Below are 72,089 nucleotides of genomic sequence, written 5' to 3' on the forward strand. Positions count from 1 at the left end.
TTCCTATTATAAGATACAGATTAAGACACTGATCGAGGGTGCTCCTGCCTTTCCTAAAACTGTATTGGATGTCGGACCATATACCACTTCATCAATTCATTCAGTTAATTTATTTAGCACCACCCTTCCCATCACCTTGACCATGGAATCAATCAGGGATATAGGCCTTTAACATCCTGGATCCTCTCTATTACCCTTTTTAAAAACCAGGACTATAGTTGATGTGCACCAGGATTTTGGCATTCCATATTGACATGCCATATTCAAAACGTTGCCCATAGAAGAACATCTGTTTTAAAAAGATCAGCCGGGACCCCGTCAGGGTCAGGAGCTTTATTGCCCGTCATTCGGGTAAAGGGCACAGCCACTTCTTGTGCGGAAAAAAACAAACTGTATTCAGATGTCAGACACAAGGGCCCTGTGTTCATCTTGTCGTTGCGACTATCATAGATATGTTTAAAATGGTTAAACCAGAGTTCTTCTGAGATGTTACACTCAACAACATTGCTCTCGAGGCCAGAGAAAAGTGGCCTATTTACTATTTCCCAAAATTTGGAGCTGGTCTTGATTATGTCAACAGACAGCAGGTCTTCCCATGCTTCTTGTTTGATTTCCAATTTGAATGTATGCCTGGCCTGATTATACTCCACCCTTGCCCTGATTATTAAACTTCTATCCTTTGGTTTCTGTTTTAGGGCACATATTAATTTCTGATGGGCGGAGGTCCATTTATGATCGAACTACCTCTCTGCTTTAATGATACCACTTTTGTTAGGTAAGGAGAGGGCACTGGCTACATGCATGCATATCCTGTCAAAAGCTGTGGCAATCACCACACCCCCATGTGAACTATCTTGGCAGATAGCGATCTCGTTCCCTATGGTGTGTAATAGATCATGTAAGAAAAGGTCTGGCATCACTTTGGCCCATTTCAGTCGACGGCCTTGGTCCTTGATCTTAATCACGGAAACTCTGTTTCTGGATTCAACTCTGCCTGTCATTTTTAAACAGCCCTTTATGCTGACACAAATAGGATTGAGGTCACTATGAGAGGACCACCTTATGGTATAATCCAGGCCCATGGGAATCATAGTAGTGTTAACAAATATAAAATCAATAGTGGAAAACAAACCCCTGCCTTTGAAAGAAGGGATGCTCACTCCCGCTTCTGATGTATTTGGCAATGCCAGACCAAAATCCGCTATTATGTCCTCTAAAAGTCCCCCTTGTGGAGAATGTTCAAAATGAATATCTGAATTACCCCCTGGCCCCAGTTCATGAAAAACCTGACACTTCTTGTGACATAAATGAATGTTAAAATCACCAAGTAAAATAATAAGAGATTGATTAATTTCCTTCTCCCTATATTGGTCCAAAAAGCGATTAAGACTACATAAATGTTCCTTTGCAGAGACCTTCTGAAATTTATTATAAAAATTGATAACCAATATTTTCTGGGCTTGTAGGTTTCGAATTTGCGGTGGCTGCCCTGCACTTGTAGAGAAAAAACATGCAATGAGACTTGGCTACTGTCTCAGCCAAAGTCTCTTGCAATTTTACTGTGCAGACTTAGCACATGGTAAAATTGAGTCTGATTCTCACACAACCTAGAAAAACTAGGTGTGGAAACACCTACCCACTTATAATCAGGCAGAGTTGAATTAGTGAATAGAACTCCATTAATGAAATCCACTCCACCTGATTTGTAATGAAATCTATGATAGGTAAAATCATAAATGGTTGAAAATACAGGTGAGCATTTCCAAACTACAAATCCTCACATGCAAAATGATGCTGTCCACTTTTCTTGTAATGGCTAGCCTCTGCATGTTGGGAACATAGTGTGCTAAAGCTTAAAATAGCATGTACACATTTTAGCCTTTTTAAACGATGAACCTCCAATCACCCATAGATTACATGACATATTGAATCATAGAAATTAAGACACGTGGATTTAATTCTTCTGCAAGGTTAATTTCTTAATGAATGTAAGTAATCCTTATTTGCAGAAAAGGGACTAAAGTAACTCTAGTTGTATAAATTTAATTTATTTTGCCAACAATGACACATGAATTATTATTGGACTACCCCCATCATTTGTACAATGCATTAATTGCATCCAGACTCCTCATTTAGTGTTACTGCACACCAACAATATATTATGTAAACACTCCTTGTGAGTGAATTTACAAAAATCTTTAAAACCACAGTTCTGCTGTCCCTGTATACATTTATATGGACAGCCCAATGTATATTGTCAAGCTGGGTCCATAAAGAGATAGTCCACTTTCACTGTAGCTGTCTTCTAATGTTAATATACAGAACATCGGGGGGGCGTGGCCGAACAGCCACGATGGTGGACGGCGTTTGTTAGAGCTCCGGGCCCGGCCACGGGATAAATCCTGCTGAAGGGGAGCCGCGGGCAATGTCCGGAGTGCAACCTGCCGGGCAAAGACAGACGAAGCTGGGCAACTGCCTTGGGCCCGGCTTCAGTGATCACTGACCTGTGCTCTGGCCGAGGGAGGACCGGGCCTCCTGGACGTGGCGGGCTGTTGGCGCCGGGACGTGGAGTGGAGGCGGCAACCGGCCGGAAGTCCTACGGTCGGCCGCTGGATAGCTGCGGAGTGTCCCGGGGCCTGCGATAGCTGCGGTGAGTCATAGCGCCGGAGCTTCTCCCGTGCATCCACACTGCGATGGATCCGGTCTGGCGGTAACGGGCTGAGGGGAGAGCGTATGCCGCGCTGACCGCGGGTGCCCTGGGAGACGCTTCGGAGCCCCTGTCGGCGCCATTTTTGTCGAGCGGCGGTCGGCCGCGGATTGGGACCTGGACCCGCGGCGCCGAACACTGGGGCTGACACTGCCCCCCCCCCGCCGTGCCTGGCTCTGCTCTGCCAGACGCTGGGGGACTGATCACGCCGGACAGCACACTGCGCAGGTTGGGGCTGCATGGGAGGCCACAAGAAGGACCCTGCCGGCCATTTACAGAGGAGGTGAGGTGAAGACCTGACAGCGGTACCCTCCCGGCCCCCCCCTACCCCCTGGCGAGTATAAAGGGTGAATAGATTCTGGAGGGGGTGCTTGTCAAGGGTGAGGACCCTGGAGAGGCAGATGAGAGGCCTGGACATTATATCCTCCAGTTGACCCAGGGTGCACAGTACCCGCCCCCCCACCTACCCGCGCACTGCCATTCGGTCACTCTGGGAGACGAACGCCTACACCCTGTGGGAGAAGGTACCTGTACAGTGGGAGGAAGACTGGAGCCACATCCGCTTTCTGGAGGGGGTGAGTCCTACCACGAGACGAGATGGGGCGCAGAGGCCTGAAAAACACTGAAGGACAGGGTGAGCCGGAGGACCTCCAACAGCAGACTGGGCCGGTTGACGGCGGAGGACGGCCAGGGACGACTGTAATGGCCCAGACAGGCGCACAGCAAGTGGATAAACTTGACCTGATCCTCCAAGAAATCAGGGATTCTAGGGCTGCGATGGAGCAACAATTGGGGACCCTCATCACCAATTTCTCTCTCCTGAAGGCAGACCACGCCAAACTGGCGGAGACAGTCAGAGATCACGGTCTAACGGTAGCTGATATCACACCAACTGTGGCAGAACATACTACTTCGATACAGGAGCTGCAAAGCCAGGTCACTTCCCTGATGGACAGGGTGGAGGATGCGGAAGGACGCAATCGCCGCAATAATATACGGGTAATAGGCCTGCCGGAAAGATGTGAGGGGGTGCAGGCGGCGCACTTTATGGAACATTGGCTCCGCGACCATATCGCACCAGAAGGGCTGTCCCCACACTTCTGCGTGGAACGTGCGCACAGGATCCCGTCTGGACAGCCACGACCGGGTCGCCCTCCGCGCCCGTTGATAGTACGTATCCTGAATTACAGGGATAGGGATATCCTTCTACAGAGGGCCAGAGAGAAGTCCACCATCCACTTTGAGAACCAGAGGGTGTCCCTCTACCCGGACTATACAAACATGGTGCAGAAACGGCGTGCATCATACCTGGAGGTGAAGAGGAAGCTCCGGAAGGCGCAGTTGAAATACGCGCTTCTCTTCCCGGCCCGCCTGAAAGTCATACATGGACGGAAAACCCACTTCTTCGAGAGCCCCTCGGATGCTGACGAATGGCTGGAGGTGATGGGCATCGATGGCAGCCAAGATGACTCCCAGGCAGCGGCTACTGACAACTCGAGTGTGGGCTTGGACCAAGAAGCCCGAAGGTCCCCGGGAGCCGGGAAGGAGAGGAACCGACTGGGCCCATCCCGGACGCAACAGACGAAGGAACAGCTCGGGGCTTTGTTGATGGCTGGTAATTTCCGGGAAGATGCAACAAGAATAACCACGGATTCGGAGGACGGTACACTACATTCGGACTCGGAGAACAGTGTAATCCTATTCCCCACGGTCACTCCCCGAGCTGCGGACGAACTTATGGACAATTGACCGGCTGGCTGCAGTATTATAGTAATGTATCTCTCGATGCACTTCATTGTATCCTTTTATGCTATCACACTGTATAGATCCTGCCTTAATTTTGAGTGGTTCTGTGTTTCTGGGGTTGGAAGCCTTCACTGGACCTGCTGGTACTTGGGTGGTATCACCGGGCGCCCCCCTGGCTCCTAGTGGATACATACAGGGGTTGATTGTATAAGGTGCTGCGAGAGGCTCACTGATTGTCCCGTGGCAACCATTTCGAAAATGCTTTGTATCATTAATAAGCGATACTCCCTGGCTGAGCGGCCGTTGAGCCGACAACGCCTGATGACGATAACATCATGAACGTGTGTGTGTTTCGCCGCCCCCCCAATAGCGAACGCACAAGACTTTGGACTTTTCTGTTATATTTGCTCATGTTGGGCTCAGCTGGGTTAAACGGCTGTGCCGAGTTAGTTCTGTTTTTGTTCACAATGTTGGGGTATGTGTTCTCCTGGGCGCTTACTTTATGGGATCCTGGTACACGACCACTGACACTGACCAATCTGACGACGAATGATCATGGCTGAGAGGGCTGGGTTTTATAATTTCATAACCTGGAACGTGCGGGGTCTGGGAGCGGTGCAAAAATGACATAGAGTTCACTCCTTCCTCCTCAGACAGCAGACACATATAGCCTTCATCCAAGAGTCACACCTCACAACCGCAGAGGCGCAAAAGCTGAGAAAGAAGTGGAGGGGCACTATCTATTCCACGTCCTATTCTGCTTTCTCTAGAGGGGCGACCATTTGGGTCCGTCACGGGACACCTTTTGTTGAGCTGGAAAGGAGGATAGACGATCAGGGCAGGTACATCCTAGTCAAAGGCACCCTAGATGGCACACTGATCGTTCTGGGCAGCATATACGCCCCGAATTATGAGCAGGATATATTCTTCCATAAGGTTGGGAGGGAGTTGGCAGACTGGGCAGGAATACCCTGGATACTTGGGGAGGATTGGAATGCTGTACTGGATCTGGGCCTGGACAGATCGCACCCCCCCCTTCAGGCGTCCGGAGCTACAAGACTGACTGACATATTTACAATGTGGGCAGAGGGCTGGGGGCTCAATGACGTCTGGCGAACGCTTCACCCCTCCTATAAGGAATATTCCTTCTACTCCCCGGTGCGTGATCTACACACCCGCATAGATCGCTTTCTGTGTTCCGGGGCTCTTGTCACAATGGTGGGTTCGTCCGAGTATCTGGCGAAAACTTTTTCGGACCATAGGCCCTTAGCGATCACCCTCCACTGGGGTAGGGTACCGACCCCGGTATCAACCTGGAGACTTAACCCACGTCTCCTGGAGGACGGCCCATTTCGGGCGACTTTGGCGGACGCCTTGACAAACTACTTGGAAGATAACTGGGACTCCGCTTCCTCTAATCTAGTAGTGTGGGATGCGATGAAGGTAGTAGTGAGAGGAGTAGCGATAGGGCAATTGGTGGGGGCAAGACAAGAAATACACAAGAAATTGTGTGAGGTGGAAAAACGACTCAAGGGGATTGAACGGGAGGCAAGTGTAGACCCGGATAGAAAACAAGAACTACAGGCATTGTACATAGATCACGCAGAAGCGTTAGAGTCATTACGGAATATAGACTACAAGGCGTATCTGCGGAGACAACATACTGAAGCAGACCGCTCCGGGGTTCTCCTAGCCCGGCTGGTGCGGGATAGACCTGACCCACCGACAATCACCCAAATACGTCACCCGAGGTGTGCCCTAGTACACACTCAATCTGAAATTAATCAGGCCTTTCACGAACACCTTCAGGCACTTTATGCTCCTATGGGTTCCGAGGGCTCTGAGCAGATCGCTGAGTTTCTGCGCGATCTCCCCTTCCCATCCTTAACGGCAGCTACGAAGAAGACACTTGAAGGGCCTATCTCGCAACACGAGATACGCGCTGCGATTAAACACTTAAATAGGAACAAGACGCCGGGTATGGATGGATAACCGGTGGAGTTTTACTCAACATATGCTGAGACCTTTGTGCCGGTCCTAGAAAAGATCTATAGGACAGCGTTCGAGGAGGGGCACTTACCAAAATCCACCATGCAAGCCCTGGTGATCACCATACCTAAACCGGGTAGGGATGTTATGGAACTGGCAAATTATAGACCCTTATCCATGCTGTCTACGGAATATAAAATATTGAGCACAGCTATCGCTTTGCGGATACAGCCTCATCTGCCTGCCCTTATCCACCGCGACCAATGTGGGTTCCTTCCAGGGCATAGTACTTCTCTAAATACAAGACGCCTGCATGCTCTAATGGCAGCATCGCCACAGGACTTGCACCGGGTTGGGTGCATTGCACTAGATCTAAAACAAGAGTTTGATTCCCTCTCCTGGCCCTTTATGTTTGAAGCCCTGACTTGCTTCGGCTTCCCTGCCCCTTTATTACGGTGGATCCGGCTGTTATACACCGATCCCACCGCCCGGGCACGAACCGGGCGATATGTCTCGGCAGAATACCTAGTACATAGGGGCACCCGGCAGGGCTGCCCTCTGTCCCCGATGCTGTTTGTTCTGGCGCTCGAGCCCCTGGCCATTGCCTTGCGGATGCACACGGAGAGATTTGGCATCCCGGTGGCAGGGACCTGCCATCTACTTTCCGTATACGCGGACGATATGTTGATATACCTCCGAGACCTGGAAGCGGATCATACGCAATTGTACGACACCTTTCGCAGGTTCGAAACGGTGTCGGGTTTAGCTATAAACCCAGACAAATCGGTTGGATTTTATTTCCGGGAAGCACCTCGCCCTCCTTCCATACCCCTCGGAGCCTATCAGATCCCGGTGGAGCAATCCACCTTTAAATACCTGAGGGTTCGAATATATAGGACAACGGAGGACCAAATTGATGGCAATATCGTGAGAGCTATTACTGGTCTCCGCAGCAGCATAGGGTTTTGGACCTCATTACCTCTGTCCGTCATGGGTCGCATCGCGATAGCCAAGATGGTTATGCTCCCCGCCTGTTATATTTTTTTGTTAACCTACCGGTCTGTCTTCTGCAACAGGTATTTACCATGATAAACACTCTGCTGACCACACTTATATGGGGGACGGGCCGAAGACGGGTAAGTCTTCGCAAACTCCAGCTTGACACCAGACTTGGAGGCCTAGGAGTCCCAGATTTCCGAGGGTATTATTACGCAAGCCAGCTCCAGTGGTTGTCATACTGGCTGGCAGGTAGGAATCTGTACGAAATTGGACTTACGTCCGAGCGATTGGACCGGGGAGAATTGCACAATCTACTGGTGCCAAAGAGTAAATTGCCACGGACGTGTCACCCACTGCTTCGCACGGCCCTCATTTGCTGGAAGAAGGCACTGGCGTACACGGCGCCAGTAATACCCTATGCCGGGAATATCCCCCTATTGGGCATCCCAGCACCATAGGGAAGACTTACAAGACAGACACTACGCCATTGGACGGAGAACGGGATTTGGGAGGTCGGGAATTTCTTTGGGGACGACACTCTCCTGGACTATGACACCTTCGTACAAGTCACAGGGACTTCTGACAGACAATACTTGTTGCATGCTACAGTGTCTCACTATATTAGAACGACTTGGGCCCCGCAAAGCACTCAACCACCTAGACATGAGTTAGTACACCTGATGTATCTTATGGGGACAGGGGGACACTTGGTGCGATGGCTTTATACCGGAATCAGAATGCACGCAGCAATATCCCTCACTACATTACGAGACACTTGGGCACAGGAGACTGGCGAGGAGATAACGGATAATATGTGGCAGGTGATACTCGAACATCCTAGAAGAGTTTCACGGAATGTGAAATTTAAATTTATTCAGGCCATGGTTCTTCATAGAGCATACTTGACCCCAGAGAGGATCCATCGGATGTTCCCGGACTCCCCCCATGGTTGCCCTAGGTGCCGTGCGGATGAGGCGGGCCTTCTCCATATGATTTGGGCATGCCCGCTATTGAGGAGATACTGAGGGGAAGTGCGCCAGATACTGCGGGAGGTTACACACATGCAGGTACTAGACACCGCCTTATATTGCTTAGTGGGAGCTCGTCACCGCCCTAAAGCATTGAAAGCCAAGCTGAAATTTATAGACCACGCACTCATCTTGGTGATTAGAGGGCTCACCATGAGATGGAAATCTCCTAGGGCGCCTAGCGTGGAGACATGGAAGAGAGATGTAGTGAAATGGGGCCAGGTGGAGAGTGTCACCCTTAGGAGAGAGGAGGAAACTGGGAGGCGGAAACACCCTATGGCAATGGATTGGGAGGTTATGCTGCTGGACTTAGATGGCCTAGACCCGGCGCTGTCACAGGGAGATGGACCACATAGTACGCATTAAGTACAAAAGTTTGGGGTTTGATCATGCAAAGGCCGGATTGCTGTATCTGTTTATGTGTTATTACTGCATTGGAGTGGTCAGAATTGTAGCCAGGAGAATTGTACCGAAGTGAGGCATTTGCGCTCAGGAGATGGGGGGGTTAGGGGTGGGACAGTTGGGGTGGAAGCGGCAGGGTGCAGGTATACTCCTTTAGTACCTTGTATGAGTTAAGATGCTCCCTAGCAAGATGCCCATGGATGGCTGTGAAATGTTACACGCTGAGTGTCATAATACAGGTATGGAGACTGCATAGATCCGAACTGTTGGTGGGATATCGTTACTGTTTTACCTGCTGTTGGGATGAAAAGAGAAAACCGTGATTGTTAAATGTATGATGATTATAGACTATGCTGCCTTGTATGTCCAATCACGAATAAAGAATTTAATTTAAAAAAAAATACAGAACATCCAAGGTGATTAAGCCGGCAGTCCTAAAGTCAAGTGTTCTTTTTCAGTTGATAGTGTGGATTCCTCTTAATATATAATTGGCGCATTTCTTTCAAAGAAAAAGGGCAGCCAGCAGCTGGTAGTAGTTCTGCACACACTGACCGTGGAAACTTGTCAGCTATAACTAAAGTCTTGTCTTGACTTCCATATTTCTGACTGTCTAACTATATTTAAGGGGCAATCATTCTGGGAACTCTTTGTCTTGATGAAGGCAGTAGACCCTTTTTGGGCATGAAGGATTGGCCGAAATATGATGACAAAAGTATCATAGAGCGGGTTCACACTCCCTTGTACAATCCTGAGGAGGCTGTAAACAGATTGGCTGAAACACGTTGACTACATACTAACAGGAGTTCACGCTGACAGTTGGAAAAGAACAATTGACTTAAGGACTGCCGGCCTAATCACATTGGATGGTCTGCATTTTAACATTAGGCAATGGCTACAGCAAAAGTGGACTATTTTGTGATGGATCCGGCTTGACAATACGTTTTGGGCTGTCCATTTATAAGTACGCAAGGACAGGATGACTGTGGTTTTAAAGATTTTTGTACTTTAACTCGAAAGAAGTATTTACACAGTAAATTGCTGATGTACAGTAACAATAAAGGAGGTGTTTGGATTAAGAATGGTATTAATGCCTTGCACAAATGATGGTGTTGGCCAATAATAATTCATGTATTATTACTGAGTAAAGAAATTGCATTTATCCCACTAAAGGTACTGTTGTCACTTTTCTACATAATTACCCCAAAACTCGAGAGGGTTGTTTGGGCCCGCCCCCTCCCAGATCTATCTAATCCATTTTTTGCTGCAGCAGACCAAAATTCCACTAAAACAATATGAAAACAGTTTTCTCATCTTGATATGGAGAAGGTGTGAAGCCTTTTTTCAACGTTAGAAAATTAACCACCTTCAACCATGTGTTGTCATCCAAGGAATCTCTCAAGTTTAAGCAGTTTGAAACATTCCATAAATTGAGACAAGCTACAACCAGATATACAAACAAAACATCAATGGCACTATTGTGCCATTGATGCTTTGAGCTTTGAGCTTTAAAAGGTTAAAGGATCCACTAGAGGGCATCTCAATTTAATGGCGATAAAACTGAGATACTTTGCTGTGCAGCAAGTAAAGTGTCATTTTCACTTCCATTGGGCTTTTGGCCCATCCCCACGGAGACACCTTTGTTACCCGTTGCAAAGGTACATAATCTAGGGGTTAGCTTCAATGATAAGCTGAACCTAGAAACTGCAGTAAATAAAATCGTGGGAAGCAGCTTTTCGCTCATTAGAATACTCCAGAAGATTCTTCCGTTGTTACCAACGCAGGCACGATCACAAGTAGTAAGGAGTGTTATTCTGAGCCAGTTAGACTATGGCAATGCGTTGCTGCTGGAGTCCCCAAGGTATCTGATTGGGAGACTCCAGAGAATCCAGACTGTGGTGACAAAGCTTGCCCTATCAAGACCACGATGGTCATCTACATCTCTGGCGCTGGCGGAGCTGCATGGGCTCCCTGTACTCCAGAGGATACAATGCAAATCATCACTGTGTATCGTTTTTAAGGCACTGCATGGGATAGGGCCTAAACCCCAGCAGCCAAAGTTCAACTGGTATGCCCCCACCCGCAGTCTTCGCTCCTCCTTGGCTAACCTGGTAAAAATACTCAGGATTAAAAGAGTAAAATCGGGTGGAAGAGCTTTCAGTTTTGCGGCAGCGCGGCTCTGGAATGGTCTTCCAACTGATCTAAAACAGATACAGGATTTGTTGAAGTTCAGAAGGAAAATAAAAACCTGGGTATTCCCTAGAGCATAAGTCCCTGTATAGTAACTTGATCTCCTTGAAACTATGGTGGCAGTGCACATGTATCTCAGCGCCAGGATGCCTGTAGGGTTACAGTGCGCTTTACAAGTCTGAATAACAATAATAACAATACCAATAATGCAGCCTACATAGAGCAAAGTCAGAGGAGCCCATTAGGATGTCGGGCGGTGACACCACCGTGGTGCTGGCGGTGCGGAAAAATGAATTTTTCCGCCGGCTAGCAGCGGGAAACACGTCCGCCATATTAGTATTGCCAAGCATAGGTCAATTCCCGTCCGCCGCGGTGCGACGCTCTCCGCCATCAAAGTGCGCACGCCACCGCGGCGATGGGAGCCAATGGAGACTCACCGCCCTACAGAATGACGTCCGCCCCGCTCCACAAATTAGGATGCCCCAAACAAGCAGACGCACCGCAGCGGAGACACCGCCCAACCAGAGACAGCAGAAACTCAACAGCGGAGCGCGATACCAGAGTCGTAGTCCACACCACCCGGTCACGACCGCCATGGACCCAGCTCTAAATGTGTTCCCGGTGCTGTACCTGCTACATCACTACCAACTCATGGACCGCCGCGGACGCCGCCGCAGGTACGCAACTACACAAATACAACACACGGGCTGATACAGGGTTCAAATCTACAACAGACACCCTGCTGGTGCCAACAACACATCCACAAGGGCACCCAAACATGACCCATCTGCCACCAAGTCACCCCTCTGCATCCTGGAAACATATCCACCGCGAAAATGCAGCAATGTCCAGGTCACGTCACTGCAGCGGTGAATACATGCGCACAATGCAGAAGGCAGGGACAGTCCAAGGCATGGCCAGGGCACAAAGACCCCAGGGACACACTTCCCCCACCACACAGTAACACACCCCATGAAGGCACAGGCCAGTGCCCATCCTGTGCACTCCAATGCACAGTAACAAGCCAGGTCAATCCACACCCTGCACCACACAACAAACAACCACGGAGACAGCCACTGCAGGAGTGGCTGCACAGGAACACACAACACACAGCACAGTGCCAGGAAACACACACACCACCACACACATGGAAACAAACATGAATACAAGCACCAAAGAAACACATACAAGGAACAAACATACAAATGGACACACAGCCTGCATACTCACACATACATACCACACACTCAAACACAGACACCCAAAATGTCCACAGCAATGGAGCACAACAAATCAGCAAGCCAAAGTGGGATGCACACAAATGGAAGGCCATGGAGACACACAACAAGCATGTGCACATCTCATCCAAGACTAGAAACACAGAACACCTCCCTCAGCCCATCAAACCACACATGGCTGCTATAGTCAGTGAAGTCAAACCACAGCCAACACAGTGCAACAACACAGGGAGACAGAAAGGCATACCAAGTAAAGGCACAATGAAGGAAGGTAGGCCTGGAAGTATAACTGGGAAATAGCACACGTGCATACACCACACACATCATGCCATACAGGAGGATAAAAGGCACCATGTGCCTGCAATGCATGAGAAACACAACCACAATGGCAGTGTGGAGCAGCAGGGCTGCACAGTCTACACAAACAGACTCAAGACACATGGATGATCAAACAAACACAACACTGATGTGCAAGTCACACACTCTGCACACTCACAAGTGACTAAAACAACAAGTAGGAGTCAGACAGAACAACACGGACACACCAACACACACTGCACACTGCACAACAGACAACTCACACAATGGCATACAACCACATGCACTGGGCTGGACAATCCAAACAACAGGCACACAACTCCTGTGTGACACATGTGTGTCTTTCACAATCCAGGGGCACACACACATCCACACCCCCTACAAAGTCACACCCTTCACACTACACACCTCTTAACTACCCAAGAGCACACAACTCATGTAGGCCATGGGACCAAGATTAAGGGCCATCACAAGATGGCCATACACATACACAGCTGGGCACACATAAAGGAATAACACACATATAGGATGACATTGCCCAGCCTGCATGCAAACCTGTGCACAGTATCACAGCGTGTGCTGGCAGTGTTACCCAACCTGACATGTGAACAATGTAGCCAATAATAGCAAACCATGAAAAAGAGAACTGCATGACAGGTAAAATTGACACTACAGATAACACAAGTATCAGTGTCTGAATGGACTGAAGTCCCTGTCACCCCTGTTAAAAAATGTGATGCGTGTAAAGACCTTGGCAATGTTGAAGTGACAATTAGAGCATGGGGCACGGTCAACCAAATGCGCACACACCAAAAGAACTTTAATCAGCAAGGACACTGACAAAACAGACAACAGGAGTAACTGTCTTTATTCACATATTACACAGATGTGACAGTAGAACAACAGTAGAGAAGAGCAAGGCACCAAATGCTGAGCATATGCAAGAGAATCTGCACAGGCACACTCTAAACAGAAAGGCTAGTGGCCAGTTCAGGGTGCACGGCAAATACTTGAGAGGCTGCACAGGGTAGAATCCAACACAGCAGAGTAACAGGGCCAGTGTCCATGGCAGGGTGCACAGCAAATACATGAGAGGCTGCACAGGGGAGAGTCCAACACAGCAGAGCAACAGGGCCAGTGTCCAGGGCAAAATTCACAGCAAGTACATGAGAGGCTGCAAAATGTAGAGATCAACACAGCAGAGCAACAGGGATAGTGTCCATGGCAGGGTGCACAGCAAGTACATGAAAGGCTGCACAGGGTAGAGTCCAAAACAGCAGAGTAACAGGGCCAGTGTCCATGGCAGGGTGCACAGCAAGTACATGAGAGGCTGCACAGGGTAGAGTCCAAAACAGCAGAGTAACAGGGCCAGTGTCCATGGCAGGGTGCACAGCAAGTACATGAGAGGCTGCACAGGGTAGAGTCCAACACAGTAGAGCAACAGGGCCAGTGTCCATGGCAGGGTACACAGCAAGTACATGAGATGCTGCACAGGGGAGAGTCCAACACAGCAGAGCAAGTGGGCCAGTGTCCAGGGCAGAATTCACAGCAAGTACAGGATAAGCTGCACAGGGTAGAGTCCAACACAGCAGAGCAACAGGGCCAGTGTACATGGCAGGGTGCACAGCAAGTACATGAGAGGCTGCACAAGCAAGGGCAGAACAGCAGTGAATGACAAGACCAGTGGGCATGGCAAAGTGCAGAGCGAGGACATGAGAATCTGCACAGGCAAGGGGAGAACAGGAAGGCCAGTGGGCATGGCAAACTGCAAAGCGAGGACATGAGAATCTGCACAGGCAAGGGCAGAACAAGAGGACCAGTGGGCATGGCAAAGTGCAGAGCGATGACATGAGAATCTGCACAGGCAAGGGCAGAACAGCAGTGAATGACAAGACCAGTGGGCATGGCAAAGTGCAGAGCGAGGACATGAGAATCTGCGCAGGCAAGGGCAGAACAGGAAGGCCAATGGGCATGGCAAAGTGCAGAGCGAGTACATGAGAATCTGCACAGGCAAGGGCAGAACAGCAGTGAATGACAAGACCAGTGGGCAAGGCAAAGTGCAGAGCGAGGACATGAGAATCTGCACAGGCAAGGGCAGAACAGGAAGGCCAATGGGCATGGCAAAGTGCAGAGCGAGTACATGAGAATCTGCACAGGCAAGGGCAGAACAGCAGTGAATGACAAGACCAGTGGGCATGGGAAAGTGCAGAGCGTGGACATGAGAATCTGCACAGGCAAGTGCAGAACAGGAAGGCCAGTGGGCATGGCAAAGTGCAGAGCGAGGACATGAGAATCTGCACAGGCAAGGGCAGAACAGGAAGGCCAGTGGGCATGGCAAAGTGCAGAGTGAGGACATTAGAATCTGCACAGGCAAGGGCAGAACAGCAGTGAATGACAAGACCAGTGGGCATGGCAAAGTGCAGAGCGAGGACATGAGAATCTGCGCAGGCAAGGGCAGAACAGGAAGGCCAGTGGGCATGGCAAAGTGCAGAGCGAGGGCATGAGAACCTGCACAGGCAAGGGCAGAACAGCAGTCAATGAGAAGGCCAGTGGGCATGGAAAAGTGCAGAGCGAAGACATGAGAATCTACACAGGCAAGGGCCAAACAGGAAGGCCAGTGGGCATGGCAAAGTGCAGAGCGAGGACATGGGAATCTGCACAGGCAAGGGCAGAACAGGAAGGCCAGTGGGCATGGCAAAGTGCAGAGCGAGGACATGAGAATCTGCACAGGCAAGGGCAGAACAGCAGTGAATGACAAGACAAGTGGGCACGGCAAAGTGAAGAGCAAGGACATGAGAATCTGCACAGGCAAGGGCAGAACAGCAGTGAATGACAAGACCAGTGGGCATGGCAAAGTGCAGAGCGAGGACATAAGAATCTGCACAGGCAAGGGCAGAACAGGAAGGCCAGTGGGCATGGCAAAGTGCCGAGCGAGTACATGTGAATCTGCACAGGCAAGGGCAGAACAGCAGTGAATGAGAAGACCAGTGAGCATGGCAAAATGCAGAGCAAGGACATGAGAATCTGCTCAGGCAAGGGCAGAACAGGAAGGCCAATGGGCATGGCAAAGTGCAGAGCGAGTACATGAGAATCTGCACAGGCAAGGGCAGAACAGCAGTGAATGACAAGACCAGTGGGCATGGGAAAGTGCAGAGCGTGGACATGAGAATCTGCACAGGCAAGTGCAGAACAGGAAGGCCAGTGGGCATGGCAAAGTGCAGAGCGAGGACATGAGAATCTGCACAGGCAAGGGCAGAACAGGAAGGCCAGTGGGCATGGCAAAGTGCAGAGTGAGGACATTAGAATCTGCACAGGCAAGGGCAGAACAGCAGTGAATGACAAGACCAGTGGGCATGGCAAAGTGCAGAGCGAGGACATGAGAATCTGCGCAGGCAAGGGCAGAACAGGAAGGCCAGTGGGCATGGCAAAGTGCAGAGCGAGGGCATGAGAACCTGCACAGGCAAGGGCAGAACAGCAGTCAATGAGAAGGCCAGTGGGCATGGAAAAGTGCAGAGCGAAGACATGAGAATCTACACAGGCAAGGGCCAAACAGGAAGGCCAGTGGGCATGGCAAAGTGCAGAGCGAGGACATGGGAATCTGCACAGGCAAGGGCAGAACAGGAAGGCCAGTGGGCATGGCAAAGTGCAGAGCGAGGACATGAGAATCTGCACAGGCAAGGGCAGAACAGCAGTGAATGACAAGACAAGTGGGCACGGCAAAGTGAAGAGCAAGGACATGAGAATCTGCACAGGCAAGGGCAGAACAGCAGTGAATGACAAGACCAGTGGGCATGGCAAAGTGCAGAGCGAGGACATAAGAATCTGCACAGGCAAGGGCAGAACAGGAAGGCCAGTGGGCATGGCAAAGTGCCGAGCGAGTACATGTGAATCTGCACAGGCAAGGGCAGAACAGCAGTGAATGAGAAGACCAGTGAGCATGGCAAAATGCAGAGCAAGGACATGAGAATCTGCTCAGGCAAGGGCAGAACAGGAAGGCCAGTGAGCATGGCAAAGTGCTGAGCGAGTACATGAGAATCTGCACAGGCAAGGGCAGAACAGCAGTGAATGAGAAGACCAGTGAGCATAGCAAAGCGCACAGCGAGTACATGAGAATATGCACAGGCAAGGGCAGAACAGCAGTGAATGACAAGACCAGTGGGCAGTGGAAAGTGCAGAGCGTGGACATGAGAATCTGCACAGGCAAGGGCAGAACAGGAAGGCCAGTGGCCATGGCAAAGTGCAGAGCAAGGACATGAGAATCTGAAGGTCCCAGGCAGCAGGCTCTGGAGGCAGCAGCAGATGAGGGTCTCAGGCAGCTGGCTCTGTGAACAGTGGAAATGTGAGGCTCATTCCCACATATATATAGCCCCCTGGGGTCGATCCTAAGGTGCCAACCTGCAACAATTGGTTGTCCAGGTCTGCCTCATTCAAAATCATCCAATGACCGCCTCCGCGTGAAGTACTGAGATTTTCGTTCTCAGGGAATACTTACTAATATAACAAAAAACTTGGCACAGAAGCTGTAATATGAAAAAGACATCTTTATTATACTTAACATAGTGAAGCCACGTCACACAGAAGCCGTAGCAACTGAATGAGGTAGTCTGAGGAATACAGAGGACAGAGGCCTTTTATATGTTTTTAGCGTTACATGACTCAGTACAAAAGTAAGGGGCAGTCCTAGGTTTTGCAAGCATGCAAAACCCAACATTCCTTCTTACACAAGCTGCACAAACCCATAATAAAAACGGGCACATCCCCATCGTAAACAGGCCATAAAGAAAGGAGCAGAGACAGGTGTGAGTAAGATAAGACATGGTTGTGTGCAATAAAGGTTTATGATCTCCTGTGCCTTGATGCTTAATCTTGATCAGCTACTGGGAAAGGAACTGGTCGACCAGGTTTGGCTTCGGGCAGTGGAGTCAGCTTGCCCAGGTCACACAGAAGTCAGCTGAAGGTGTACGTGTCCTTAAGACTCGCTTGGCCTTAGTCATCGGCCTATGTGAGGGCAACCACAAAATGGCTGCTGTGCACAAAATGGAACCCGAGGGTTCAGGACGGAATCCCTGATTTAATGGTGATCTCGCCACTCAAACGTGACGAAAATACATGCACACCTTGCTTTCGTCATTTTCGGTCTGATGTTACCAAAATCGTCATGATTCGACGACTTTAATAACACTGGTTCTGAATTTTCGGTATCACAGACCCTCCTTTTGCCCTTACATAGGCAATAACCTACACTTACGCTAATGTGAGTCCAGGTCTATATTCATCAAATCATCGAGATGTTGCTGAAGCATAATCCTATTACTTAGCAACTCTTCGGGACAGGTCTCCTTACACACGTAGTAGCACAAAGGCCATATATGGCAGGACCAAATAGGGAATACCTCTATCTGTAGTATGTGGTATAAGACCACACACCCAACAATTAGTGATGTTCACTACTAACTGGTGTTGATGCAGAAACTGTACAAAAGGAATTATCAGTAAACTCTGACCTCCTAACTAGTCCATGTTCAGGTAAAATATGGAAAGAATGCAAAGAAGTAGTAGTATGAAGAGACATAGGTTGGGAGGTGGGTACAGATGTCAATTGAGTAGAAAGAAAAACAATCCCACCCATAAAAGACAATGTCATGTTTAAAAACACTAGAAAACACGTTGTTAAGAACATATAGACAACAGGAGAATGTAGTGACCGCTATTACAAATAAAATCATAATTTTTCACAACCCTAAGCATAAAGTAAATCCTAAAATTATCTAGTAACATTTTAGGTCTTCCTATGCATTTCTGTAATTTATTATATGTTCAAGTGAAACGGTGGTGACCCTCATTAATGCTCTGAGGTGAAAAGGGGATACTCTTCCACAGAAAATGGACTTTATTCTGCTTTTACTAAACAGAATACTACTTTAAAATAATGCCAGCAAAACAATCAAAAGCTCGTCTCCTAACACCTATTATATGCAATCGCACGGAAAGCACTTGTGAACCCAACTATGCCCAGAGTTCGTTCAAAAAGCCTCTCTGGCAGGCTTCTATTGTCCATCAAATCTTCTTTTGTTGTTGCATGGGCCTCTCCATCCAGGCCTTTCATGATCCGTTGGAGTGCCCTCCTGGCACACACTCATAGCTCATTCAAAAAGTCTCAATGTGTCAGAACTCCCCGGCCGCTGGTAAATCACTGCCTGCAGCTCGAAACTGTATCGAGCAGGAAAAACTACAATTCCCATGATTCCTCGCGCGTCGCGTAGGAGTGACGATATGCGACCAGGAAGGGAATATCTCGGCGTTAGTGGAGAGACGCTTTGCCGATTATTCCTTCCCGGCGAGCAAGGAGGATTGCTCGTGTAACTTGCTCTTTGTTTTTTCCTGTCTTGGATGGGCTGATCTAAGCTCATCGGATTACATCTTGGACTTGTTTGGAATACTTGGTGGGGCTTAGGAAGCGCCCGCATTCGGTAACCGGTATTCTGATTCCTGAACCTCTGTGCACACCGCCTTATTGGATTACTTGGGAGGGGCTTAGGAAGCGCCCACATTCGAGTTTGGCGACCTGCGAATTAAGGTTTCCCCGTTCTGGGGAGGTGCTTGTGTTGCGCTACATTTACATTACTGTGTGTGTTAAGTTCCCCGTTTGTTGGATCTGTGTCACGGTTGGATACTGAGGCTAAGTATCCTTGTACTCGCAGCAAAGTGTGGTTCCTGTTTTTCCTTGCAGAGACGTATCTGCTGGGGAATTAAGTTTGTTACAATCCGTGATTTGCTGGGCTGTTCTTTCTTTTGTTTGTTTCTTTGACTGCGGAAAGATACCCTATAGACTCCCATTCTAGGTGGTTGAGAGACACATAGGGTGCTCAGTGCACTTGCTTGAACAATATTATCTCCACATCGGAGGGGAGGTAGTTTTTCTTTTCTCTGGAAAGAGTGATAGATATACGACTCCTTACTGGCATTCAGGTCTCCTTCCATTCCCAGTAGGGAAAGTCTGGGAATTGAGAAGAAGCCTGTTCTGTCACTCTTCGTTTCAATATACCTGTATGGTCTATCAGGTATCCAGCTCCAGTCGCCCAGCTGTTCCCCTCCGGACTTCCCTATTTTTTTCCCCCGCTTGATCTCCTTAACAGTCTGTGTTACTGACATCCAGACTTGGGAAGATCTAGAGGTGGGCCCCTTTTATTGCATCGATCCAACCCTGAGGAGCGACGACATCAGGCCTGACACAATGTCTCAATGCAATGTACCAGTATCTCTTCTCTGCGGCAGACACTACAGATATTGTGCTCTTCATTGGTCATGGGCACAAATCATCTCGTGCAGACCCGGGACCATTCTCAGACTCCAACACTCATCATTCATTGTCAGAGGACGCTCAGGCTGCTCTTTCATGGGCACCAGAATGGAGTGCCTTTTTCCACTTCTTGGATCCTCCGGTGCACTGCACTTCCGTTGAAGCAAAGGAAAAAGGGGGTGCGTGGCCAAAACTCAGGCCAATGGGCTCAAGGGACTGCACACTGTCAGAGGTTAACCAGCACATGACAGGCGCTCGGTGCGTGGACAAAACTCAGGCCAAGGGCTCAAGGGACTGCACACTGTCAGAGGTTAACCAGCACATGACAGGCGCTCTTTTGCACTGAAATTCTGGTTCTGTGGCAAAACCAGCTCCTCCTTCTTTTCTGATGTTGAACGCCTTCTGATGAAGCAAGTGCGATGCTTTTAAACAGTTCATTATATAACAAAAGGACTGAAAACAGGTGGCCTGCAATCTTCAAAGGAGTGGCCATACGCCATGGGACAATTGTGGTCTAGAATACACTGTCATTCACAAAAAGCAATACAAATATAAAGGCAGTAGGCAAAACAGTGTCTCTAGGCTTTTCAATCGGGTTTCCGTGTGAGAGCATATCCTCCATCATCTAAGGATGGATAGTGACATGGGAATTCTATCTGAATGGATGTCCTCACACATAGTGGCATCGTCTAATGGAGCAAACACATTTTATCTCAATAATTACATATAGGTGTTCCTAAATTCCTCATCTAGAACATCTCAAAAGAAAAATCGCATAATGCAGATTATCGGGGAAAACAGTCTGGTTATGCAAAAGGGAATTATACATAAGATGGGGGTCCATGGTACATTACTGCAATCTGAAAGTGTGAACCTGAACAATACACTAATAATAATAAAAGCTGACTGGTGAAAGGAATACGGAAAAGAGAAATGGGACTAGGACACAGTTAAAATCCCCAATGACAAGGCACGATGCGCTTGGGTGATAGTCAGGCATGTGACACAATACCAAGAGTATGGGTGATACACAAAAAATCACAATAGTTTACGAATTTAACTCTATCGCTGGCCGCTACACCATATACGGTAATCTCAGCTAATGTTCTAGTTCCTTCTTCAGGGAAAAATGAAACCTGGTTTCCTTTATTGTCCAAAGCCATATACTAGTTTAGGAAGCAGAATAAAACTGACTAATGAAATATAAAAATTAGGTCACCATGTACAAGAGTCACAAATCTATAATTTATCCTTACGTCCAATCAGGATATATAATTTTTAGGGCTGCCTGTTCCTTACAGGAAAGGGCAGTATCGTGACTACAAATGACACAATTTGCTGTTTATTTTTCTTCAATACTTATAGCCAAATTTTGACATACACTGGTGAAGTGTTGTCTGTCTGGTCCACAATATGAAAAAAAATCATATCTGTGAATTTTAGTATCAGCGAAAATTTTACCCAACTGTTGTACAGCGACACGTATCGTCATACATGTCCCCTCACAACAACACAGGTGAACTCGTAATAATTTCTTAAGCAGCAACATAAAACATAAAACATGCAAAAAACGCACAAAACGGACGTCAAACCATCAGATATACTCGCTGTAAAACAATAGCATATATAAATGAGCAGTGACGCATAATACCGTGTCAGGTTTAAAATCCTTACCCTCCTTTTTGACAGTAGATCACCAATTTGTGGGTATCTGCTGTCAAATACAACTGAGAGGCACATAGAACCAGCAAGAACAATTCATGATAGAACCAAATACACAAACATGAAAAACGCATGGACATTTCTTTCAAAAGGAGTTGCGCAAAAAAAAATCTCATTTCAGCCAACCAAACTCACGTGTCTTGTTAGGCTTCAAATCCCCCAGTGCAATCCATGAATGATCTGTGAGCAGAAGCGAAGAGAAAAAATACACAGCACACAAAAGAGAGACATTTCTTATAATAAACCGACATCAATTATAACTTTTAAGCAGAAGACAAAACATGATACACATTAACAAACACAAAAATAAATTTCCATTACTTAACTGTTACCATCTTGTCAGTCACCTTGCAACATGAAGCCCTTTAACTTTGAAAAATACTTCTCAATTGGCAAATCGTTCTTACTTATTCATGTAGGCTTCAAAATTTTAGTAAAAGGCTGCATCTTATTTTTTTGTCTAAGACGTAATGTAACACTTTGTTTTCTGTCAAATAAAAGCGACTAGCAGACATTATTTTTTAGAGCAGAAATGCAAATGTCATGATGTTGGGACTTTTAAAGAAACCCTTTTTATATATTTCCCTTTGGAATTAAATTCTTTAATTTTATTGATGTTCCTATGGAGAAACCAGAAATCCCACCTTTCAGAGGCTGTTTAGCAAGGTCATTCTGCATTTCACAGAGACAAGGCTCAAATTTAAAAGGGTCACAAATGTCAACATGACAGCCTCCTCCATTGTTTACAGGAAAACTAAAGGTAGCATTTTAGTGCAACTTGAGCAGCCTGTTCTCCTAGCCCACAATTTCTGCTCATTCAGAGGCTGACAAAGACAGAAGGCCTACTACATTTACTGTGAATGATTCACACATACCAGTTTTTAGAAAAAATGTTTGCTACCACCCTATACAATGGTACTCATTTTAGCAACCTAACATGGATGAACGCCTAAATGGGCCCCGCTAAAGTTAGAACCTTCAACCCTGATATTAGACACAAACCTCTGCACCGGGCCCATTGGCTCACTGAGCTATGAAAAACAACCTTAATAACAACTCGCAAGCTTGTATTATACACAAATGTATGCATTTACTGAAGCCAGAGACACTTTCAAGCTATGGTAAATAACAAGAATGCTGTGTTAAAAATGCATTTAACTCAATTTCGACTTTTATCTTTGGGGCACTTAAAAATAAAAATCCTACAATTATATTACTTATTAATCATCCTCAGAATGTGCTTTACAGATTGCAAAGATTGGACATTAAGCATATCACATCTAATTCCTTCAAAAAAATGAGTTTTTACGCCTGCGCCAAGTGAAAACTAACATGCAAATTACCTAATTATACAGTAACACATAACTTAAATCAAATTTTAATACTAGGAGGTCATAGTATGAGTATTAAGCTTTATAAATATCAAAAAACGATTTTAAAAAGCACTTTTTTTTTCAAAATAATTTTTCCATAATTAATAATTTTTCGTTCAATGAAACCAATTATCTGTTTTTATGATAATTCCACATATAAAGGTAAGCTGCATCCCTTGCCTATCATTTTAGATGCATTCATTTATGGGCCTAAGCACAAAAGCCTAACTTAAAACATGACATTTTTCGCGCCATTTTTTAAAGGACAATCAGTATTTAGCAACAGAACCAGAAATATACTTTGAAAAAAAATGCTTAAAGAGAGGAAAACCGCAATTGGAATGTCTTCCAGTGATACAAAGTGATGAACCTTATTTTTGTAACCCTCTAAAACACTATTCTGAAATGAAAAAGTCCAACTGTGCTAAATAAATATTCCGATGCCATTCATGGTGTTCGAAAAACAACATCTGCTGCCTTAACGGCAGGAAAGGCCCTGCACAGTGCTGGAACCTGAGCACGCTTTCAGTCTTACTGAAAACAGACATTTCAAGTTTTAAAAATGCGCGTGCAATAAGATGCATTTAAATCTAGCAAAAATTCACTTTAGCTGAAGTGCTTCCCTTTTACATGTACTACAATGCATGTAAGTAAAAAATGCTATAAATTCGTTTTGCTACAAAACACACAATTATTTTTGAGGCCCTTCATATTCTTAGTGAATGTGGATTTTGACTTTATCTATTTTAAGCATTTAACAGTTTGCACATATGCGTTTTTGCTTAGTCTGTAAATTGAATAGCAACATATAGCCATTTTAGCATGTGACATAGTAAATTGCTGGAGTGTTATTTAATTTCTACTTCATATTAATTAATCAGACATTTTTACTTAACAGACTGAAAACATCAAGAAACCCACAAACACACATTAAGCTCATTGCAGACATACAGAGAAAGTATTCAGACACTCAGGACACACAATACAGCGCTGTAGCTATTGTTTCATAAATTGCCATCGCAATCCACATACTGAAGTTACACTAATGAGAAAAACCACATAAACATTAAAACACACATTGAACCCACAAATCACACTCAGGACGAAAACAAAGAGGACAGCCTACAGACTGTACACAAACCAAACCCATTTGTAAATACTTAGCTGTAAGTCATATTTACAAGAAACACGTCTCAATAGGGTTCCAAAAGACTGCAAAAAACACAGCCCAACAGACTTCTGTATGTGCACGAAGCCACAATACACTTAATTCACTAGCTTTGACTGGCAGAACACCAAAAATCGTTCTGCATATCTTTGTTCATAAAACTGCGCAGAACAAAGGATCCTTGTTTTGTATTATGTCATATTTTAATTCCCTGGGGATACAAAATCACCAAGGAAGGAATATGTTTTTAAATCTAAACCTATTTAGATATTCCCTTGAGGGGAAGCCGGCTAATCCAAACGTATAAAAAGTTGGCCAACACAAAGCTCCAAATTTGCTAAGATCAGGCATCTTATAGCTCACTAATCTAGCTTCAAACTTCAAGGGGCTATCTCTATCGATACACTCGTAAATATACAAGACCCTCGGTATTTGAAAATTGCAATATTCAAATAAAAACTAAGGACAAATCAAACTAAGAACCAGACTAAGGAACCAAAGAACAAAGGACTGGGAGCGACCCACTTATACTTAACTCTTACTTTTACTAATCAAAAGGTTATCCAGATTCTAACTGTCAAGTTCTACATGACCTAATGGTCTTTTTAAGAATACTCACGCCAAAAAGGTTCTCAGTCAGGAGTGACATCATGTGGAGGATCAAAATCAGGAAGATCAGAAATATACTGGGCTGCAGAATCAAAGAATCTCCAGAATCCCCGTGCACAGAGTACCTTCTTAGTAGAATCCTGTTCTGTCCTCCTCAGTAGATTTCAGTCTCCTGACACGATCACTCCCACAGAAAGCCACTTCTCCTGATGAGCCCCGCGTTGGCTGCGCCATTTGAAGTACTGAGATTTTCGTTCTCAGGGAATACTTACTAATATAACAAAAAACTTGGCACAGAAGCTGTAATATGAAAAAGACATCTTTATTATACTTAACATAGTGAGGCCACGTCACACAGAAACCGTAGCAACTGAATGAGGTAGTCTGAGGAATACAGAGGACAGAGACCTTTTATATGTTTTTAGCGTTACATGACTCAGTACAAAAGTAAGGGGCAGTCCTAGGTTTTGCAAGCATGCAAAACCCAACATTCCTTCTTACACAAGCTGCACAAACCCATAATAAAAACGGGCACATCCCCATCGTAAACAGGCCATAAAGAAAGGAGCAGAGACAGGTGTGAGTAAGATAAGACATATTTGTGTGCAATAAAGGTTTATGATCTCCTGTGCCTTGATGCTTAATCTTGATCAGCTACTGGGAAAGGAACTGGTCGAACAGGTTTGGCTTCGGGCAGTGGAGTCAGCTTGCCCAGGTCACACAGAAGTCAGCTGAAGGTGTACGTGTCCTTAAGACTCGCTTGGCCTTAGTCATCGGCCTATGTGAGGGCAACCACAAAATGGCTGCTGTGCACAAAATGGAACCCGAGGGTTCAGGACGGAATCCCTGATTTAATGGTGATCTCGCCACTCAAACGTGACGAAAATACATGCACAACTTGCTTTCGTCATTTTCGGTCTGATGTTACCAAAATCGTCATGATTCGACGACTTTAATAACACTGGTTCAGAATTTTCAGTACCACACGCGGTGGCTGAGCACGCCTACCACGACTTTCAAAATTGCATTATGCCACCGCAATCATCATTCCCATTGGCTCTTGGGCATGCTCCATGGCGGTGATGCATCGCAGGGGCCCGGGGTACACTAAAGCGATGGTGCATCTTTCAAAAGCATCCAATGACCGCACTTGGGTCAGGGGGGGTGCTGGTGTCACGCCGCCGGGGCCAGGCGGTGGCTACCACGATTTGTGTGGCGGAGCATGCCCACTGCCATTTGGGCATGTCTCTATGCCAATGACTACCGCACTTGTGTCAGGGGGTGCTGGTGACACACCGCCCGGGCTAGGTGGTAGTGACCATGATTTGGCTGGCGGAGCATGCCCACCGCCAAATGGGCATGTATCCATGCCAATGACTACTGCACTTGTGTCAGGGGGGGGTGCTGGTGAGACACCGCCGGGGCCAGGCGGTAGCTACCGTGATTTGGGTGGCGGAGCATGCCCACTGTCATTTGGGCATGTCTCCATGCCAGTAACTACAGCACTCGTGTCACGGGGGGTGCTGGTGACACCGCCGGGGCCAGGCGGTAGCTACCGCGATTTGGGGCACAAACAATGGCAATGTCCGTTGGACACACCTCTACAGCACACAGTGGCCACATGCTGAAGGGCACGTCATCGTGCACACAATGCCAATGTCCCATTAACTTCACAGGTGCCTACACGTGCCATGGTTGTGTATGTGTGAGGTACATTGGTCTGTTGACCCTAACATGTCACAAATGCATCAGATGGTTATTGAGGCAGGACAGTGTGGTAGTGGACTCAACAGTGTATACACATGTGAATGTGTTGTGGGGCAGTTGTTGGTGTGGGCTGGTCATCCCCTGGGAGAGGGAGGGTGTTGCAGGTGGCACTGTATGACCCACAACTAACAGAATTCTTGCTGAGTGCACAACACTGACCATTCCCCATCTAATCCACAGGAGACCAAGAGCTCACTGGTGAGGACAACACCGATAACCAGCAAAGCCAGTCTCCAACCCCGGTACATGGACTCTCGGACGTAGACTCCCAGGATTTTCAGGATGATGAGCTCGAGGCCGGCCCATCTGGTGTGCCAGGGAGCACCAGGTCCCAGGACTCCATCCTCCCCACCACAATGTCTACTGCAACAACAACAGCACAGCAGAGCCCCGCTGTTACGGCCTGTGCATCCCCCGCCACCACCACCTCTCATTGTTGATTTGGGTGGCTGAGCATGCCCACCGCCATTTGGGCATGTCTCCATGCCAAAGAATACCGCACTTGTGTCAGGGGGGGTGCTGGTGGCACACCGCTGGGGCCAGGCGGTAGCTATCATGATTTGGGTGGCGGAGCATGCCCCCCGCCAATTGGGCATGTCTCAATGCCAATGACGACCGCACTTGTGTCAGGGGGGGTGCTGGTGACACACAATGTCACAAATGCATCAGATGGTTATTGAGGCAGGACAGTGTGGTAGTGGACTCAACAGTGTGTACACATGTGAATGTGTTGTGGGGCAGTGGTGACCTTTGCAAGGCTTGTCTTACTGTATGAAGCCATTATTTACTTGTGCTTTTCTGTGTTCTCATCCACGCAATTATCATTTCACTGCCAGCTGTGAACATTGTGTTGTGGATGTGTGCCAAGTTTGAATGATGCATTGAGGTGTGACAGGTACAGCAGATGAGTATGAGACAGTTGTGTTGATTTGTTGCACAGTGGCTGGATGCCATGCTCCCAGACGTGCACATGTACATTTTGGGCATGAAAATATGTGCATCCACATTGACCTATGTGGTGTTTAAGGCACTGGTGTATTGTAAATGGGGAGGTGTGCCTTCTGTGTGGCTCAAAAGTCCACCAATGTTACCTGGTGTGTCACACATTCCTCAAGTCAGTCATTGTTTTTCCTATTTCAACCAAAACGGGATATGCTGTGTCCATCTCATGATGGATGTCATTGAAATGTGTCCACTTTCATCTCAACTAGGAGGAGGCCTAATCTGATACGTCACTTGACACTGCTGGAGGACATGGAGGATATGGCGATCATTCGCAAATTCTGTCTCGATAGAGCCACCTTAAAGACCCTTTGTGATCTGTTGAAGCCCCACCTGCAGCCTCACCGCACATACCCAACTGCTTTCACCCCAACTTACAAAGTGAAGGCAGCCCTCCATTTTTTTTGCCACTGGATCATTCAAGGACACAGTGGCGGACGCAGGAATGTCTGAACCCATCATTCAGCATGGTGCTGCGGGATGTTCTGTCCGCCATGATGATCTACAAGGACAGATATGTACATTTCCCCAGGGGTACAGAATTGGCAGGTGTGAAGGGAGACTTGTACTTGGGCACATCCCACATGTTATTGCGGCCATAGATTACACACATGTCGGTCTTGTGCCACCACAGGCAATTGAGCCCATTTTTCGCAATAGAAAACATTATCACTCGATCAATGTGCAGGTGGTGTGCCGGGCAGATATGACAATCTCGCATGTGTGTGCCAGATTCCCTGGCTCTGCCCATGACTCATACGTCATGAGGAACAGCATTGTGCCCCAGCTGATGGCTAATCTGCTTCTCGAGCGTGCTTGGATTGTGGGTGAGTATGCCCAGTCGTATAGCGTGCTGGGTGTGTGACCTGCTGCCCTCTGCCTGTGCAACATTGCAATGTGTGTTTGTCATTCCTAGGTGACTCTGCATGTCCCAGCCGTCCATGGCGGCTGAGCCCACTGTGTAATCCCAGGACCCCGGCTGATATCAGATACAACGAGGCCCATTGCAGGACACGTCGTGTCGTTAAGCGTACTTTTGGCCTGCTCAAATCACGTTTTCGCTGCCTTGACACAACTGTAGGTGCACTTTTATACTTGCCTGTGAAGGTGTGTAAGATTGTAGTGGCATGCTGCATGCTCCACAACCTGGCCATCCGCAAGGATATTCCCCTGCTCCTGGATGATGATAAGGACCCAAGGCCCCCACCTGCACAAGAATCTGAGTCCAGTGATGAGGACAGTGGAGATGAGGAAGGAGGTGACATGCTTCAACAGCTCATAACCCGCTACTTCATTTGAAGGTGGGTGACAATATACAACATGCACATTGTCTGGTGTGATTGCTGTTGTCGTGAAGGGCTATGTGCGAATGGTACAGCCAGCCAGATGTGAAGTCACCTGTGTGTGGATATGTGACAGTGACATGTAATGTGTGAACGTATACGGGACCTATTTGTTGACACATGTTGCCCATTGTGTTGTCTGCATGTTGGGATATGTAGATGATCTGTGTAGTGTAATGTCTGTGATGCCACACTCACACCAGTGAATGTTGTTCTGTTGTGTTTCTCTAAGTGCCTCAAATTTATCCATTACTACATACAGTACATCTTTCTGATACATTATGGACATTTTGAAGACTGTACATCTTGCACTAAAGACAAAGCTGACACGATGAAAGTGTGCAAGGTATTTTATTTACAAAGTTGACATGTGAAGGGGGTGGGAAGATTAACATGAAGGTGGTGATGGAGCAGTGAGTTGACAGTCATGGTAAATGAGATGGAAGAGTTTATATCACATGGATGTGGTGACCCAGTCCAACAGACAGGTGCCATTCCCAAGGCAGTGTGGGGAAGAACAGTCTAAACAGTCAATGCAGTGGGGAAGAGGGTTGCCATCAGGGCTGGCTCGTTGACTGGCGTTTGGCTGGTGCTTTGCCTCCAGAGACTTCCAGGCTCTTCTTTGGACGGCCCCTTGGTTGCTTGGCTGGGGAGGGCCCTGCTGTGATGCCAGCGGTGTCTGAGGACTCACCCCTCTCAGTGGCCGCAGGGGAGGATGGTGAACTGTCATCCTGCAGCACAACAGAGGGCGGTGGAGGTGTTGTTTGGGATGCAGGCCTGTCCCTCAGTAAAGCCACTTGCTGGCCCATGAGGTCCACCATTTGTCCGATTCGGGTGTCGATGGACCTCATCAACAGGATGAGCTCGGGTAAGAGTTCGTCAGACTGGCCACTTTGTCCCTGGACCTGTTCGTAAGCCCTGATGATTCTGGTGAAGTGGTCCAGGGATGGGGTCCCAACCTCCGGATGTCTGGGGGTGAACCTGGCCCTCCCACCTGCCCTGCTGCCACAGACCTGTTGCCTCACCACTGTGTGTCCACGCACACTCTCCCTGCCGTCCACAGTTGTTGGTGTGGGCTGGTCATCCCCTGGGAGAGGGAGGGTGTTGCAGGTGGCACTGGTGGTGGTGGTGGGGGATGCACAGGCCATAACAGCGGGGCTCTGCTGTGCTGTTGTTGTTGCAGCAGACATTCTGGTGGGGAGGATGGAGTACTGGGACCTGATGCTCCGTGGCACACCAGATGGGCCGGCCTCGAGCTCATCGTCCTGAAAATCCTGGGAGTCTACGTCCAAGAGTCCATGTACCGGGGTTGGAGACTGGCTTTGCTGGTTATCGGTGTTGTCCTCACCAGTGAGCTCTTGGTCACCTGTGGATTAGATGGGGAATGGTCATTGTTGTACACTCAGCAAGAATTCTGTTAGTTGTGTGTCATACAGTGTCTGTCCACTACACAATTGACTGCTCTTCACATCTTTTGCTATGTGCAATACTGTGCCTCATGACATGAGGCAGGGGTACATACATTACTTGTACATGTTGTCAGGTGTCGATGCATAGCATGCAAATCGTGCTGTGATCATGTTCACAGGGACCAGTTGCCATGTAGGGACCAGCACAAATGAGTTTCATGGTTCTCTCATTGTTGATACGTATGACCTGGCTGATGTCACATCTGGCCATGGAGTGGCCATTGTATTGTACTGCATGACTTTGTCTTGTTATGTACATATTTGTATTTATGAGCCCACACATGCTTTCTGTAATTGTTTATGGTCCTTGCTGATTGTGCCACATGGCAATGCACTCATCAGTGTGTGCTGTGCATGGTTGTGCACGGACTTCCTTGTGCATGTCCATTGGTGTATGACTATTTGTTATCTGTGACAGTTTCCTTTGCTTACCTGTGTGCACAATGTGCATGTCGAGCTGGGTCTGTATGCATATTTGTGCATGTCGAGGGCTGGTGTTGCCATATGACACCATTTCATTGGTAACAGATGTGTGGCTGCACGTACATGCTACCTACCTGTTAGGTGAAGCAGAACAATGCATGGCTGACACATGCTTGGGGGTGAGGTGGGGGAGTGATCCGTCCTGCTGGGGTGTAGGACAGGGGATATGGCTGGAGCAGTGGTACAGGCCTCCCTCCCCCAAATAGGCCTCCCAAGCAAGATGGCTACCCACCTGTTTGGTGTGGGTACTGCAATGGCTGCCACATGTATGTGGGTGGGAGGGAGGGCTCCATCCTGCTTGGGTGTGGGACAGGGGGCATGGTGGAAGTAGTGGTCCAGGCCTCCCTCCCGCAAACAGGCCTCCCAAGCAAGATGGCTACCTACCTGTGAGTTTGATGAGGGTGATGCAATGGCTGCCACATGCTTGTGGGTGAGAGGGAGGGCTCCATCCTGCTAGGGTGTGGGACAGGGGGCTTGGTGGGAGTAGTGCTACAGGCCTCCCTCCTCCAAATAGGCCTCCCAAGCAAGATGGCTACCTACCTGTTAGTTTGGTGTGGGTACTGCAATGGCTGCCACATGCTTGTGGGTGGGAGGGAGGGCTCCATCCTGCTGGGGTGTGGGGCAAGGGGCATTGTGGGAGTAGTGCTACAGGCCTCCCTCCTCCAAACAGGCCTCAAAGGGAAGATGGCTACCTACCTGTTAGTTTGGTGTGGGTACTGCAATGGCTGCCACATGCTTGTGGGTGGGAGGGAGGGCTCCATCCTACTGGGGTGTGGGACAGGGGGCATTGTGGGAGTAGTGCTACAGGCCTCCCTCCTCCAAACTGGCCTCACAGGGAAGATGGCTACCTACCTGTGAGTTTGATGAGGGCGATGAAATGGCTTCTACATGCTTGTGGATGGGAGGGAGGGCTCCATCCTGCTGGGGTGTGGGGCAGGGGGCATGGTGGGAGTAGTGCTACAGGGAATAGTCCTCCCTCCCCCAAACAGGCCTCCCAAGCAAGATGGCTACCTACCTGTTAGATCATTTGGTGTACTGCAATGGCTTCCAAGTGCGTGTGGGTGGGGGGAGGGCTCCATCCTGCTGGGGTGTGGGATGGGGGCATGGTGGGAGTAGTGCTACAGGCCTCCCTCCCCAAACAGGCCTGCCAAACAAGATGGCTACCTACCTGTGAGTTTGATGAGGGTGATGCAATGGCTGCCACATGCTTGTGGGTGGGAGGGAGGGCTCCATCCTGCTTGGTTGTGGGACGGGGGCATGGTGGGAGTAGTGCTACAGGCCTCCCTCCCCCAAACAGGCCTCACATGGAAGTTGGCTACCTACCTGTAAGCATGGGCGGATTTTGCGGATCCACGATTCACGAATTTGAGGATTCACGGATCGTGGATCCGCAAAATCCGCGGATTTAGCGGATCTGCGGATTTGGGGGCGGGGCTTCCTCGAGTGTGTAGGCGGGGCCAAACGGACGGGGCTTCCATGCGAGCGCACATGCCTCTTGTGTGTATTAAAGGTCAGAGATCGATCAGAGCAGCAGATTAAGAGACAGAAGCCCCCTGCTCACAGGAACAGCACGGGGGTTGCGCTCGTGAAAGTCAAAGATGCAAATGCATCTGGCCAGCATCACAGCGGATTTTCGATGGTATATTTGTGAAGAAGGCACATCTGCCCAGCCTCCCAACGCTCACAATTTTTTTTGGGCTGATGAATGAGTCACTGCATTTGCACTTCAACTAGTTCCAGCGACCAAGTGTGTGTTACTATGCAATCGCGCCGAAGTGCGCAGGGGTCCCTGGAGTGAAATGGCCATCATAGTGGGTAAATGGCGGGAAGACGGTGCACACCTCGAGTGTGTGGGCGGGGCCAAACGGACGGGGGCGCTCACGATTATTTTTGGGCTGATGAATGAGTCACTGAATTTAAGCTTCAACTAGGGCACATGCGTTATTGATATCTGCAAGTGTTTCCTGTTGAGGTTTTTTTTTGTGCCAGGACCGTCGTGGCAGAATGAACCCTGCCCTTCATATTTATTCAAGAAGAAGACACCATGTCAATAATTTACGATGGCGCCGGCAAGCTGCCAGCGCCATCCTGCAAAAGTTACTTAATTAGCTTCAACAGGAAGCTCCAACTGATAAAATAAAGCAGGCGCTCGAGCCCCTGCTTTATCTTATCTGTTAGAGCTTCCTGTCGAAGCTAATTAAGTAACCATTTGAGGATGGCGCTGGCAGCTTGCCGGCGCCATCGTAAATTATTTACATGGGGCTTGAACTTTTGACCGCAAAATCCGCTCCGATCGCGGATTGCGGATTCTCGGTAAATTCGCGAAAGTTCGCGGATCGCGGATTTACCGAAAATCCGAAAAATCCGCGATCGGAGCGGATTTTGCGCTCATGCTTACCTACCTGTAAGTTTGATGAGGGTGATGCAATGGCTTCCGAGTTCTTCTGGGTAGAGGAAGGGCTCCAACCTGCTGGGGTGTGGGACAGGGGGCATGGTGGGAGTAGTGGTACAGGCCTCCTTCCCCCAAATAGGCCTCCCAAGCAAGATGGCTACCTACCTGTTAGATTGTATGGTGTCCTGCAATGGCTTCCAAGTGCTTGTAGGTGTGGGGAGGGCTCCATCCTGCTGGGGTGTGGGACAGGGGGCATGGTAGGAGTAGTGCTACAGGCCTCCCTCCCCCAAACAGGCCTCCCAAACAAGATGGCTACCTACCTGTGAGTTTGATGAGGGTGATGCAATGGCTGCCACATGCTTGTGGGAGGGAGGAAGCGCTCCATCCTGCTTGGATGTGGGACAGGGGGCATGGTGGGAGTAGTAGTGCAGAGTGACTGTGCTCATGCCCCCATGGTATTATTGCTAGCTATGTTTAGGGTAAATGGGAGTGAGTTCCTGTTGGATCAGTGAGACATGTTTTTATGGGTGTGTGGTGCAGATGGATGTGACTCTTCTTGGGAGGTGTGTGTTTTTGGGTGTGCAAGACAGTACATATCAGTGTGTTGGTTAACATGTGTTTGTACTTACCAGCCTCCACTCCCCCAGATACTCCTGTGAGACTCTTGGGATTTAGTATGGCAAGCACCTTCTCCTCCCATGGTGTGAATGTTTTCTGTGGGAGGGGAGGGCCACTGCCAGTCCGGTTAGTCAGCTCCCAGTTCTTGCTCCTGCTCTCTTTGACAACCCTCTTGAGATCATGCCACCGCTACATGATCTCCATCTTGGATCGCGGGGTTGTCCCTACTGCATTGACCCTTTGGACTATCCTTTGCCACATTTGGGTCCTTGTGGCTAATGGTGTCTGTTGGACCAGGCTACCAAATAGTTGTGGTTTCACTCTGACTATCTCATTTACCATGGCTGTCAACTCACTCTCTGTGAATTTGGGCATTTTCTGTGATGCCATGGTGTGTAGTGTGCAAAGTGTTTGTGTGTGCAAGGGTGTGGGTGGTGGGTGTGGTGTTTGTGTGTGAGGTGTGTTATGTACTGGGGATGGTTGGTGCTGGTGTGATGGTGGTGGTGGTGGTGGTGGTGGGTGTGCTATGTTCTCTTGCCTCTCCTGTCAGGTCTGGTGTATGCCCTTCTCTTCTGGAGCGTTGCAAAGGATTGTGGTCAGTGAAGGGGCTGGTTTTATTTTATACTCAGCTATGTCGGTGTGTTCCAATGGGCTTTTGCTGTCAGGTGTGTTGTGGGTGATGTCTTTGAAATTGTATGTTTCCTTTTGGCATTTATTTGTTTAATTGGGCTGTGTTTTGTGTATTTGGGGGACATGGCTACTTTGATTTGTGCCAAGTTTGACATTGTTGTGGTGCTTTTGCATTGTCCGCCATGTTTTGTATGGATCGTCCGCTGCGGTGGCTATGCTGCAGCTCTTCAGCTGGCTCTCACATTCACTCCAGTGTGCGACTGTGGCGGTCGGAAACGCCGGATCGTACTGCGGGACCGTCGGGGATATCCTAATTTCCCGTGCGGTGTCTCCGCTATGCTTGCGGCGGTTATAGCTTTTCCACTGCTTTTCCGACTGCCACAGTTGGTTTTACATCGTCACCGCCCGCGGCGGGCGTTTTTTATTTGCCCTCTACCGCTGCGGTCGGTCTTTTTAGGCGGTTGATCCTAATTTGACTGCTGGTATATCCACGGCCCCGGCAGATGGTTGTTTTTCGCTTCCATGGGGGTTGGGGTGGTTTTCCGCCCACCATCCTAATGGGGCCCAGAGTGCGCGTGACTGGTTTGGTCGACCCCAGAGGGCCGACCAAACAGTAGGGCTCACAGCATTGAACAAGCGACTTCTCCCGGACCCGCCCACCCGCCCCGAACCAGGCATACCCTTCTGCTTTCTCGCAGTGCGAGACGCAGAAACATAAAATGGTATTTAAAATACCATTTTATGTTTCTGCGTCTCGCACTGCGAGAAAGCAGTGGGGCGATGCTCCTCCACCCTAACAGAGGAGCTGCCCCTGCTCACATCACTGAGCGACCTACAAAGGGGAGGTGCTCTTGATTTCTGTGATACGATACATGCTGAAAGTGTGAGGTGCCGGAGGTCCTATGGGGGCAGAGCTACCCTCTGCGATAGGCTAGGATCCCAAGCAAAATACTCCCATTTAATTGTGCTGGTTGGTCAGTACATTGGGTATTTCATCGATGGGCAGATGTAGAGACCCCCAGGGTTGAACTGGGACAAAAAATAGGCCCAGTCATCAAAATAAAAGTGGCCCTCATTAGCAAACCAGATAGCTAAAAAAGTGGCCCACATTTACAAATCTGGCTAGTTTTGAACTTGTAAAGACATGCAGTATGGGTATTTTGCAAGGTAATGGAGATTGCATGCTCTTGTGTTTTCCGCAGGCAATGCTTGTGGTAAAATTGGGAAAATCAACAGTAAGAATTGGCTCACCAGGCCATAAAACAGGATCACAAACTTCTAGAAACCGGCCCATACACTGAAGTGTCAGACCACTCCACCGGGCACTGCCTGATTGCCCTGTAGGCCAGTCCAACCCTGGAGAACTCAGAAAGGGATCTTCTCAACCACATCAGCATAGAGATCAATGAAGCATTTGGTTACCTGTCACGTTACTTTAAAAAAAGTTTTTGTCATGCGTTTTTTCAAATTGTCTTTTTTTAAACTAAAATTTGGTAATATTAGAATTTTAAGGATGAATCATGATGAGCTGTGAGGCATCACAGTAGGTTATTGGGTTTGTTGGATGTTAAACACCATTGAAATAGCATGGTTAAATGTTTGTTGTAAATGGTGCGAGCTTAAGTGTATATGTGTGTTTTGTGTAATTGTCACTGCAGTTGCATTGCCTTAGTATAATTGTCCACTCACCACTACAAATTACCAAAGCACATCTTTGGATGAGGGGCATACTATTCCATTGGGTAAGTTTCTTTTTAATGATGTGTAATCTCTTGTGGAGCATTGTGATGACATGTTTGAGTAACTGGAGTAGTTTTTTTTTTTAACTTATACACCTCTGCTTAGCAGTGTGAAAGAAGAAGGGGTATGAGAGAGTGACCCACAAAATAAAACTTAGGTTAACTGCCAGTTGTGATCTACTACGCATAACCTGGTCCTAATTTACTAAAGGTTTTTGCTGGTGATCCTGTGGAGCAAGACTTCACAAATCCTCACGAAATGGTTCATATAATGATAATGGGTCAACTTTCACACAAAAATCCCAATTATTATCTGTGAGAGGGGCATAACAACTTTGGGTTTAGACACAAACCTAGATCTACTAGGTGTGAAATGGAGTTTCTCCAAATGCAAACACTGAGTAAAAGCAGGTTCATGCATGAGTCACGCAGAGCATTCCACATTTCCACAGCGCCAACCTATCACCCTGAGGGTATCCAGGCACTGGGGAGCCGTCGGGGAAATTAAGAGAGCTATTACCCAGAGTCACATGGTGCTGAGCTGCCGCCGGGGATCAAACCGTGAACCCAGCGCTCAAGATTCAGCCACTCTGGCTGCTGCGCCACACACTTTCCAACCCTGATTTGAAGGCTACTTTTACTAAAGCTGGTGCTTTACTATTTTTCGTGCTTTGTGTTAGACGTCATTTTCACACAGTGCTGCCATGTTTATGACTTTCTTCATGCTTTAAAATCCATTTTCAATGATGGCTGCAGCAGTAAGCCTAAAAAGCCGAATAATAACACTCCTGAGGTGGCAGTACATGCAGGGTGAGGAGGCTACAGAAGTGTTACAGTGGGAGATGTGCTGTGTAAATCACAGTCACCTATAAGACAAATTGTTGTTGAACACAAAATTACTATGATGTTGTCATTACTATGATCGTAGACATGTTGAGGGACGAGAGCTCAACCAGCAGAAAAGACAATTATGAAGGTTTGTCTGGATTCCAGTGATCATTTTGCATAAGTATGCATACATGCATTGGTTGGAATTATGCATTCCTGTAGTTTGTTTTCTTTTGTATGGATTGGTGGTGGCCGACCTTTTGTATAGGTGTATTCTGTGTCGTTTATCTGACAAGTTGGCCTTGAACAATTTTCATACAGATCTTAACCTTCATTAGGTAACCAAACTCTGGTCTTTTGTGGTCAGAAGCATCTGGGACAGGGTTTCCAAGAGTGTAGTGGAGTCCATGTCTATGGACTGTACCCACAACAGAAATACCTTTACACAAAGAGCTTCAAATCGTATTGTTGTGGGCTTCAAATTGTGACAAGTGCTTCACCCACTTACTGATGTCTCAAAGACAATTGCTGCATACATATGTCTGTAGGAGGGCTTGAAATGCTCAAAGCTGACGAGTTTAAAAACCCTCTTGTCGACAGTGGTAAGTGATGACAATCTTGTGAACAATGACATACGGGGTTTCGTTTAATGGGCATTACAGGTTTGCACTAATGTCCCGCCATGCAACCATCAGCCTTGTTGACATTGTGTGCTTGCAAAGACATGAAGTATCAAACAAGTTCTCGCTGCTGTACACGGTTTGGTGGCATTTCAGGCTGGGTGCAGCAAGTTGGTCCTTAGCTCCTTGTAACATAAGAGGGCATTTATGTTTTAAAAGGACATGCCGTAGGTTGTCTTAGAGCAATGAACACATGAGAACTCGTATTACGCTGTAAATTTTCCGGTCACGTGAAGCCATGTAAATTTGTTGAGTGGATGGGATGTTTAAAAATGTCTCACGTGACAATGCAATGGGATTAGGGGAGCAGTCTACTAGTAGCATGCATCATTCAAAAGGCTGCATGATCACCTGTAAGAGTGACACCTACATATCTACTTAAGGGGCTGATCTGTCCATTGTGATGTCAACTGCTAGCACTAAAACAAGAAATTGAGTTTCCACAATTTTTTCAATCTTACATCATTGTTGGTACTGTGACGATGATGGTGATGGCTGTGATTATACTATGTGGAGGACTATCAGGACAACACTGATTGGCTGACATGAGTAGCAGCTAATTTAGGAGACTTCCAGGATGCCACAATCACATCAGTGCATCTGGTAGCACTGTAAGTTATCTTCAAAGAGGCACGTTCCTGTTCTGATAACCTTGCAGTTCTCCTTTCCTATTAGGAAGCTAGGAAGTGCTTTGTTTCTGCTGGCTCTGCAATAGTAAATGACCCACCTGTGGTCCATCTGCTATAGGACCACCTGCCTAGGGCACGTTTTCTGGTGCTGATTTTGACCGACCAGGTCAAGAAGAAAATTTGCAATTTTCCTGAAGCATGGTAAGGGGAAAAGTCACTGCGCATTACACACTTTTTTGTGTATATTTGTTCGGGTCCTCTGCTATGGGGCTGTTGGTTTGACAGCCTATCTGCAAAACTATAAATACACAATGTCTTTAGCTTTGTTAATGTTTAGCTTTTGTTACTATTTACAAATATCGTTACTAACCACATTTCATACATTTTCTGTAGCCTCAGGTTTTTATAAAATACGTATAATGTGCTTCTTCTGCAGTAAACGGAAGTAATATTGCATTGGCATGGGGGGGCCAAAAGGCATTTGATGTCACTTCCTGTGATGCTATCTACGAGGCCTAAGCGCATTTGATGCCACTTCCACTACGCCAACAAGTTTGGTGATAAGACACCACTTGTGTCTCCCAATAGACCCCTCCTACTTTAGATCTCGAAGTCTTTAAAGCCTGTGAATTAACTCAAGTAAACTCTTATTTGATTGTAATATAAACATGAAGGAGAACAATAGGCATATTGAATTAGATGCGCATAGATTCTTCAGACATTTAATTAATCGTGAGACAAATAAATATTTAAATGGGATTAAATCCAAAATAAAGTCACTCTCCTTGAGGCTCCAGCAGTCTGTTTGCCGAAAAAATCCTTCATTAAACCTACTTCTGCTACTAATCTATTGCTGGTGCAAGTTAAGCATTAGCAAATCAAATATTCTATTTATGCTAATAGGCAAAGGTTAGTAGCGTTTCTGCTACTCCTCATTCTGTCCTGCACAATAAGAACATTTTTCAAATTAATACCGAAAATGCAGCCCTAATCAAGATGAGGCACTACAATACATTCCAAAAAGTAGCCTGGCAGCAACGTTGTTAAACCAGGGCTGTTATTTAGAGGTGGCTGAGGTTTTGCCTCCTAATTTACTACCAATGACCCCTGTGGGTCATTTTAGCGACTCCTATAGTTGACCCATTCTGACTAAAGAACTTTATTATATATTTGGTTTTGCCTGTTTCAATTACTTTTTATACGCATGTTGTTGCTTTGAGATTTTAATAAAGGGAGAGAACTCCTAGACCTACTCCTCACAGCAGCCCTTAAAATAACCCTAACGAACTTGAAGAACACAGCCAAGGCGAACTTCAAAACATGGATTAATTGGGTCACTTTCCTGAGAGGAGCAGACAACATCACAGGCAACTTCTCGAAAGAACACAACGCCAAACTACACATGTGGCGCCCACTCGATGACCACCTGAGGAAACCCCAGTAAACCCCCCCCCCCTCTCTCTCTTTTTCTCTTTCTTCCCTTCTTGTAATTGAGGGAAAACAAACGATGAGAGCGCGCATCCACAAATGGACTGTTATAGAAAAAACCGCTATTGTACGCTCCACCTATATATATATATTTTTGTATGGTTTTTTATATGCCAATAAAAGTTTTTAAATAAAAAAAAGAGAGATTTTAATAAAGGTTATTGAAAAACAGATGCAATAGCCTGTTTGCCCTGAGAAACCTCCTGTGAGGTTTCCACTTGACATATCATTGGGGCGGGGAGGAGGCCCACGGCATGTGACGTCACCTTCGATACCGCTATCCGTCTGGCGACATTACACCCCTTCTATTGTCCTGGTGATTGTCCAGGACAAATGCAGGGAACGAGGAAAGTCTAATCGAGTCATACGCCGTTCTTTACCTTTGGGTGTGATTCGTACAGCAAAGGTTTCTGTGGAAATGCTTCCATGCTAAAATCTGTTGTGATAGGTCGATGGTAAAAAAATGTGGAGAAACTCCTGGCTCCAAATCTCTCTTTAAGGAATCAGGAAGTAATTAGCATGTTGCAACCAGGATTCTGGAACCAGACCTATTAATCCATGGGGTTCTTGGTCTAGGCCACCTGGGGTATGAGTGTAAGAATCTTTAATGGAAGGAGGCATATCACAGGAAGGTGTCTGTATGTGTTTCCTGGTCATTACTCTCAATATGGCTCTTGCTATCTTCAATTGGAGCCGCTGCAGTTGTTCAATCATTGCTTAAGGTAGGCTTGAACGTTGTGAACTGTCATTGGTTCAGGAAAATATTATTAAGACTGAATGAGGATATGGCAGAATTGTGTGTCAAGATGGGGCTGTCAGGCTCATCACTAAACCTTAGTACTCCAAGTAAATGATTTACTTTCTTCATGACACCACTAATTTGTGTTTACTTAGACAGGATTAGTTGAATGTTTTGGATGGTTTTAATTAGGAAGACGGGAACAAAGAGAAGCAAGTATCTTAGATCTGATTTTGTTCTAACTGAGAAAGGTCCCGATGGTGGTGGCACTTAAGAACTGTGGATGGAGGGTGACAGGGTGGAACACAGAAGGACCTCGAAGAAGAATATGAGTTTCTGTCAGCTTGCTGCCTCTATCTGTGCAAGCTGATGGTGGTTGGTGAGGTAGGGGGTGAACCAATGCAGGCTGTGTTTAGGGTATTAACTGGAACAAGATGACAGATTCTGTTAAAGGCTGCTGAGAGATACAGCAAAGATAGAAGGCAGGGGTGCTTTCTGTCAATGATGAGGAGGCTGTTGAAATTTGAAGAACATCTATTTTTTTGTGATCTTAATCTGGACTGGAAGCCATGTAGAAGATTGTTCTTCTTGAGCTGCTCTGATAGCTGGGACGAGACTGCTTTTTTGATAATTTTTCATGTGAATAACAGGGCAGAAGTAGGATCCTCTGCATCGAGTGTGGGTTTCTTTAGCAGCAGAAAGATCTGTCCTGTCTTGAGGAACTTCAGGAAGATTGTTATGCAGAGGGAGGCACTGACAATGTTTAAAAGTGGTTGAAAGCATCTTCTTGAAGATATTTAAAGATGATTAAAGTAAGAATATTGTCTTTGTGGAAGGTGGCTTTGAAAGGTTCAGAATTGTGGTAAGTTCTGTGACTGGTTCGGTGATTGAAAGGAGATTAAAGGCTAATGAGGATGTTTGTTTCATGTGACTGATTGGCTGAAATATCTCTGATGTTCATTTTTGTGGTGAATAAATTATTGATGGCGTTGCATTTTTTGCATTGACAGATGGGGAGATTGGAGCATCCCAAAGAGATCCACTGCAGAGCTGGACAACTTTAGGGTGTGCTTCTGTTGGCTGCTTCTTTGATGTCTATCTTGTAAAAGGTTGTTTTCATTGTGGTGAGGCTGGATCTCCATGCAGTGCAGAGTGCTATGTGGTGTGTGAGGTCATATGGGAGATTGTTCTGTTTCCATTTCTTTTCCTGCCTCAAAATGCTGCTTTTGGTATCTGAAAGGTTTTTAGTATTCTGTGGTGCTGACGATTTGGGGTAGGAGGAATGTGTTTTCTGGTGAACATTGAGCTCTGCATGGTTTTGTAGAGCTGTATTGTAGATGTTGATGAGTTTGTTGACATTTGACATGGACTAAAAGGAGTTTGGCAGGTTGGTGAATTTGTACTAGGAGATTCCAGGGCAAAGTCTTTGAAGGATAAGAATGTCTGTTTTCCCATTAGGTTGGCCATATTGCAGGACAGTGGTATAAAGGACAATGCAGAGGATGGCAATGTGGGCCAGACAGTTTTCAGATGAGGGGTGAGGGAGCTTTCAGTGAATTGACGATGGGGATGGCAAGATGAGGTCAAGTGTTTTGACTTTATACAAGGTTGGTTAGGTGATGTACTGCTTGATGTTGGCAGTATTGTGGAGTATGTAAAGGGATTCCCTCTTTGTCTTTGTAGTAGTGTCTCTGGGTTGAATGAAGTCTTCAAGGATTGTTGGGTGGGTGTGCTGAATGATAGTTCAGTCACTCTTCATTAAAGATCAAGTCAATGCCACAAGTTGCACTTGTTTTGACACAATAAGGCTTCTTAAAAAACCTTTTCCTTGGCTTCTGGATACCTCTAGAAAAACCCTTCTTCAAGCACTCATAACCAGTCGCCTGGATTATGGTAATGCTGTACTGGTAGGAGTAAACAACACCCAGGTAACTAAGTTGCAAACGGTGCAGAACACAGCTGCACACCTGATTTGCAACCTTCCTGTACATTCCTCTTATATCCCTAGCCAAAGGAAATTACACTGGCAACCCATCAGAAAGAGGGTTGTTTTTAAACTCTGCTGTCTGACAAATAAGGCTCTTCACGAGGCCCACCCAGCCTACCTGTCGTCACGTCTTAACCATTATTTGCCACCTAGGTGACTAGGATTCTCAAATCAAGCATTTTTTTCTGACACTGTCGGAAATGCTCCTCTCCCGCAGCGGGTTGCAGCGGATTTGGAGTCGCGCTGGTACAAAACAACCCGACAACATGGAATTAGCGCTTCGCATTCTAATTCTGCGAGCACCTCCTTCACGTCTGGGTTGAGCCTACCTCTTCCGGGATATAACGGCTTCCTTGTAGACCTTCCTCGCGCCAAAGGCCTCGTACAGCCAGGCGGTGGTTGTCGGTTGCGGCGTCCTTTGTCCCCTGGACTCGCAGGAACCCCTTCCAGGGTCTCCTTGCTGGTGCCTCACTTCTGGTCATTTCTGTGTCTGTTCGTTCTGTGGAATGAGAAAAGAGATTCACTAAAGGATCAAGGACTCTCCTGCTGGTGGTAACGCTCATGCGTGCAGCATATATCTGAATTCTTTAAAATTAAGGCACAAAACTTATCTGACTTTAGTCCCTTTGGCTTTTTTTGAAGGGCATCTGTATTCTTTCATTGCACTTTGAGAAGGCTGCGCTGAGCAGGCTGTAGATAGTTTCCTGCAGTTAAGGAAACATAATATTAGCCTGCATATTTTTGCATCTTTTGTTACACACATCTGAAAATGCATGTATCATTCTTGTCATTTGATTATATGTATCAAGAGAGTTATTTTTGGGCCATATTTTTTATTTTCCTTTTTATACATTAAGGGCCCGATTCCGATGTTGGACGTACCTGAGTAAGTCCGACACCGGTCCGGAACCGTGACTGACCGACCTACTGTTGTCGATTACGGCCCTGCAACTTTAGCTGACATTGTGAGAATACATGGATTCACGCCAGTGTCGTATGCTGACGACACTCAGCTTCTGTTTCCATTTCAGACCCTCACTCCCGCAATTAAATATTCTTTCGCGGAGGGAATGAGAACAGTGTCTGACTGGATTGCCTCTAACTGCCTACAATGTAATGTGGGCAAGGCAGAGGTCATGCATTTTGGGAAGGCTCCACTCCTCTGGTCTCCGGATTGGTGGCCACTCGACTTGGGACCTGTTCCCTCCCCTAAACGGACAGTGAAGAATTTAGGTATACGATTGGACCAGGGACTGCTGCTAAAAGAGCATGCAAATCAGGTGACAGGGTCCTGTTTCCGGATGATAGGACTTTTGAGGCGTGTTTTTCCATTCTTGTCGGACATTTTCAGAAAGACCCTTGTCCAGGCCCTTGTAGTCAGCCGACTAGATTACTGTAATGGCCTCTTCTTATCTGCTAATGAAGAGGTATTCAGCAGACTGCAAGTGGCTCAGAATACCGCGGCAAGATTGGTCTTAAATGTCCCCCCTAGAACACCTTCTCGCCCCCTCCTTGAAAGACTCCACTGGCTACCCATTCGTCAACAGGTTAAGTTTAAGATCTGTTGCACCATACATAAAAGTCTGTTTGGCTCAGGCCCTCAATATTTGGCTGAAAAATTTAACATCTACAAAACGGAACGTCTCCTTCGTTCCAGCGGCCAACTATTGTTACAGATCCCTCCGGTTAGAAATGTACGACAGGGTGGGCGAGCCCTATCTTATATGGGCCCAACCCTTTGGAATAAATTTCCTCCTGACCTGAGACAAACCACTGACTATCTTAAATTTTGGAGAACACTTTAAGACACATCTGTTCCTTACAGCATAGTCGCATATGCCTTCCCATAGCTCAGTCTTATGCACGTTAGTTGAACCAAGCGCGGAGATACCCCTACGGGGGTCGAGTCCTGAGCTATACAAGCAACTAAATAAATAAAATAAAACCCTGTTCGGTTGCAATCGTATGTTACAAAATGGGAGTATGCATTCCACCCAGAATGCATGCCCACATTGTGAAATGGAGGGGTACAGTTCATCCCTGCACCCTGTGGCCGGCACTCCAAGGTGCCTGCCAACGGGTGCAGGGATCAACAGAGGGGCACCTTGGGTGCCCCCAAGCTGCCCTTCGGTGGCCTTGCACCCATGGGGGCCCTAATGCGGGCCCCCAAAGACAGTTTCCTACTGCCTTTTCATGCCGTAAACACTGGCTCGAAAAGGCAGTGAAAAACTGCCATCATACTCCCTTGGTCGTAAAGGGGCAGCTGGGGGAGTACTAAAGGATGTCCGGATGGCGGACGGGCTTTCTGAGCCTGTCATAAGCCATCCAGAAATCCAAGTCGTATTCCTTTCCGACCGAGCCCATCGGAATGGCTCGGTCAGAAAGGAATCCGGCTGGCACATTCCGATGCGGCCGGAAGGGCTCCGAACGTCGTTTGGAACCCTTGCGTCCGAAATCGTAAACGGACACTAAGCGCAAGAAAGTTTCCATGCACTCTTAATTGCGTAAGGGATATGTATATACTCGCTTATCTCTGTTTTTGTATTTCGTCTTTTTACTACCGACCTATCTTGACTCTTGAGAGAATTCTTTTTAATCATAGTGGAAGAGGGGAGTAAATTAGGTAGTGAAGATAGGTACGTACCTCGTTGTTGCATAAATCCCTGCTATACTCTTCCCCTTACAAGGTCTTACTCTTGTTCTCTATATCGGGGTGACACACATCTTCCATTGACGACTTCCTGCTGCACTGGTCACACCGAGGGACCCCCTTCATTTCTCATTCCCTTGTTTCCCCTCTTCCCATTGTACACTGGTCTTGCTTTGACTACGTAGGGCATACTTGGTGATAAAGGAAAGGGGGGACCTGCTCTTCAGCTTCTTGAGGTGAACAGACAGAATATCGAGTTTTTTATTTCAAAGTACCATAATATCGATTTGTAAATATCGAGGTACAAGAATATCGACAGCAAGAATATCGTTGTCTCAGAATATCGACAGAAGGGTGAAATACTGTTTTTTTTAATATCAAAGACAGTAATATAGTATGTAAAAATATCATTGTTATTAATATCGATGTTTATATTAGTGTTATGTATTTTAAATCTATGTGTTCTATATTTTTGTTTAAGTATTGTATGTATTTTTCCATTTTTAGAAGTTATTACATTTTTGTAAAGTAAATTTTGCGGTTTAGTTCCGTAGCTGGTTGTAGGTTTATAGGGGAATAGGGTGGGAAGTATTTGAATTATAATAAATAATAATAATTCTTAAAAGTTATTAATTATTTTTAATTACATTTTGTGTTTTTATTCCATAGCGGGTTGTGGGTTTATGGGGGAATAGGGTGAGAGGTAATTTAATTATAATTAATTCATTCATATTATTTATGAATTAATATTTATATATTTAATATGTTATATTGTTAATTGTGGTAATTATTCTTTTTAACAATTAGTTATTAATTGGTTGTTAATTAATAATAATTATTTGCTAAATAAATTAATCATGTTATTTTTAGGAGAAGGTTCTGGGTTTATAAGGGAATAGGGTGGGAAGGAATTTAATTATATTGAATTAATTACTATTATTTATTAATTAATATTAATATTTTTAATATTTCATATTGTTAATTGTGATAATAATTGTTTTATCTATTAGTTATTAAATGGTCGTTAATTAGTATCATTTATTTGTTCAATAAATTAAATATAATATTTTTTAGGAGTGGGCCATGGACTTAAAGGGGAATAGGGAGGAAGTAATTTTATTATAATTAATTAATTAAGAATTTTTATTAATAAGTATTTATGTTTTTATATTACTAATTGTGTTAAATAAGTTATTATTAATTAGTAAATAATTGTGAATTATTAAAATTAATTGGTAAATGTATAAATTGTGTTATATTTTAGGAGTGAGTTGTGGGTTTATAGGGGAATAGGGTGGGATGTAATTTAATTATAATACATGTAATAATCATTTTTAGAAGTTATTCATTATTTGTAATTACATTTTGTGTTTTTATTCCACAGCGGGTTGTGGTTTTAGAGGGGAATAGGGTGAGAGGTAATTTAAATATAATTCATTAATTAATATTATTTATGGATTAATATATATATATTTAATATGTTATATTGTTATTTGTGGTAATTATTCTTTTTAACAATTAGTTATTAATTGGTTGTTAATTTATATTAATTATTTGTTAAATAAATTAATCATATTATTTTTTTAGGAGAGGGTTGTGGGTTTAGAGGGGAATAGGGTTGTAAGTAATTTAATTATATTTAATTAATTAATATTATTTATTAATTACTATTAATATGTTGAATATTTTATTTTGTTAATTGTGGTAATATTTTTTTATCAATTAGTTATTAATTGGTTGTTAATTATTATTATTTATTTGTTCAATTATTTAATTATCTTGTTTTTTAGAAGTGGGCCATGGGTTTAAAGGGGAATAGGGTGGAAAGTAATTTTATTATAATTAATTAATTAAGAATTTTTATTAATTAACAATTAAGTATTTAAGTTTTTATATTGCTAATTGTGGTTAATAGGTTACTATTAAATAGTAATTAATAGTTTGTCAATTAATAAAAATTAATTGGTAAATGTATACATTGTGTTATTTCTTTAGGAGTGGGTTGTGGGTTTATGGAGAAGTAGGGTGAGAAGTAATTTAATCATTATGAAAATATTAATATTTTTTGTTATTTAATATTTATGTATTTAAAATGTTATATTGAACATTGTGGTAAATAATATCTTGTTAATTATGTATTAATTGGATATTAATATTTCTTAATTATTAACTAATTATGTTATTTGTGTCACTTTTTTAGAGTGTGTTGTGTGTTGACAGGGGAGTAAGCTGGGAAGTAATTTAATTTTAATATTGTCTTTCATTTTTTTATTATAAAATGTATTTTAAGTTGTTTGGTATTGTTAATTGTGTGAATTAAATTATTATTTATTGTTTTTAAATTCCTTGTTAATTTTAATGAAATAATTAGTTAATTATTAATTAATTATGTTAATAGTGTACTGTTGTAGAACATTGGCGGTGTAATTTATAGGGGAATATGGTGGGAGCCAAAAATGTTTTTATTTAAATGTTGGTTTGTTAATTGTAATTATTTTGCTTGAGTGGGAATATACAATTATTCCTCTACGCAATCCAACACATTCCCTACTGTTGAACTCACTGGAGTGGGAATAGTAATTTTTACCCCTACGCTATCCAACACTTTCCCTACTGTTACACTCACTGGAGTGGGAATAGTAAATGATTCCCCTCCGCTATCCAACTCTTTCCCTACTGTTGCACTTGCTGGAGTGGGAATAGTAATTGTTATCCCTCCGCTATCCAACACTTTCCCTACGGTTGCACTCGCTGGAGTGGGATTAGTAATTGTTACCCCTCCAATCCAACACTTTCCCTACTGTTGCACTGGCTGGAGTGGAAATAGTAATTGTTACCCCTCCGCTATCCAACACTTTTTCTACTGTTGTACTCGCTGGAGTGGGAATATTAAATTATTCCCCTCCACTATCCAACACTTTCCCTACTGTTGCACTCGCTGGAGTGGTAAAAGTAATTGTTACCCCTCCGCTATCCAACACTTTCTCTACTGTTGCACTCCTTGGAGTGGGAATAGTAAATTATTCCCCTCCGCTATCCAACACTTTCCCTACTGTTGCACTCGCTGGAGTGGGAATAGTAATTGTTCCCCTCCTCTATCCAACACTTTCCCTACTGTTGAACTTGCTGATGAGGGAATAGTAATTTTTACCCCTACGCTTTCCCACACTTTTCTACAGTTGCACTCACTGGAGTGGGAATAGTACATTATTCCCCTCTGCTATCCAACACTTTCCCTACTGTTGAATTTGTTGGAGAGGGAACAGTAAATTATTCCCCTCTGCTATCCAACACCTTCCCTACTGTTGTACTTGCTGGAGTGGGAATTGTAAATTAATCCCCTCCCCTATCCAAAACTTTCCCTACTCTTGCACTCGCTGGAGTGGGAATAGTAATTATTACCTGTCCGCTATCCAACACTTTCTCTACTGTTGCTGTTAATGTAGTGTAAAATATAATTGTAAAAGAATAAAATTATTGTAATATTTTAATTTATTATATATATATTTTATTTTTATTTTACTGGTATATGTATGTATATATGTTTATAATTTTTTATATGTTTCTAACATTTTATACTTTATTATAATAATGTTTTATTAATATCATTAAGTAAATATATATTATATTTTATATATATATATATATATGTTTAATTTTTTAACATTATATTTATTATTTCAAATTTTAAACATTTTATATTAATTATAACCATCTTTTTTTAAATTATATGTATTTACTGTATTTTATATTCCTTTTTACACATTTATAACAACGATATTTTTTACAATGATATTTCTTTTCTCAATATTTTTGTACTTACCCTGATGTAGATAGGATGTCGATATTCCTGACTTCGATATTTAGGTGTCGGTATTTTGGGACCTCGATATTGTGGTCTCCATATCACTGGAACAAGCTCCTGCTTCATCTTCGTAGCTGCCCCGATTTTTGTAATTCTTATGTAAAACATTTTAGTGCTGTTCATTTCTTGCTGGCTTTAAAAACATCATCATGTAAAGAGCAGAGACTGTATTTATATACAGGTGTCAAGGGAAAAATATTGCCCATTGTAAAAATACTTCCAGGTAGTAAAATCAGCTTTACCGGGATGACAGTAAAGGTAGAATTAGAGATGATGTTAATAGATCACTACTGACAACATTTGCATTATCACATTCAAACTTCATTCCATAAAGAAATGCCATCCGAAAATGGCTGTAATAAGACTGCCGCTGAAATTGGCCTAAAAAGTACCAAAAATAGAACAACATATTCGACCTGAACACTCATCTAATGAAACAGGAGTATTTTTACAACGTCACTGCCTTAGCAGTTCACCTTCTTTTCTGGACTGCCCTAATGTTTACTGCCAGCAGTAAATCTGTATGCCTAGTAATATTTCTTTAGCTGCTGAAAATGGCGCTTGTACAATGAAATGGTCTGTTTCACTAAACGTTTTTGAACACTAGTGATGTTACCTCCTCCTCTGCTTTAGGACGTAATGCCTTGCAACCAAAGGTAAATATGCAACTTTAGACAATGCTATCTGACGAACGTTGTTCAGAGCAAATTGGAATTTTATCACCAGCATTCTCACTTACAAAATAAATGCATTTTGTTCCTCAAGAAGGAATTGTGGTGTAGATTTATATATATATTTTTTAAAGCGCAACACAGCACAGCAACCAAAGTTACTGTGCTGCATTATGGGGCCGATTAGGATGGCGGACGGACTTTGTCCGTCCGCCATCCCGTCATAAGAAGGGACCGTCCCCCACAGGGGCGGAGGTCCCGTGCAGCGAATTAGGATGCACCCGCCACAGTGGCGGGTGCATCCCGCATTTTTAACATTGCGGAGAGCGGTGCTGAAAGCACCGTCCGCCGCAATGCTAAAAATGCATGTTGTGTGTTTCAAAGCACAACATGACAGGCACCGCGCGATGCCTGCCATGTTGTGCTTTGAAACGCAGGGGGGTACCATAGGTACCCCCCATGTGCACCCCCCACTCCCCCTTCACCCTGGGGGCCCACAACGGGCCCCCAAAGCAAAGACCGTAATCCTTTCCACGGCAGCAATGCAGCCGTGGAAAGGCATAAGACCGCCGGCATCGTAATATGGTTGGCGGTGTCTTCAGGACACCGCCACCATATGTAGGCACTTTTTTCCGCCGGTGGCGAATGCGACCGGCGGAAAAGCGGCGGACGGTCTTGCCGTCAGCTGCGGACTCCCCCGCCATCCTAATGTGGGGGGGGGTCATTTATGTCAGGATAGCGGACAGATTGCCCCCGCCGGGCCGGCGGTGGCTACCGCCAGCCCGGCGGGGGCAATCAGTCCTCCATCCTAATCGGCCCCTAAGTTAGGACAGAGCAGCACAGCGAAGTGCCATATTTACCAAATATTTCCTGCTGCTGCTCTCTTCCCATGCGATGGGGCACAAGCAGGCTGCCTAACACAGCACACACATTTTCTCCACATTGGAGCAAAGGAGTATGTGCTCAGTCTATCATCAATTTCAAAAACACTTCAAAGGTATCCCATAACCTTGTTGCTTGAAGACTCAAACTACAGCAAAGCATATGGTAGTTACCCATTTGGACAAAAAAAATCTCATTTTTGTTTAAAAACCCTCACCCACTCTAGTAGTGGCATGCTTCATCATCAGGTCACACCCTGGTCCTTAAAAACCAGGATGGCTCAACCATATTCCGCGTCTCTATTCCCAGGAAGTTTTTAGTCCCATATCAATTCTTTTACTCTGTGAGGTGAAAGTACACACCGAGTAATATCCACAGGGGTAATGGCTTGTGATATTCGGAAGATTCCCTACCCACCTCGAACCTCTCCTATGGTCAGACACTGTGGGGTATATTTACAAAAAATGGCGCTCTGCTGTTTTGCCGCAGCAGACTATAAACTTTTTTACTGCTACAGTACGACAGTTTCTAACTCCATATTTGTGTCATATTTACAATACGGCGCTCCATGGCATTAGGAAGAGGCTGGTGTCAGAAAAAGTGATGCTGATGTCTGCACTGAGTCAGTAAAAAAATGCACTTTAACGTAAAAAAAGTGATGCTCGGCTAAGTAGCGGCCGGAAAAACAGACGCTAGCCGTCTTAGAATCACATCTGCTGTCATTATCCTGATTTTGACTTTGCAATGTTCACCTTGACCATTTGTAGACTATCAATCTTGTCTATCCTCCCAAATGACATTCTGGTCATCCTCCTGACTGAATCACTCATCTTCTCCATGTGGGGAACATGTTCCTTGACATGTTACCCACATTGACTCTGTCTGGACATCCACTGGCTCTAAACATACTTTGTGGTTAGGTGTCCAAAGAACCTTACCTGTGAGCCCCTTCAAAATTTGCACATGTAAATAAATGCACTTAGAACTACCAGTATGTTGTCTGTCTGTAGGAGTCAGGATCAGGTTGACCATTGACCATTTTGGAAAACAAATACTCCAACTTCTTGACATGTGTTTTGTGGAGCCAGGGGCCATGCTAGGCAGTGAGAGTGTAACATATTTTGTAATCAATATTTGTGTGATGACTAGCAAGTGCTTACTCAAGCTTGCAAGCATGAAGTTCCACTGATATCATGCAGTCAATGTCAATGGTCAATTAAGCCACCCCACAAGTGCCGAGTTCACCCATGGTAACTATCAATCATACAACATTGGGCTGACCAGTAAATGCTGCAAGTGTGAGTGGGTACGGCGTAGCAATCAGTGTGTGAATCCAAATAACTACTAATTGAGCAAATGCTTTTCACCACAACATTTCTCCAAGGCATGTTGCATGATGCATACACACAGAGATATTGCATGTCAACACATTATTTGCACTGATTACAGTTTCCATCATGATACCCATGTCCACTGCTCAACCATGTCCAATAGTTAGATGATATAAAGCCATGACTAACCTGACAGATCCCTGTCCATAGATAAGACACCTACTCACACATTTTGCCAAACACTGTTAGCAAAGACATAAGCATGTACTTAACAATACCTGAGCACGCATGGTAACTTGCACACAGTATATCACGACGTAGACCTGCATGTAGATTACAATGACATGTAATGTCAATAGCAGCTATGAAATATTTTTAAAACTACCTACTGTATGCTAAGTATTCTAAGCTAACCTACACTATCTTATACTACATACTATCTAAAACTATCTTAACTTAACCTATATTACTCCACACATTTGGTACGACATGATAAACATCAACCACCCACATTCTTAAGACATGTCTTCACACAAGGAAAACGGAAACTACACCTAAACATCAACTACCTACACATAGAATACTAAACAGTCATATCTTTTTTGCATATTTTATGAAATGTTAAGTTCTTATTTAAAACAAAAAAATATGCATAGTAAATACATGAACCCCATCCCCAAAAATACAAAGAATACCCCTAACCACTAAAACTGTTACCCGCCCCTACATTACCCCAAATAGCACTATCCCTACACTATCACTATGACTACACTAACCTAAACTAAGCTATGAAAACATTATGTACAAATTAAAATAATGTAAATGGGCGAAGGGCAGAAAGGGTCCCTGTGGCTATGGTCTCTTGGGTCTGGCCAATGCCTGCTTTATTTCCTGGAGCATGCTCAAGGCCTGGTCCATCTTATTCTCAAACACTGCCACACGTAGCATTAGGTCAGAGATGTCCTTTTTAATGTCTGTTTCAAATGAGCTAGGCCCTCCTGTGGCCTGAGGTGTGAGTCCAGGTGGTAGCGATGGCATGCTGATGGAAGTACTTGGTACATGTGGATTGGAGGTACCTGTACCGGATTGTCCTTTCCTGGCAGAGTTCCCCTTGTCGATGGTTGGTGGTCCCAGCAGAATGCTTTGCCATTGCCCTGATGTTACTCCACCTCGTACCTTCTCTTCATGGCCCTGTGTGCATTGGCAACATGCCGGAGGTTGTGGTAGCTCTCCTTGTGCTTGTTGTGTTGCCTCAGTTCCTCTGGGGTCATGCTGTCTATTGAAGCAATGAGAATAACTGTCAGTCAAAGGGTAATTAGTAACAGGTATCAACATCATGAAACAACATTATTTACATACCATCTAAGGTAGCAGCCCCTACAGCCTAAATTCATCTTGTAGGGTAGAGTGAACATACACATACCTATTATATATCATATCAGCCCTAATTACAAAGGCAGGCCAATTGTTGCACAATGCAATTGCAACACCATTGGCACAAGTAGGTTTTATTCATGTCAATACTGTGTATTCTTGGGAACAATGCTCTAAGGTACCCATGGAATAGTACACATGTCACCTTCACAGTATATTAGTATGTTTTCTGTATACTGCAATGGCCTTTATGCCATAGGCATTTGCCACGTAAGATGTGCAGTGTCTTTAAAGTACATGTATTGTCTCACAAAGTAGTGTAACTGATATGGCAGGTTCCATACCAGGACACCATGCTACCTGTACAGAAAAGTTGGCAGATATGACATGTAACAATTAACGCAGGATAAGCCTGCAAAGCTCTCCACCAGCATACCTGAACCACTGCCTCGCATTCCACATACCCACCAGACAACGCCGTTCCACCCAACTCACCCTAGCCTCTGTCCCCAGGATCGACAAGACCAGAATCAGAGGAAGATCCTTCTCCTACCTTGCCACCAAGACCTGGAACACCCTGCCCCACCACCTCAGGCAATCCGCGTGGCTGACCCAATTCAAGAAAGACCTCAAGACATGGCTCTTCGAATGATCCTACACCCAGAAGGATCAGCAGCCCCAATCCCCCTAGTGCCTTGAGACCCTTAAGGGTGAGTAGCGGCACTATCCAAGCCCCTGACTGATTGACTTATTGATTGATTGTTTGATTGATAAGTACCTCATATCATTCAGAGGCATGTGAAACCTCTCATTGCCTTGTAAATAAGCCCCATTATGTGTAACACAAGTTCTGTAATGGCCAATCACAACTGTACCTGACAAATGCCAGCTGTGAAATTAGCAGTTCTGGAGCAGAGCTGCACTACCTGGTCTGCCATCATATGATTATTTGGGATAGGCTCTGTGCATGTACATTAGCGAATTTCTTCCCTGGAACTCATTTGTATTGCCTACAGGGACATGAGTACCTGTGTGGCCCGCTCAGTGTCACAGATAGCACTGGTGCACAGTTTAGACCAGCAGTATTGCCAAGGCATTTCCGCCTTTTACTGGGGGGCATGTCAAAATTGAGCCAAAAGTCATGTGAGCCAAACTTAATGTTACCACAAAGCATCAGTGGGTACATGAGGTACATCACCTCCTGTGATTCTGGGCAAATCACTTAATCTCTCCGTGCCTAAAATGAATGTGTGTCCATCCTCATGTAACATAACTGGTGCTATGTAAAGCGCTCTGATACCTGATTCGGTTCAGGTCTAGTTCGCGCTATATAAAACTCTGCAAAAAAAATAAAAAATGAGCCACATACGATGATGGGTACCTACCAGTTGCTCCACCAACTTCTATGCCCACATAATCCAGGAGGTCCTATTCCCTGCTGACCACATCGGCCCAGTGATGTTTAAGTTAGTGTATGTCGCGGTCCACTCCGTACATCTTAAGCATCTGTTGATGTATGGACTCCTATTGCTGTTTTCTGGACTTCACGGGGTAGCCCTGTTGGACATGTTCCCCACTGGCTAGCATGGCAGGCACGTAATGTGTCACCTGCCATAGGAGGTGCCAAAACTCCCGCTCATGCATGGGGGGACAACAACTCTAAGATATTTACACCCAAACACAACAAAAAAAAACAATTTCTCCTACTAACCCTATAACAAATATACCCCAAAAGACAAACATCCAGCTGCACATAGAACAATGCACAACAATCTACAAATATACTTAAAAAGAACCTGAGGGATATCACAGGGAGAGCAGATATGATGCACCATCTCCAACAAATCAACACCACTCTCCAGCACAAGCAATACACCCCCATTTCCGAGCTCAGACAGTAAAACTGTGACTTAAAGTGAAAATAAAAGTAACTTCACAGTTCCTGGTTTGCAGCATGCAGGATCCACTACTCCACTTCCTTTTATTCGTTACTTCACTTCCTGGGCTGATGCGTCATGTTTTCAGCTGATGTGTTGTTTTTTTAACGCTACCAGTCAAAGCATCGATTTCACGAAAGGCCTGACAAGGAACAATGCGTTTTTTAGCACACATCAGCTGAGAAGTTTCATTTTTTGGCTGGCCCGCAAGGGCTGAAAAATATCACGCATAATGGTGTTGTGTCTTTTTTTTTTTTTTTACGCAATAGGTCAAAAGTGTTTTTTTTTGGCATATTGGAATGTGCAATGCATGTAATAATGTACAGGGATTGCAGTGTTGGTTGTGAATAGTCGAGCTAATTTGTTTACAGTCTTTGCATTTGTTCAATATGTGTGTTTTTCAGTGAACATATGTGTGGGCTCATCTTGTTCAGGGATCACACTATGCATAGTGCTCAAACACTGTGGCAGCAAAAAGGTGTACCTTATCAGAGGTGCCCTGTGTGCTAAGTTATTCATAGCTCCCATTGACATTGTATCAGCTTCCCCCAGGGATGCAAGTGACCACCATTGCCATTTGGTCAGTGCACCCACATCTACGACTGCTCAGCCGACTCGCAAACAATGCCGTATCCCACAGGCTGTGCTGAAATTTTGGAATGTGCAGCAATAGCCACTGGCAACAAATAGTATGTAGCATTTGTCTGTGTAATATAAGATCTCCTAATAGATTTGGCATGTGGATACAGTTGTTGATTTAGCTTATGTAGACTGTATTTTTGGGACTGTGATCTCATGCACATACTATGTGAAACACATCAAACTCATCCTACTATGAGTGGCTTCTACTATCATCCACAAGTATGAGGCCGTACACGTGGCTAGCATCAGGAGAGACACACACACAATCATTGCGCACTATCTACATTACCACACCATGGTAACTGTGGCTGGCAATGGATGACTATCTGCTACAAGTAGTTGGCATGCACACTATTTTATTTGTACCACATGTTGTTCAATGCTGTTTGTTACACTTAAAGGCTGACTATGAGCCACGGAGTTGGGAAAAAACTCAGTGGAACTCCGCTCCGCTCTGCTGCCTGCCTCCACCCCCAGAATTAAAAATATAAATAAAAAAATTAAAGTAGAAAAAAACATTTACCTCTGCTGTGGCATCTCTGGGTTCCCCTCCTCCTCCTCGCCATCCCCTCATCCACATACATCTTGCGAGAACTGCGTATGCACATACATGCGCAGTCCTACCAAGACGTACGTCCGACATAGGGGTTTGAGTCGGTGGACGAGGAGGGGACGGGAAAAGAGACCATGGCGCAGAGGAGGAAGTCAGCCCGGAGATGCCACAGCAGGGAAAATGGGTTTTTTGTTCTCTAATTTGCAGGGGGAGGGCTGGCTAACTCTGTGGAGTCTGAGTTTTGCTTCTAATCCACGATCTCAACGGAACGCAGTGTAGGCAAACCTCCGCAAACTCCATTGGTGGAGCGGACTTCTCTGTCCTGGCTTGCTAGTAATACCACAAATATCAAGTACACAAATATCATTGTTAAAAATATCGATTTTCAACTATATTGAAAACAAAAATATTGTTTGCAAAAGTATTGTTAGCTTTAAATAAAATATGTCAAAAATATCGATTCACACAAAATCTATTACATTATTCTCACCAAAGTAATTAAATAATCATTACCAAATATACAAAATGACTTTTTAACGCAAAACAATTACTTGTAATACACCCAAAACATTGCATACACATACTTGAATTAAATAAAAATATTTTACATCAACTAAATCTTTAATAATCACCTTAACAAAATATAACAAACCAACCTCAAAACATATTATCATAAACTGGTGTTGAGAGTGCTTTATACAGGAGCTGCTTTCCACCTAAATTTGAGAATTACCCAGAGTTCTCTGCTTCTTTTTAGCATAATTTATTCGTCACTCTATGCCCGAAAGGGTATTTTTTTGACTTATACTGAGTGCTCCCTTGTGTCTGGACAAAGCTATACTTCTCTGAAGAGCTCGAATTAGAGCAAAACACTGTGTATGGGGTTGCTTTTACTAATTTCAGATTGGCTTGGTTGGCATTTTACCAATTCAAAGCTGTAATACTGTGCCTGGAGTGGTAAATGGCTATTGTCATTTTACAGCTCGGCAAGGACAGCACTGTGCTACTCCTATGCTTAAAGACTTTGCTGTAGAAATGGCAAAAGACTTTGTCCATTTCTATTTCGGCGTGGATGGCACTGTGCTATGCTAATCCTGTGCTTAAAGACTTTGATAGAAAAGCAGACATTTGAGGTGAGCCGTTCTAGAGTGTCGCTGGTGTTGAGAGTGCTCTATACAGAAGTTGCTTTCCACCTAAATTTGAGAATTACCCAGAGTTCTCTGCTTCTTCTTTGCATATATATATATATATATATATATATTTGTTTTACTGAAAAAAAACATAGGTTTCATGGACATTATAGTTAGCTGGACATTTCACTCTTACAAAACCATAGAAATTCGGCCGTTATAGTTAGTTCAGCTCATGACGTTACATTTTACTTCATTCATGACATGGTCAGTGACATCACTGATGACATCTTAAATGACATCATCCAGTGACTGGTTGTTTCTGTAAAGTTTAAATATGTTTTATATATATTCCAAGGTCTATTGAAGAATGAGTGGGTGTATAAGTATCTGGATGGAGGATTTAGTAGGTGCGTGACTGACTGTATAAGTGAGTGATTAAATGTGTCTTACTGAATGCATGGGTTAGTGACTAAACTGGGTGAATGTCTATATCAGTTTGACTGTTGTTGTGCAAGCTGCTGCATGGGTTGGTCAGTAGCTACATGAGTGTCTATATAGGTTATTGATTGGTTGTCTGAGTTTTTTGGTGGAGATTGAGTGTGAGTGTGGGTGGGTGGGAGGTGTGTGACTGTGCATAGATGTGTGAGTGGCTGATTCACTGGGTGTATGGGTTCAAGAGTGTATGGGTGTGTTGGTGAGTGAATGGATGTCTCAGTGATAGATGTCCAAGTAACAACTTATGTAAAAGGCAGCGTATGTGAGAGTTGAATTATATAAATAACTCTACATGATAGTCAGTGATTGTGAAACTGGCTGTATGGATTAGTGTGTACTCACTGATTATATAAGAGAGTAAGAATGCATTAGTATCTGTATGAATAAGTGAGGTGGTGTGTGTATAATTGTATAAGTGAGTAAATGGGGGTGTGATTGATTCTTAGCATGACTGACTAGGTGTGTGAGCAGTAGCGGTCAGTGGTGGGAGTAGCTGCCGGGCGGTGATGTGGGGGAGGGGAGGGGCAGGAAGGGGGTAGCAATCTGTGGATTATGGAGTATTACAGGTAAGTAAACATATAAATAAATAAAACAAATTTTGTTGCGCGCACTGCATCCCCAAATGTGATGCAGTGCACGCAACAAAATTTGTTTATATGTTTACTTACCTGTAATCCACGTAATCCATAGATTACTAACCCCCACCCTGCCCCTCCCCCTCCCCACATCACCGCCATGCAGCTACTCCCACCGCCGACCGCTACTGTGTGTGAGTAACTGCATGGAGGAGTGACCATGTGTGAGTGTCTGTATAGGTGTATGAGTGCATATGATAGTGGGTTTTTTGTCCTTATTCGCCACCAATCTCACTTTAGTGTACCCTCAAGTTGTTAATACCCACACTCAGCAAGCTGAGAGGCGTAGGCGTCTAGAAATGGAAAGACCCACCTACCGGTACGAGAACTTGCTTAGATGCTAATGAAGAAACCATCTGAGATAACTCTTCCACCAAGCTCCAAGAGATAGATGGCCCTTGTCTTAGAGCTACCAGTACCAGACTGAGAGTTTCCGACATGGCCCAAAGAGTATTGAGGCAGCATAATCATAGGACCCAGAGGGAAAAAAAGAAAAAAAGCCCTCAATCGATCAGCTCTGGGCCACATCTTGTTTGCAGAATATTCCAGAATGTTCTCTTCTTCTTGCTGCCTGATCTCATAGGATCTAGCTTGGAGACTGCCAAGACTGAAGTCTGCCATTTTAAGAAGGAGTGAGTGGTGGAGTCTGTCCATTTTATACAAATTTGTCTCCTAGCTAGGAGGATGGCATAAAAAAGCAGCAATCTTGCAGGCCCTTAACATTATCTGTCAAGCCAAAAATAATCAAGGGTAAGTCGATGGTAACAGGGCTCCGTAGAGTGTCAGTCAGAAATCTTCCAATGCCGTCCCAAAAAGAGACCAAGGCTGGATACTCTTTAAACATGTGGATATCGGAAGCTGAAGCCAACCCACATTTCTTACAACAGAAAGGTAAGCCTTTGTTGATTTTTGAGAATTTAGTGGGGAAAAGTAATCCCTATGGATGGTGAACAGGTGATTCCTTTTTAACAATGCCGGTTTTACTATTTCATATAGAGTCTTAAATGAACTCTGCCATAATGTATCACAGTCTTGTGCTGGTAAAGAGCTTCCCCACAATTCCTCGGCAAGTTCGATTTTGCCGTCCACTGCTTCCGATATGGCATGATACCAGAAAGAAACTTCCTTCTTCCCAGAGGGCCTAGTCACAAGCTGGAGTTTCAGGTAGTTCCTCCTCCTAGTAAGCTTCCACGGGTTGTTTGTAAGTGTAACTGAACCCAGCTTACCAACTGAAGATATTTAAATTTAGAGAGACCCACTCCAACCCTATCCCTAAGTTGCTTCCAGGAAACGATGGTGCCATCAGGGATCAGGTCCCCCCAGACTACCAGTCCGGCTTCCCTCAAAGGGGTTGCTAACCTATCCCTCAAACATTCTGGAGCCCCGGGGGAGTCCCAGAGGTGGGATAGGCTAGAGAAGTACCCAAAAGTGACTGAACTCCCCAATTTTGCCCATGTTTTACCTAGGCCCTGAAGAACCTTTTGTTTATTTTTTTTTTAAACTTTGGATCACCAAATTTGAACAAAAAACCCTCCACCGGTAAATGTGCACCCCCTAAGCACAGCTAAAAACGTCCCTCCCGGGCCAGTGTTAAAAGCATGCGTGAGTGTGAAAGTTGGAAGGCCCAAGCTTAAAGCTGAATATCTCTCTCCTGCGCCTTAGCTTTTCCCAAGAAATTAATATACCTCTGGATTTTATCAATTAACGATTTCTCAAAATGAAGGGGAATACAATTAAAAACGAAAGTGATTTTCTGGATTATTGACATTTTGACCAGGTTAACTCTGCCAATGATAGATGGGGGAGTGAGGCCCAAGATGTCATTAGCCTCAGACACTCCCTAGCCATCATAGTCAGATTGGTCTCAGCGATCTTTGTGATGTCTTGCAAGATATTTACCCCCAAATACCTCATTCTAGAGCTTATCTGGTGCTGATTCTGGTTTGCCTCCAGATTCCATACCATGACCTTCGTCTTTGAAGCATTGATTTCATAGCCTGAAACCAAACCAAACTCCTGAGCTAGGCTGACGGCAGCTGGAAATGGTGTATGTAAGTTGACTGTAAGAATTAAAATATCATCAGCATAGAGGGCTACCTTCCTCTCCCACTCCCCATATTTGAAAGACTGAATGTTAGGGTCGTCCCTGAGCTGTTGAGCGAATGGTTCAATATATAAATCAAAAAGAAGAGGGGAGAGTGGGCAGACCTGTCTAGTCCACCTAGAGATCTTAGAGGAGCCAGTGATATTGCCGTTTACAAGGAGTCTGGCCGTTGGATTCTGGTAGATAGACTGTATTGTACAGCAGAATTTTTCTCCAAGGTTGAATTTTATCAAGACCTCCGACAGGTAAATCAAATTTACTCTAACGAAAGCCTTGGTAGCGTCCAGGATCATAGCTGCCAATGGGAGAGAGTATGCAGAAGCCAGATCGATCGCTCCGATTAAATCATATATAAGGTGTGAGAGCTGTCGACCCTTGACAAAACCCTTCTGATCTAAATGCAGAATGTCTCCTGCCACCAGTCCCAATCTTGCTGCCAATAATGAAGTTAAGATTTTATAATCGGCATTCAGGAGAGATATGGGCCTATAAGACCCACAGTTAGATGGCGCTTTCCCTGGTTTCAAGATCAGAACTATATTAGCATTGTTCCATGAAGCTGGTAGATTTAGGCCTTCTTGTAATATCTGGCCTTCCAATTCCTACAGCGTAAGATAGCGTCCCTTACCTCAGCGTGAGAGAAGGCCCAATCTAGATGTTGCAGCTGATCTGGGTTAAGGGAGGGAAGAGGAATACCTCCAAGCCACCTCTGTGCACTATGGCTATCTACTCTGCCATCCTCACAATAAATGTCTTGAAAAAAGACCAGAAAGGCATCACGAATTTCCTCGTCAGAGGAATGAGTACCATTGTCGTTGATAATTTCCTTAATATAACTCCTTGCTCAGTCTGATTTGCTCTTCCATGTGAGAAGCTTGCCTGCTCCTTCCCCATGCTCAAAGTGGGAGATCTTACTGGCCTCCCATCTTCGAATAAGCCTGTTGTTCAAGACATTTTCTAGCTGGGCCTTTAAGGTATTGACCGTAGCCTGTCGCTCTAGCTGGACTTCAGGGGGAACTTGATTCGATAGATCTACTTCCGCAGCCGTCAACCTGATTTCAATATCTGTGATCTCATCTTTGTACTTTTTATTTCTGTAAAAAGACCAGCTAGTAATTTGGCCTCGCAAGAAGGCTTTTAGAGAATCCCAAACTGTAGTTATTGGAGCTGTGTCAGAGTTCACCTCCAAGAACCATTCAACTTCTTGTGAAAGAAAGGAGATCTCTTCTTCCTCCAAAAGTAGGGCACGGTCAAAAGACCATGTCCTAGTACAGCTGGATATTGAACATTCCATCCCCAGAAGAACCCCGGAGTGGTCTGAAAGATGGGGTGCCAGGTATGAGATATTTTTAACCTTACCTCTTAACGAGTAGCTGATTAAAACAAAATCAATTCTTGATTGGTGCCGATATTTATAGTTTTGGTATGAGACACCTAACTACTGGCCTGATCTATCTCTCCAGATATCCGATAAGGTAAACTGCTTCATTGCCTCGATTAAATACTTCTGAGATTTAGAGGGGACCACGGCTCTATTGTTTGGGAATTTATCCGGTAAAGGGTTCAAAACGATATTAAAGTCTCCCGCCAGGACGATCGGTTCCGGGAAGTCAAGCAGAAGAGAGAAAATAGACTTGAGACTAGAGGTGTCATCGTGATTGGGACCATAATATCCAATCAAAGTGAGCAGGGTCTCCATTATAACAACTTTGACAATGACCCATCTGCCATTTGGGTCTCTTAGCTGAGATAGAATCTGAGCCCTGGCTGATTTCTTAAATAAAATTAAGACCCCTCTAATATTTGCTGACTGACTTGTGCATGCATACGAGCCAACCCAACTTAGGCATTTAAAAAGTGAGGTCATCTCTTCCTCAAGTAGATGAGTTTCCTGAAGGACAATGACCTGTGCAGGGGAATCCCGTAAATATTGTATGACCTTATCTCTTCTCGGTTTAGTGCGCAGGCCATTGACGTTCCAGTAAAGAATCTGTATAGAGCTCATGGTGGCTCGGAACTTCGCCTATCTACGAAGACAAAAATTTGAGACACCAACATCAACACCAGCACCAGCACCCAGATCATCTCCATTCCAGCGTCCTTATCATTCAGTTTAAAATTGGGAAAATCAAAAGTAGTGGAGATGAGGATTATTTAAATGTTTCTCCCCTGCTGCACCGGCCTCATCCCTTGTGCCCCCCAACCCACCCCCCACCCTTGGAGAACCCTACCCCCAATCATCTGGACAAGTGGAGTCTAGATAGTTGCACCCCGGAGGTGCCTACCCACCCCCCTCCTTCCTTACGAAAATAAAAAAAATACTAAGGAAAAAGAGCCTAACCTACCCTATCCTGACTACAGCCAAAATAAGAAGGAGATAAAAAAGTTATACCAACCTAAAAAAAGTGTGATTTCTTTTTTCCGTTTTCTTACTTTTTACCCATCTCATATATATTTTTATTTATTTATTTTTTATTATATAAGAGATTTTTTCCCCCTTTTTTTAGTATGCAAATTCTGACTTTGTCTAGCCTTGCGAGTGTGCAACCCTAGCATCTCCAGCTAAACTATTCCAAAACATGCTGTCGCTGTACTACCTCCCATGCTCATGCCCCTAACACACTCTTGTGAGGCCCTTTTGCCAGTGTTACTCAACCACTAAGCAATTCATCCTTCTATCAATCTGGTACTTCCAGTATGCTAGAAGTAGAAAGCTTTGGGGAAAGCTTGGGGAAACTAGGGGACGCTAGGGGACGCTAGACGAAGGGGAACTCTGTCTGTCCAACTCCCTAAGCCTCACCCTTCTCCATTTTGGCGAGCAGTTCCTCTGGCTCATGTACTGATCTCACGTTATGCATTTTATTCTTAAACATGATCCTCAGAGAGGCAGGAATTTTAAGTTGGGCCACAGCTCCTAGCCTCTTAAAATCCTCCAGCTCCCATTGCCTGTCAAGCGTTGTTCGAGCCAGATCTGATCTGATTTGAAATGAAAAATCCTTAGCCTTCAGTGACTTATACTTGAGAGATAGATTAAGGATTTTCTCTTTCAACGAGTAAGTATGAACATTTATGAGGATCTTCCTTTGTTTGGGTGTATTCGGGTTCCTTTTGAATGGGTCTCTGTGGATCCTCTGACTGTCCCTCCTCAACTCATCTTCTGATTGTTCCAGTTCTAGGGACTCCTTTAAGAGTGTGATCACAAAGGACTTGAGGTCTTGCCCTTCCCTCCCCTCAGGGGCATTCAGTATACGCAGGTTGCTCCTGTGAGAATTATTCTCCAATATTTCTAACCTGTCTCAAAGGGCCCCTTCATCCCTTTTGAGAGTAGCTAAATCTGATTTCACAACACCAAGCTGATCTGTTAACACCCCCACAGTGGATTCTAAAGTCTCAGTTCTAGGTCCACTTTCCTATCCAATGACTCGCAAAAACTCCTGATCTTTCCTTGATTTGCAAGTGAGACTTCAAACCCCTTCTTAATATCTGCGGAAAAGTGAAGCCAGAAGGGTCTCTAGGGAAGATATTGAGTGTTCCTCTGGTTTTCCAGCCATCATGCCTACATCGGAGCCTCCTACCTCTACCTGAGAAAGACCCTGAGACATACCTTGGAATACGGCTTGGGGCTCCTGGCCTTCCACCTCCATTGCGCTCTCCCTCTGCTCCAAAGCAGGGCGCTCAGTATCTGATGTAGCAGTCTCTCCAGAGATTGGGCGGGGCCCTTGAAACTACTGACACTTCTGTGTTAACAAGCCCCCCTGCTGGTTCAGTCATCCCCCTTCTTTCCTGCAAGCCTCTCCCTGCCTCACCAAGATCAGGACCTCCGGAAGTACTTTAAAATAGGATCTTAAAGAGGGAGTGATCCTGAGCTTGGCATCTGAAGGGGTGCTTTTGGCACTACCAGGTTTTGTACTCCTTTTTTTTACATCCCCGCAAAGGAAGGTAGAAGTATTCTTCCCTGTGCGGTTTAATGTTCTTTCCAGAGGACTTTGCCTTAGCGAGACCCTGGGACCCTCCCCGCGACTTCTCCCCTTCCTAGGGGCTTTCACAAAAGCTGGGACAGGGGCTGAGGCGGTGATTACAACAGCACGTCCTACCTGGGACTGAGACAAAGCGCTCGCGCAGACCGGGAAACCACCTTGGGCTTGAGGTTGCTCCTGCTCTTGCACCTGGGACTCAGAAGTCTCGAGTCCCACCTGCAGAAGCGCTCCGGAGGTTTCCTCTTCGTCACCCCTGTCGCTTCCCGCAACTCCTTCCAACATGGGCAGTACACAGCTAGTGCTGCCTCTTCCCCGGGTGACCCGGAGGAGACCGCGAGCAGCTGCTCTGCGACTCCTCTTAAGCTCCAGTGCTGCTGCCTCCCACCGCGTCAGGTGGGGGGAAGCCGAAACTAGGCTGGGTCCGAGGCAGGGTCTGAAGCACATGCGCGGCGAGGCAGAAATGATGGAACTGGCAGAAAAGCAGACAGCACAATACGGATGCAGTGAATGTTCTCCGACTCTCCAACCCCCCGTGACCTGCTGCCAGACAGCCTCCAGGCCCGCAGCAGTAGCTAGTCTCCCCCTTGAGCTCACCTCGAGGAATACCAATGTTCTTGCCTCTCGGGGAGGCAGTTCAGACACCCCCCCCAATTGAGGAAGGCTGTGTGCTGGATCCAGTTGCTATGTCAGCAGCCCAGGGTGCGATCAGATTCCCCGACACCCTCAGCCCCCGGCCCCCGGCAGATCGAATCAGGTCTACGGCAGGGGCCCATAATTCAAACTCTCCACTCTAGGCACTAACCTGCCCCGCCCGCTTACTGGTGTCTCTGGTGGGCTCTGCACACTGCCGCACCACAAACCAGCTGAATCGCTTCATCAGCCGCTCTCCCTCAGAGCCCAGTCGCGTTGCAGGCCGCCGTTCAGCATAGAAGTCTGCCTCACCACAGAGCGCTGCAATGGCGGCTCACCGGCGGTGTCGCTGTAGTCGTTCTCAACTCATTCTCAACTCCAAGGACCAGTATTGCCGCCTCCCTCATCGGGCGTCAGGCGGGGTGAAGCCGAAACTGGGCTGGGCTGAGTTCCGAGGCTGTGTCCGACGCTGGGTCTAACCACACCCACGGCGAGGCGAGGCAGAAGCGATGGGACTGACAGAAAAACAGACAACACACAGAAAAGCACCCCAATACTGTCCAAGACAAGCGTGGCAGCCCTACACACTGGATAGGTAGAGAAAATCCTGCCTAAGCCCAGGAGGAAGGCATAGAAGCGAGCTGGTCCCCCGAGTGCAGCGGCAGCTCAGCAAGCTGCCGCCATGTTCTCCCCGAGTGCATATGATAGTGTTGTATTGATGAGTGACTGCATGTATGAGTGATTGTATGGATGAATGAGTCGATGTGCGTGTATATAGAAACTGGTATTGGTGTGTCAATGATTTAGAAAATGGTAGTCTGTATTTTACAGTGGGTGTATCAAAGGTTATATTAGAGTGTGAGGAGGTGCATCAGATTTTCACGTGAATGATGTCATCAGTGATGTCATTTGAGATGTAATCAGTGATGTCACTGACCATGTCATGAAAGATGTAATATGTGATGTCATGAGCAGTGAATTGCGGGTGCGCAAGATATAGTTAGCTGAACTAACTATAATGGCTGAATTTCTATGGTTTTGTAAGAGTGAAATGTCCAGCTAACTATAATGTCCCTGAAACCTATGATTTTTTCAGTGAATTTCTAAGTTTTTTTTAAATGATAATTTCTAACTCTGACATCCCTATTAAGTCCCCTTGAATTCTGAAGGTCCCTGGTAGCCAACCAGCCCACCAGCTACATCCAGTAAGTGCCACAGACCTGTGTTTCAGAGAGGTTATCTGAGGCCACGCCCCTTTTTACACCACGCTGCAAACATGGCTTCTGTTGCATTGCTGCTCAAAGGATGAAGTTCACTTGTGTCTTGAGGTCCTCAGGACACTAGAGGACCCCATCGCCCCACCAGCAGTGCACCAGAAGCCGCGTTTGCAGAGTGGTGTAAAAAGGAGCGTGGCCTCGGAGCACCTCTCTGCAACACAGCCCTGTGGCATTTACAAGAGGTACCTGGTGGACTAGTTGGCCCCCAGGGTCCCTCAGGATTGAAGGGTAATTAATCCCCCAACTTAAAACGGCCACAGGGCGTGTTTGCACTGTAGTGCAGGGGGGAGGGGCGTCTGATGTGACAAGTGTGCAAACATGCCCCTGTGGCGCGTTTTGAGTTGGGTGATTAAGTCTCCTTGAATCCTGAGGGTCCCTAAGGGCTAACTATTCCACCAGCTACTATTTACACAAACATTTTAAAATTACATTTCCCACTCAAAAGGAAATAAAATAAATAATATTTACTGTTCTGAAGCTGCTGATCTTTCTGTATCCAAGTATTAAAAAACAATAAAGCATCAAAAATAGAAAATATTGTCCAATTAGCCCCCCCAAATAAAATGCAAAAATGAAACAAATCCAATAAAATTCCATCAAAGCAATCCAAAGTATGTAGGAAACAAAAATGTATTAAAAAAATAACGCTTCGGCTAAAACGAAAAAAAAGGAATCAAATGAAAAAGCATTGGTTTATTATAAAGCAAAAAATGATTTACTTTAAAAGAACATAAACTCCCTATGGCCATAGCACACGATCATAGACAAAAACCTGTAAAACAAAATAAACAATCTACCCGCAAAAACCCATACATAATAATATTGGGTATGGTTATCTAAAAACCTTTACAATATTAAAAAAAACTATCCATATTACAAAAATAGACCTCAGATGGTATTAAAACAAGTTAAAAATAAATATGTAAAATACCAAATTGATTTTCAAGTGCCTTCAGATACTAGAGGCAGTGTAATTATATCTAACAGCTGTAAGAGGGAGCAGAAGCATAAATGTAGTGGCCAGTTGGGTGGGCTGTTGTTTCAGTAGGGGCCTAGTGATCACTGATTTCTTTGCATTTTATTTTTATTTTTTTGTGAAGGAAAAATGTTTCACAGTTTACTACATAGTCTGCCAATTGGCTTTCCAGCCAGCAGGCCCAGTGCTAGTCATGGGTGCATGAAACAACTGTGTCTGCAGTGTTTACAGCATTTAGGCCATGGATGGATTTGGATTAATATACAAAATGTGTTTTTTTATAATATTTCATGTTTTTTTTCATGCAAACAGTGTATAGGACTATTTGGGGTAATGCGTGCCATTGAAGGATATGTGTTGTTGTAAACATTGTTTTTTTAGCCCAATAATTTTTGTTTACGGCTTTGCTGAATTAGTGATATTTTCTGTTTTACCATGCCTCCTTTCCACCATTTGCCTTTGTTCCAGATACCATGTGGCCAATGCCAAAGGGCCATTTTGTCTAGTCAGTGGACTATCCCTAGGCTTGCATGTGCTGTTTGGTTTACAGACCTCCTGCCTCTTGTTGTTGTGAGTTGTGAGTGACCATGTGGCTGGTGGTCATTTTGTACAGGCAGATGGTGTGCTTTTGCCATAGGCCTACTTGCTTTCTTTGTCTCAGACCTCCAGCTTCTTGTTGTTGTGACCATGTGGCTAGCAGCCATTTTGTGTAGGCAGCTAGTGTACTACTTTTGCCATAGGCCTGCATGCGTTCATTGTTTTCTCGGCCTTCTGCTTCTTGTTGTGAGTGTGTGACAACATTTAGGCCATGGATGGATTTGGATTGAAATACAAAATGTGTTTTTTATGGTATTTCATGTTTTTTCATGCAAACAGTGTATAGGACTAGGTGGGGTAATGCGTGCCTTTGAAGGATGTGTGTTGTTGTGAAAAAAAATTATTTTAGCCAAATGATATTTGTTTATGGCATTGCTGAATTAATGATGTTTTCTCTGTTTTACAATGCCTCCTTTGTCTGGCCATTGTGTGTGTTTTTGTGTTTGCCATATGCCACGATTTGCCTTTGTTCCAGATGCCATGTGGCCACTTGTATAGTCAGTGGACTGTCCCTAGGCCTGCATGGTTTGTTTGGTTTACAGGCCTCCTGCCTCTTGTTGTTGTGACTTGTGAGTGACCAAGTGGCTGGTGGCCATTTTGTGTAGGCTGCGCGTGTGCTTTTGCCATAGGCCTGCATGCATTCTTTTTCCAACCCCCTCCAGCTTCTTGTTGTTGTGACCATGCGGCTGGCAGACATTTTGTGTAGGCAGCCAGTGTACTGCTTTTGCTATAGGCCTGCATGTGTTCTTTGTTTTCTCAGCCTTCTGCTTCCTGTTGTGAGTGTGTTACCATTCAGCTGGTGGCCATTATGTGCATGCATCTAGTGTGCTTTTGCCATAGGCCTGCGTGTCTTCTTTGTTTTGGCCATGCCTTCTTGCAAGGTTGGTATGTGACTTTACATGCTGCAAATAAAGCAAACTGTTTCATCTGTATGTTTTTTGCTCTCTCTTATTCTTCCCGAGCGGTCAGTCAGTCACCATGAAAGTATTTGTTGGTATGTTTTTTAGTTTTACAAATAATTAGATACACACTGTAGATACACACTGTACACACAGTTGAGCGGGGAGTGAGGCAAGGTTGCGTAATGGCGCCTACCTTGTTCTCGCTCTTTGTGAACGTGGTGGCGGATTTCCTCTCCTTGGTCCCGACCGATGCCCCTGCGATGTCTGGTGAGCGAGTCCCGATCCTCATGTTCACGGACGACACCTTGATAATCTCAAAAACGCCAAGTGGGCTTCAATGTGCCTTAAGGCGCTTTGAAGATTTTTGCTCGGACCGGGGCCTTGCAATAAATACAGCGAAAACAAAGTTTATGGTCCTTACTGAGCGTAAGCCCCTTGGGTCTGCTAAACCTTTTAGAGGGAGGATATATATGAATAAATCCCCGCTAGAGCGGGTTGACGCCTTTACCTATCTGGGGGTTACCCTCCAGAGAGACCTCGGATGGACTAGCCAATTAGACCTAGCAGTGCTAAAACATCACCAGCAGGCAGGTATTCTTCTCAAAAGGTTTAACTCCTCAGTATCAAAACCCATTAGCCCATTATTAGAGATATACGGAATGAAGGTGCTAAGTTCAGCCCTTTACGGAGCAGAACTTTGGGCGTTTGAAAATCTAAGAAATTTGACGCTAGCGGAAAACGAATTTTTGAGAAAAGCCACTAGCATTTCGCTAAGTACCCCACTGACACCACTAATGTGGGATCTTGGAAAAAAATCTGTCCAAGATCTTGCTTCCCTACGTCCGCTACTTTATTGGCGTAGGATATGGACCACAGAAGAATTACAGCATTATACGGGGGGTCTAAACGAAATAATTGCCAAAGATTCCTCCCACAAAATACACTGGCTGAAGGCCATTAGGTCCTTGTTATTCAGCCTGGGAATGGGGGAACTCTGGGACAACCCTGCAAATGCTGTATTCCCCTCAAAAAAAATTCTGAAGGCAAAGTACTGGGAGATGGTTAATTTAAAAGCATACATAAAGGGTCTTTCTTTACATCTAACAGGTCGTTTTCTGGAATTTAAGGCTCATCCGAAGCTGGAATTATATTGGGATGCCATAGAGAAGCAGTATGACCGTAAACTCTATTTCCAACTTAGAGTAGGCTCCCTTCCAACAAGGTCATTTACAGCCAAATGGGCAGGAGAAAACGACAATGATAAATGCGATAGGTGCACGGCGAACAAGAGTCTATAAGTCATCTTCTCTTTTTTTGTCCCCTTTATGTTGCTCCTAGATCAATGTGGGTGAAACCTATTTGTAAAATGATTGGCACCCGCAGACATGAAGAGGCATTAAGAATTCTATGTACAGACCCCAGCCCCCAGCCCCCCAATTGCTATAGCTGTGGCCAAGTTTTTAAAATGGGAATGGGTTATTCTGGCAAAACAATTACGGCAGTGAAATGATAATCTAATATTCGTCTACCCATTTTAGCTGTAAATATAGGGATGTATCAGTTAATTGAGCTTTGTGTAATATCACCCTGGACTGTATATATGATGAGTTTTAGGGATTTTATGAGGATTTTATGAATTGAAGTATATATGATATTCGACAAAAGTCCATTGTAGTTTAATCTCTGTTTAAATATTTATTGTATACATTTTAATAGTATTTTATATATTGGGAAATGTGTATTTTATGTTTTGCTTTTATGACTTAATTGTCGAATAAAGCTTATGAAATTGGATACACACTGTATTGTTAATTACGGGAGTAACAGCAGTGCCAACACTAAATGATGCTGTTTTTGTTTGTACTATAATTTAACAGCAACAATGCCACATTTCACTGATGTCCTTCTTGCTTCTTTTCTTTTAGGTGCACAAAAAGACAACAAGAGACAACAACAAATCACCCACAGTACTGCCAGAAAGAAGGCCTGTTCACAGTGTGAGGTGTGAGTGACACACGGGAAACATCCTTTACAACAAAACTTTTACAACGCAGTGCTTTTACAACACAGGTTTTACAACGAAAACCATTACAACGCATTGCGCTGGGGGGCGCTCTAGGATAGGGAATTGATTTAATTTACAATCCAACACCTTCCCTAGTGTCCACGGGGACTGGAGTTGGAATAGTAAATTAAACTATTCACTATCCAGCTCCCCAAAGCGCTATGCGTTGTAAAGGTTTGCGTTGTAAAAACCGCGTTGTAACAGCATGCGTGGTAAAAGCATGCGTTATAACGTCATAAATCCGTGACACACACATCAGACATCTCTTCAATTTGTGAAGGTAAGTGCTACTGCTAACTGACAGCTTCAAAATGGCCCCAAAGAAAGGTGCTAAAACTGCTACCAAAAAAAGTGGCCAGTGAAAAGAAGAATGAGCTTACCACCACCACTGGTATGTCGCCCCAGATGTTTTTTGGAAAACAAAAAACTGTGCCTGCCGCACCGGCCTCTGGGGACCAAGCTGGGAGCAACACCCCCAACTCAGTGGATCCACCCCAATCTAGGCCCAAGCCTGTCTGTCACAGAGGCAGCCAGTCTAATCACGGCAACTCGGATGAGCAGTGATGTTGACATTGACTTATCTCTATCTCAAAGTAGTACCCTATTGTTACAGGAAACTCAGAGAAGTGGACAACAAAAAGAATAACAGCCACAACTGCCAATAGTAATTCCTCCCGAAGTAAGAGCAGTTCAAGAGATTGAGCTTCATGCTGAGGAAATAGAGCAAACTGCTTCAGAAGATCCATTGTCTCGACCAAGCTCATCAAACAACTACAACGCATCCAAAACGCCTCAGCATGACTAATCCTCGAC

The sequence above is a fragment of the Lissotriton helveticus genome, chromosome 1_1, assembly GCF_964261635.1.
Source record: "Lissotriton helveticus chromosome 1_1, aLisHel1.1, whole genome shotgun sequence".
NCBI classification, from domain to species: Eukaryota; Metazoa; Chordata; class Amphibia; order Caudata; family Salamandridae; genus Lissotriton; species Lissotriton helveticus.